Source organism: Teleopsis dalmanni, chromosome X (assembly GCF_002237135.1).
Source record: "Teleopsis dalmanni isolate 2A chromosome X, ASM223713v2, whole genome shotgun sequence".
NCBI lineage: Eukaryota > Metazoa > Arthropoda > Insecta > Diptera > Diopsidae > Teleopsis > Teleopsis dalmanni.
This window is the reverse complement of record NC_051848.1, coordinates 64,225,818-64,297,450: the sequence shown is the minus strand read 5'-3', so window position 1 is coordinate 64,297,450 and position 71,633 is coordinate 64,225,818. Positions and strand designations below refer to the sequence as shown.

General features: G+C 29.3%; 4 protein-coding genes across 7 annotated transcripts; 2 read left to right on the top strand and 2 right to left on the bottom strand.

Moving 5' to 3' along the window:
- The first annotated feature begins 18,775 nt into the window (after window positions 1-18,775).
- On the top strand, window positions 18,776-37,788 carry LOC119688015 (probable serine/threonine-protein kinase nek3). Of its 2 annotated transcripts, none has more exons than XM_038102621.1 (7): window positions 18,776-18,901; window positions 29,943-30,172; window positions 30,984-31,212; window positions 32,535-32,656; window positions 33,037-33,190; window positions 35,594-37,346; window positions 37,402-37,788. In XM_038102621.1, the coding sequence occupies exons 2-7, from the start codon at window positions 29,976-29,978 to the stop codon at window positions 37,692-37,694; spliced, it is 2,748 nt and encodes a 915-aa protein (XP_037958549.1). In that variant the 5' UTR covers window positions 18,776-18,901; window positions 29,943-29,975; the 3' UTR covers window positions 37,695-37,788. The 2 variants fall into 2 exon arrangements, with proteins under 2 accessions (XP_037958549.1, XP_037958548.1); XM_038102620.1 differs by having other exon boundaries at window positions 32,535-32,734.
- A 5,083-nt stretch (window positions 37,789-42,871) lies between these two features.
- LOC119689118 (REPTOR-binding partner) lies at window positions 42,872-48,126 on the bottom strand. 2 transcript variants are annotated; one of them, XM_038103863.1, is made up of 4 exons: window positions 47,934-48,126; window positions 44,625-44,706; window positions 43,502-43,623; window positions 42,872-43,418 (listed from the first exon to the last, which is right to left on the bottom strand). In XM_038103863.1, the coding sequence occupies exons 1-4, from the start codon at window positions 47,982-47,984 to the stop codon at window positions 43,317-43,319; spliced, it is 357 nt and encodes a 118-aa protein (XP_037959791.1). In that variant the 5' UTR covers window positions 47,985-48,126; the 3' UTR covers window positions 42,872-43,316. The 2 variants fall into 2 exon arrangements, with proteins under 2 accessions (XP_037959791.1, XP_037959792.1); XM_038103864.1 differs by having other exon boundaries at window positions 43,332-43,418; window positions 43,498-43,623; window positions 47,934-48,125.
- A 1,433-nt stretch (window positions 48,127-49,559) lies between these two features.
- LOC119689117 (ubiquitin thioesterase otubain-like) lies at window positions 49,560-54,663 on the top strand. Of its 2 annotated transcripts, XM_038103861.1 has the most exons (4): window positions 52,231-52,417; window positions 52,514-52,605; window positions 52,711-53,010; window positions 54,078-54,663. In XM_038103861.1, exons 2-4 carry the CDS (start codon window positions 52,528-52,530, stop codon window positions 54,486-54,488), a joined length of 789 nt encoding a protein of 262 aa, XP_037959789.1. In that variant the 5' UTR covers window positions 52,231-52,417; window positions 52,514-52,527; the 3' UTR covers window positions 54,489-54,663. The 2 variants fall into 2 exon arrangements, with proteins under 2 accessions (XP_037959790.1, XP_037959789.1); XM_038103862.1 differs by lacking the exons at window positions 52,231-52,417; window positions 52,514-52,605 and adding an exon at window positions 49,560-49,649.
- A 2,972-nt stretch (window positions 54,664-57,635) lies between these two features.
- Window positions 57,636-64,805, bottom strand: LOC119688009 (malate dehydrogenase, cytoplasmic). The gene is made up of 2 exons (XM_038102612.1): window positions 64,648-64,805; window positions 57,636-59,040 (listed from the first exon to the last, which is right to left on the bottom strand). Exon 2 carries the CDS (start codon window positions 59,038-59,040, stop codon window positions 58,042-58,044), a length of 999 nt encoding a protein of 332 aa, XP_037958540.1. The 5' UTR covers window positions 64,648-64,805; the 3' UTR covers window positions 57,636-58,041.
- Between the last annotated feature and the right edge of the window lie 6,828 nt (window positions 64,806-71,633).

Below are 71,633 nucleotides of genomic sequence, written 5' to 3'. Positions count from 1 at the left end.
AATTATTGAAGAATTTATATGAATTATAATAAATAATATTAATAATATACACAACTTTTTTCGCAAAAATCTCTTTCAGAAATTGAACTTTGGATTATTTTTGTTTCATTCACAGATAATGTTTTATGCTTGATGTTTTACACAGATAAAAATAAAATATATACTTTAAAAATTAAAAAACACGCGTGAAATTTTACTGAATCCCCTATAGAATTTTTTTGCTTTTAACTTTATTAAAACTTCTCTTCAAACGAGATTCTAACCATAAGTTTTTAAATTTATCGTATTTTACATGTAAATTTATTACATAAACAATACAAATTACAATTACCAATCATGTTAATAATATTATAATAATATTTAATACAACAAATAATTCTAATACAAGACCCTCATTTCAGCAGGACTTCCAGGACTTACTTATCAATTGCATAAGGAACGCAAAATAAAATGCTTTCAAAATTGATTTAACATAGGTACCGACTTATGACTGGGCAGGTTAATTTTTTTTGGACTGTACTGTCTCATCGTAATAGCACGTTTTCTGTATAAAAGCAACCATTCTGGCCCATCGCTACACCACTGGTATGCACTGAATGCTAGAATTGTGTGGTTAGGTTTGCTTATACCGACGATCTTAAGGATCCACTAAGCTCTATTCGCACATTGTGTTACTGTATAAGAACTTAAAAGTTTAAGAACTATATAGAACCTTTGACAGAACGTAAAGTGTTCTTTGGAGAAAGAGCATAATATACCATTTTTAAACTACCGAATTGAGAAAAAAGGCGTCAATAGTGAATTATATAGGGTGTTTTTTAAACTACATGCGAACTATCGATTCGATAACTATGGTTTGATAGCTGAGAATGTCAAACTCTGTTGATATTTTTGTTCAGTATGGTTTGGCGATTCATCATGAATCGTTAGAACAATGCTTCCAAATTGTGGAAATTTACTTTGAAAAAAATAAATCTGTTTGCAAAGTTTATAGAGCAGCTCGTCCATTTTACGGTCAACATAATCGGCATAGTGAGCAAGCAATCGCACTAATTTCACCCTACAAGAATTTTATCATCAACAAGAAAAAGATATTGTCTTGTTGGTGCGGTTTACAGGCTGACCTTTTTTCTTTCGGTCCTTATTTTTTTCGACATAAGGAAGGAGCTGCCGTCACGTTGAATGGCAAGCGCTATCGATCCATGCTGACTGAATTTCTGTCAGCAATTTCCAAAAATTAATCATTTCAACATCAACATCGATTAATAATCGATATATTGTGAAATCAATTTGATAACAACTTTATTTCTAGAATCGGCACCTTCGTTTGTGTCATTTAACGCTTTTCGATTACTTTTTATGGAGCTATGTTAAATCATTGGTTTATGCCGACGAACCATGGACTACCCTGTGTAATAGAGATTAAAATGAGCATTACATTTATACCTCCAGCTCAAAAAGTACCCGAATTTTGTTAATAAAACAGACAAATTTGAATTTTATTCCAAATTTATTTTATCTCCTTCAAAATATGCTCCTTCTAAAGCAATACACATATGCCAACGCTTAACCCAATCTTCCATACACTTTTCGTAGGCCCGTGCAGGTATGGTTTTTAGTTCCTTCGGCGAATTCTCTTTTACCGATTCAATCGACTCAAAACGCTTACCACGAAGGGGCAATTTGAGTTTCGGGAACAGGTAAAAGTCGCACGGCGCCAGATCTGGCGAATATGGTGCCTGAGCGATGACAGTGGTGTTGACAGCCGTGTTTGGTCAAAAAATCGCGTACAACAAGAATTTTCCATAGTAAAAATCGCTAAATGCACTTGAGGTAGTCTCACATTAACAGCTGCTGTAAACAAACTAATTGACAGATGGCGCTCAAATTTGTATCATATGTCAAGAAAGGGTGTACCAACATAACAAAATAAAAATTTTTTGTGAAAAGTCTATTAATTAAGAATTAGTTAACAAACAACAGAATCCGGACACTTTTTGAGCATAAGGTACACCCGTCTAACACTCTTCCGGCTCAATTTTATCAATTCTAAAAAGAGAATATGGTGCAGTTTAAGAAAATGTATAACATAGACTATTTGATGAGGTTAATTGCATTTTAAAATTGAAGGATTGTACACATAATTACTATCGATTAAAAAAGAAAATGGAACTCAGTTACATAAAATATGATACATAGAAATTAAAACTGATTTATTATTGTTTCTTAGTAAATATTTATTGTGTTTTCTTTGAGATACAAATGTACATTTATAAATAAATATTTTATATATAAATCGTGTGATATTCGTCTGTCTAAATATATACATATTTGTACTATAAGCAGCAAGTCTTAATGTCTCAATAGTGAAGAACTCAAACGCAAAGCAATTTCCCTCTCCAGTAAATTGATTTTATTGACTTCAGACATTATCTGTAATCGAAAAGTTTGCTCATGTTTTGAAAATATTGTGGTCATTTTAATTTAATCATTTATTTACAATATTATTTTTATTTGCAATATTTTTTCAAATTTCGATTTTCTTCTTTAATTGAATCGCAAAGTTACGCAGTGCATGATTCTTAAAGAGCACAAATTGAAGACGCTTTTATGTAAGGCAATTTAAATTGACGTGACTCGCTTCTGAGTGCCTCAAGTAAACGTGCACGGACGCGCGTTATATTCTCGGTCTCGAGCAGCGCCTATAGAAATGCTGGCACTGTGGGGTATACAAACCAATTCTAAATGCACTTGAATTGCAGTTTCACAATAGTTTCACTTTGGATTTGAATTCTATTCTCTTTTCTTTGTAGAGTTTCTTCCATACTATCAGTATTTTTTCTTAAATGATTTTGTCGGTTAGAACTTTAGAACTTATCTAAATGCTAATAGAATGCGCCAAAAATTAGTTATACATACAATTGATCTACATTTTCTTATTATATTGTGTTACGACATCTAGTATTGGCTATACGACTTGAGTTACAGGCAGGCAAGTAGCAATACAAATTAGAGCTGAGTGCATACTATATACTATACTCATATAATTAAGTATATAATGCATATAACTAAGTAAATAATGTATTACATGTAATTTAGCGCATGTGTTTCTATACTTTGACAGACATTATAATTCTAACTTTGAAATGCTAATTGCGGTGCTTTGAAGAAAATATTTCTAACCATATAGTATTTCTAAAATATTTTTGATATCAACGTAATTAAGCAATTTAACTTTTTTTTGGCATCTATTAGCTCGGAAAATAATACAGATTTAAGCTATATATTTCAAGTCTTACAGAACTGCAATTTTTTTTACGGAATTTTGTGTTTCTGTATACCACCGAAATCTTAACCTTTTGTAATAACATCCCACTGAAAAAAGGCACAGAGAGTATATACATGGATCAAATAGAATTATTTTTATCGAATTAATAAGAATTGAATTACTTTTCACACAAATGCTATATAAACAATAAACAATTTCGCTTTCAAACATTTTTACTTGATATGATATTCTAACTAACTTAGCTCAAACTTCCCACAACTCTGAGCTTTAAACAACAATTAAACATAAATAATTTAATCAACTAAATCTAAATCTAAATCTATGTCTAAATAACACGTTTATTCCAAAAATTTTCTTTTCAAATAATATCTATCTTTTTAACATCGATCTTTTTTTTGTTTATGAGATACTATTTTTCCATACAATCTTATTTTAACTGAATATATATTTTCAAATGCGCGCCAATACTTTTAATTCCTCTAAATACTGCATCAAGTCAAAATTCTCAAAATCGCCATTTACTATAAATATAGAGTATTTCACTTTTCCCACAACAATGGTTCAACCTTAATTACCTCCGTAAATAGAACATTAGGTCAAAATACTTAAAATATACAATCATCACTGATACTCATATAACCTATACATTGGACAAAAATTTTTATCCGAACTTTGGAGTACAAGGGTGGGTCATCTACAAAATGAACCACATCATGTAGTTAAGAGGTTTTATATATGCTGACCGTGAAGGTCACACTGCCGTCAATGAAGTATGAAATGTTTTTTTCTTTATTGGATAGTTTTGTTAGAATATTCAGAAGAATATGAAAAGTACGAATCTTCTTGGAACATTCATATTCTCATCAAAATATTAGATTATACACACTATTACACCTGCGCGCATACGGGAGGGTGTCAAACCAAGTACTTTTAGCCGTCAATTATAATTTAGAAATAAAATTAAATGAATATAGTGAATAATCGATAACAGTAATACTCTTTTTGGTCAAAATTTCATATACCATAACGAACTACCTGATTCTTAATGTTCCGGTCGAACTCTTCAAATTCTAGCCATAATCTTAGTAAAACTCCGACATTATATCTAACGTTTACCATCTTACCGACTAATAAATTCTCCGAACTTATTTTCTCTTCAATCAAAAAAAAAGGTCAGCATTGTATTGATTTTGCTCTTCTAAAAGCGTCAATTATATTTCTACTTTGGCTCTTTTGGTAATGTCCATTCCAAGCTCCAAGCTCTATTTTCAGTTGGTATTGGAAACAATATATTTCTCTACCAATCACAATAGTTAACATGCTTCACAAATTTTTTCGAAATATTTTTTTAATATATTTTTGCAATCTCAGATCTGATTCCTCAAGTCTTTTTGGTTATCCGTCACTGCATGCCACAAAGTGCGCACAATATCCCAGTTTTCTCTTTCATTAGTCTCGCAAATACACAAAGGTCGCTTGGACGTATTTCGATGATGTTCTTAATTTTGTGCTCATTATAAATAGATTTTTGAGCGATAACGCTTGATTCTTGTTTTCAGGATCCTCATGGCAGTCAAACAATCGGCCAAACCCATTGAAAACCTATGCACGGAATATGCACTAATTTCCATAAAAATTTTTTACCATTTCTCTCGTTTCTACGTAATATATCGAGTCACTTTAATATATCAAACAAATTGACTGAAATTTAAAGTGTAATTAAATAAATTAAATTATATAAATAAATTATATACCATTAACTCGTTATCTTTCATTCATCGATATCGGTGCACTAGGAATTTTTATGGAATAATTTAATCGGATCTGGAATAATAAAGATATGTAAACTTTTAGATAAACTACGGCAAACAAAATTTAATTATGGCACAAAGTAATCACCAACATAGAAACTTTATAGAGTTGGCAATGAAGAGTAACTCGAAAATACTGACCTAGGCGTCAGTTCTTAATTTCATGAGCGATATGAAGAAGAACAATTTTTAAAAACTATATAAAACTCGTTCCGTATAAGAACCAGCAAAACACGCTATTCAACATTAAAGATTTAATTCATTTAGTGAGAGCGGGTCCCATTTTTATGATATTTGAAATACCATACTGTGGGGAAGTCCCATCCAACTTTGAAGAAACACCACCAATGCCAAATGGTCTCAACTGAACGTTTTAAATTACAATATATGTTGCAAAAACGCGCTACATATATTAAGCTCTATATAACATATATTAGTATACTGAATTTAAAATTTTAATTAATTCATTATGTTAAAATACTATAATGAAACTTCTACTACTATGACATTTGTTTTATGATTATTTAGATTATTTATGTAGGTTTTTAACCTACAAGCACCAACTCAATACGCTTCTTATAGGGTTCAACAAGGATAGGGTCTTAGTTAGTTACTTTAATGTTATGGACATATAATGTATATTGAAGCTTCTACTACTGCACAATATACCTTTATATGGAATGCTTGGTTTATACCTCTTACTTCGGGACTGTTATATTATTACGCTTCTTGTATGATTCAACAAGGATAGGGTCTTAGTTAGTTACTTTAATGTTATAGACATATAATGTATATTGAAACTACTATCGCTGTACAAAATACCTTTATATTGAATGCTTGGTTTATGCCTCTTACCTCGGACCAGTTATACCATTAATGAAAAAATATGTTAAAGTCTTGCCAAAGTTTAGCCCGTGTGGACGCTGAGTATTTTATTTTATATTGCAATCCAAGCTTCCTTAAATTCTTTCTATTTTACATGAAAGTTTATTTCAAGTGCCTTTACCTCCAGTGAAACAGTATCCAGAAGAGTCCAGTTCAATTACTTTATCTTTTATTTCAGTACAAGCTTTAACAATGGCTTCGAAAAAGCTCACTTTATCACCTACAGTGAAACAGTATCCAGAAGAGTCCGGTTCAATCCCGTTATCTGCTATTGCGGTGCAAGCTTTAACAATGGTCTCGAAAAAAGCTTACTTTATCAGGTTAAGTAGCAATTACTAAGGTTTACCATGTGACTAAAATAAGAATTGAAACCCATTTAGCTTGTATAGTTTCCTTAATATTCTAAATACTTTACTGTGGAACTAATTCTTTTGAAAATGGATGAATGGACTGCACGTTATTATTGTTATTTAAGTAGAAATTCTGACAGCGGAATTTTTAAGAACAACAACATTTATTATAAATCTAATAAGATATATTTAATTTCATTTACATATAAACAGAAATACCTTTCTCGCTATCCAAACGATCCTTTGATGATCTCGTATCTCATCCAAATTCCAGCAATAACTAATAAATTAATGATATTTTTACATGCAGTAAATTTCGACAGATTTAGACAGATTTGGCGTTTTTGGTAAGCGTGGAGACTACCGCGGTATTTGAAGTCCATAGAAGATTCAGTTTCGGAATATGCTGTAAAATTTGGTCTATAAACTTTTGTGTTTATTTTAAATTGCACTGCGGCTTGTTTGTTTATTATTTTTTTTTTTTTCAAAAATAAAGTGCAGAACAAAAGCGTTTCGGTTGAAATTGTTTCAGTCGCGCATTTTTTGTTACATATTTTAGGCATTAAATCGCATAGCCGCACGCGCGAACACGCGCGCGTATCAAAAAATAATTTACGTTCAATATACGTCCTACGTCATCTCTTCTAGGTGCTGCTGCAGTGAAATATAAAATAATAATAAGAAAAATGCTATTATGTAGAAGAAAATTTTATAGGAGTGGCCTGCTTGTGGCTGTCTTCAGGCCTGCCAGCGTCTCTGAGTTACCTCAGCCGAATTGTTTTTAGCGAGCGTAATTACCTAAAAATAGCCGATAACAAATTCAATTTGTACTATAAATTTATTTAGAATTCTTCATTAGATTTGTTATTGCAATGTTGTTGTTTTTATAATCGAGTATAGTTGATTCTAAATTTTTCGCTATTTAAATAATTATAGATACATAATTAGGATACATCGATACTGTTTTAATCATTACAACAATCAATTTCTTGCTCTTAGTATACGTTAGTTAAATATTTACAGGGTGCTTCATCTAATCATGTTTATCCATATCCATATTTATGCTTGATTTATTGAACTATTAAATAAAATAACTTTTGTCATCTACTATAACTATACTATATTATATACTATACTATATAGTATATACTGTATACTACTATCTGTCTACATACGCTAGTTAAACAATGTTTAAAAATATTTACAGGGTGCTTCACCTAATCATGTTTATCTATAAATATTTATACTTGATTTAGTAAACTATTGAATAAAATAACTTTTGTCATCTACTATAACTATACTATATTATATACTATACTATATACTATATAGTATATACTATATACTACTATCTGTCTACATACGCTAGTTAAACAATGTTTAAAAATATTTACAGGGTGCTTCACCTAATCATGTTTATCCATAAATATTTATGCTTGATTTAGTAAACTATTAAATAAAAACACGACTGTCATTTTATGAAATTTCTTTTTAATACAATTAAAAAAAGAACTTTGATTCTTAATTTTTTTTGGATTGGAGATTATATATGTTTCCCATAAAAAAAATTTTTTTTTTTGTTTTCTTTTACAGTAGGTGGAAAGCATCGAAAGCCACAGTGTGAGACTTGAACCCACTAAAACCACCTCTTAGGAATGCATGGAGAAGATTTCCACAGCAATGTAGAAACTTCATTCCAGTAAACAATGAAGAGAGATGAGAGCAGATAGGCTTAATACTTAGCGGGTTAGGTTTAGAGAGATAAGGTTATAGTGAAGGAACTAGCGATAAATTCTGTGACTAGGATCACGAAAGCCGCGGTTATACAGGAGAATGATGTCAGGATTACGGTCCCACTCATCAAAGTAATGGGACAGGTATTGGGGAGGTTTGAAGCACAAGACTTCAATGAGGTCATCAGGGAGGGTGTTCAGAATGGAGACGTTAGGGGGGAAAATTTTATTTGAATTGATCACAAATATATGTGGTATTTACATATACTCAAATCTAATATAAATTAAATGAAATTGTAGCGACTTTTTAGGTATAATTTAAAACCGATTAGCATAACTTGAACCTGCCAGTTTTTAAATGGAAACTTACACATTTAGTGTGAGATATGTCTTAAAAATATATTGAATAGTAGTTATTGGAGTTAATCAGAACCTTGAAAAATTCATTCGAAGCAAATTTAAGACGTTAAAAAACAACGCCTTATCACAAATAGAATACATATACTTTTAATATACATACAAATAAAAGTTTGCATTATAATTGAACCTTATTTAACTATTTGACGATCTCTAAAACTCTTTGTCTTTAACAAATACTGGTTTCCCGTTTAAAACCTCATCAATTTCCCATGGTTCACAGCATCAAGACCTTATAATTATACAATTTAAGTTTAAATATGACTTTTCGTAATCAACTATGATTTTCATGCTTTAATTTAAAAATCGATGAAAAGAAGATAATAATAATATATTATATATAGATGAAGATATATATAGAGTTATAGCAGTGATGAAGACTCCGACAACTGAACTTTGAACAAAATAACAAACTATATTTATTTCAATCTAATAACTATATATGATAATATACTCTTCATAACTCATCGATTAAGAAAAATAAAACGTTTCTTTAGATTTAACACGTCCATAAATACGTACTCTATTAGAAATCAACTCGATCGCTGACAAACTATCTTAAAACTGTAAGCTGAACTAATATTAAAATAAGAAAAAGAAAAACAAATTACAAGACAAAGTTTATTTTCATTATAGACATACCGACATATAAATGGAGCTAAGAAGATTCCATTGTCACGTACCTGTGTGATACTAGAAAGTGTAATATAAAGGCAACCTTCTTATTCTTCAATTAGACTACGTATAGAAATCCATTGATAAACTCATGTAATTCTATAATGTCTATTCAACTTAGTACTGCTAATACGCTAGACTAAAAACTACAGATAAAGTTAGCGCAATGGTAATATAATAAATGTTTCATAATTTATTCAAAACATCGTCATGAGAACGACAATAAGGGTTTCTAATAGTAGCGCTTATTTTGTTCCGGTGTCTTTCTTTTAAACAGTGATTGATGATAACAAGCTTCGAAAGTTTACGCTAGTTCTTATGAAAGTTAGAGTATGTTAGTCTCTATTCTTTGAGTATTGAAACAGCTTTAACATGTTGCAGATATGATCTTACAGCGAAATACTATTTCTATTATGTATATAATACCTATTGGTGATGATAATTACCTGCTAAAGTTTAACAATGCAATGACTTTATGCGGGTGCCAATAATAGCAATTAATCTGTAGTGAAGTGAAAATATATTTTTTTGAACTGATCTTATTTTTACAAAACAAAAACAATACAGACCTATGGCTTTCAGATAAGTAAAATTTTATTCGAAATTTATTTTACAATGATAACTAAGAATATATCTAAGTTTACCACAGTTATTGATCTATTACACTTCTTCCTATAAATTTTCTATATAAAACTGCCATGATAATCTTATATATAAAATTAACATTGTCAAAATGTTAGTTACCGTACTCCTCCGAAACGGCTTTACCGATTTTTACCAAATTTTATATGCGTATTCAGTAGGTCTGGGAATCGGCTACTATCTATTTTTCATACCGCTAAAGTGATTAGGGTGTCCCTATCCAGCAAAAATATCTTTATTGCTTTAACAAAAATTTTTTTATTTTTTTGACATAAATTTTTTTATATTTTTGAAAAAGTAAACTTGCTATAATATGAAAAGTTGTTGTCTATGAAAATACTGAATTCATAAAACTGCCCCCTAATTTTTGCACTATCGTTGATTCCCAAAATGCTCTCATTGACCGCGTATTTCCAGATGTACACATACAATACATAAATCATGGGTGGCTGGCAGAAAAAGCCATTAGCAGCAAAAAAAAACGTGGACGTTGATGAATTAAACTTCAAGAGAAAGCAGACATTGCCAGGCGACTTAATATCATACAAATCGATCGATACAGTTTGTGATACCAACGAAGTTGTAAACTATCCAGCAGAGTTTTTAAACTCGACTGAAAGTTGGATCACCTATTATTTTACTTCGGAATTTGAACCCACCACGGCTATGCAATAGTACGCGATTGGTAATTAAAAAATTGATGAAAAACATTATCGAAGCCACCATTTTGAATCGCAAGGTCCGAAACGAAAAAGTTTTATTGCCACGAATTCCAATGATTCTCACAGACAAGCCAATTTAATTCAAACACGTTCAATTTCCTATTAGATTGGCATTTGCAAAGACCATCAATAAGTCACAAGGCCAAACGATGTCTGTTTGCGGTCTTATAAATAAAATTTCCATGTCACAATGTTAGTTACCGTACTCCTCCGAAACAGCTTTACCGATTTTTACCAAATTTTATATGCGTATTCAGTAGGTCTGAGAATCGGCTACTATCTATTTTTCATACCGCTAAAGTGATTAGGGAGTCCCAACCCAGCAAAAATATCCTTAGTGCTTAACAAAAAATTTTTTTATTTTTGACATAAATTTTGTTTATATTTTTGAAAAAGAAAAATTTTTTCTTAATATTTTATGTAACTACGCCAACAAGTACATCGAGCATTTACATACACTTCGTTCTTCGTCTTCGCCTTGCATGGCAGATGGAAAATGTACTAAAAATTTTTCTAAAGATTTCACTAATGATACTATAACAAATACCGACGAATATCCAATATATCGTCGAAGAAATCCCGATAATGGGGGACAATGGCGGGTGGTGCCATATTCGCCTCTGCTAAGCAAGACATACAATGCTCATATAAATGTTGAGTTTTGCAGTTCTGTGAAGAGCATCAAATATATAAGTATGTCCATAAAGGCAGTGATATGGCTGTGTTTAGAGTAGAAAATACTAATGTAAATGCTCCTCCAATGAACAAAAACGGTGAAATTACGTTCTACCAAATTGGTCGGTACATCAGCTCCAATAAAGCTGCTTGGCGTATCTTCGGTTTTCTAATTCATGAACGGGATCCAGCAGCTGTTCAGTTAGCCGTCCATCTTGAAAACGGTCAGCGTGTATTTTTCACGAACGAGACAGTGATTGATCGTGGTACAAATCCACCTAAAACTACACTCACTGCATTTTTTGAATTGTGTAATAGTACGGATGATTTTGGTGCCTTTGCAAGAACATTACTCTATTCACAAGTACCACGCTATTTCACATGGGCTCAAACAAAAAAATGGATGCCCCGCAAGCAAGTTTCACCAGTTGATCCATGTCTCAATTCATTTAAATCGAACGCTTATTTACAGATAATCCAAGACACACTGAGTGCTTTTATCTTCGACTGTTGTTGGTTAATTTTACTGGCCCATTATCATTATTATTATTTACAGTCAATCCAAGACAATTTAAATTTGAAGATACAACAGTTGTTGCCAGGGAACTTGGTATCATACAAATCTATTGATTTTAAATTAAGAATTTAATAAATAAACTATAATAACTTAAAAATAATATTGTTTGGCGTTTGTTATTTTTATTTTCGTTTTCGTTCATAGCGCTCCATGCCTATTTCACTCATATACCACATACTTACACACTTATAATAAGTAAGTTACTTTTTGTCTACACTAGAATTTATCTAGAAACTAGAAATAATTTATAAGGCAAAACAACGTTTGTCGGGTTATCTAGTATTACTATATAATTTCAATATATGTTATCTATATATAATACATACATAAATAATTATATCACAAAAATGGTACAGCAGTTCTAATGTTTAGGGTTTTATAAAACCACGTACCCTATTCTTATTTTAAATTGACTCAATTGCTCTACTAGTAAGAAAGTAGAGCATTACTCATCCCGCATAAATGATGGCTTCAGATTAGATGGTATTAAACGGCAAAACAATTTGCTAGTGCAATTTTAAAAATTTTTAAGTATGTATATTATTTTATTTTTTAGGCGTTATATGACTGCTGTGTCTAGTAGATCTTTTCCATTTGTGTCGTCATCGCCCACAATCTTATTAAAGAATAAAATAAATTAGTAGCTTCAAGATTGAATGGTGATGGGTTATATTACAGTCAAAAATAATAAACTTTTCTTGATTTTGCTGCAAAATGATAATAATCTATTACTCTTTTACATTTCCGAAAAGTTTGACTTTGAACTTAGTTTATAATGCAAACCAATATCTTCATTAAATTAAAAAACATATATCTGGAAAGTTATGGAGCATTATTTGTCAGTGATATGAATAGCAATTAAAACCTATTGTATAAACTGTCCTCTTCGAAGTCCTGCTACTAATATTAATTTTTTTTCTTGGTCTATTATTTAGCTAATCAAATTAAATTTAGTATTATTAAAATGATATCAACGAATTGACTAATCGCTTGAATTGTGTTGAATACTATATTTGATAAAAATAAAAATAAATTTAACTGACTCATGGGTCTTAAAAATAAATATATGCGTAAACTTTTATTAACTTAAAGCCTGCATATACTTAATAGTAATAGACGTAATAACTTAATATACTTAACAATTTTTAGAAAGTAAAATCACACCGATGTGATTATATAAAAGCCATACAAAATTTAATGCCGACTATAACTTTCATAATGATTCATGAACAATAAAATTTGGAATTAGGAATAAAAATTCTTTTATAAAAACCTTTTATATATACATACTTGCTATATTCTAAATTGAATCAATTATATATAAACAATACATATTACAATATAAATACTGAACGGCGAAATTTGGAAAGAATGCACTAACAAATACTAGAATCCCCCTATAACAAGTTTTATATGGATTATCTGGTCTATATGCAAAAATGTATTGTTGGGTGCAATATTTAGTAGTATATATGTATATAGATAAGATATATAACAAGTAATAACGCTTTGAATTCATATTCAATGAGTATATGTTAAGATATCAAGGTGTTTTTATTTATAGAAACAATTTATCTAAATGGAATTGACTTAAATAAAGTTTAGAATTATATTTATCCATTCATGAATCCATCCATCCATATCCAAGTCCATATGGTATCAAATTTTAACAAAATATTTTTATTAATAATAAAAAACAATAAATTCCGAATATACACAGTTTACTTCCTACATCATTATGATATTATTATAATATTGTCGACAGATTTTTGTCAATCAAATAAATATATATAAGATTTGTATGATCAATTTTATTCTATAAACTCTAAACTAGAAGCCTAGTGTGCTTTGATATAGAAACAAATGGAGCCAAATGAATAGGCGGACATGAATAGAACGATTTATCTCGACAAGCTGATCCCCACGGAGAACCAATATAATTGTTAAGGCCAACAAATTGACATTATTAACTATAGAATCATAGTAAGTCTTTCCGTTTACAAACTTTACGACTTAATAGAGTACTATACGAGCAAAAAACAAATTATTTATAAGAAAGTTGATAGATACAACTGAACCGATTGTCTTTCCGAAGGCTTCTTATATATGTAACATGTTTTGACATTAGAATCCCACATACTTTTTTTTTAAACTTAATTTTATTATTTACAATCTACTCTATGCATGAATATAACCTAAGTACTACTTATGGCAATAACAATATTTGACTGGCATGTATGGGACTACCCAGTGATAATCACCGCCTTATGAAGAATTACAGTTTCTAGAATCTACTCAGCAAATCAGAAGTTGCGAAGCGTACGAATGTTAAAAGTATCCCTCGTTAGGCCTGCGGCAAGGGGGTTAGGGTGAACTACCAGTCGTGAGTGATGTTGCTGCTTATCTGCTGTATTGACCCGTACACTGTAGAGATGCCAAGATCATGATGTAGGACGTCATTCGGTATAAACCATGGGGCGTCGGCGCAGATACGTAATATTTTTGATTGAAACCTCTGAAACATATCTAGATTTGACTACGCTGCTATACCCCAGATGGGTATACCGTATGTCCACATTGGCTTTAAGACGAATATTTTATTTTGTAGTGATAACTTGGATTTGGGATTAAGTAGCTAGTAAAGTGAGCGTAGCTTTAGTCCTAACTGTTTCCGTTTTGTAAAGATGTGGTGACGCCAATTTAGAGGACGGTCAAAATATACACCTAGATATATGGCGTTTTCAGCTTGCGGCAATTGGCGGCCATTCAGTCTAATGGTCGTGAATTCAGTCCCACATACTAGCTGGTTTAATAATTACTTGACTTTACAACAGGTGGTAACGACAGAACAAAATCAATTTAATTTAGCATATCTAGCAAATTTTAAATGACAGCTGTAAAAGTTTCGACTTCACCAGATGTTTGGATACAACTGAACTGCTTGTATGGTATTTCCGCATACTTCTTGTATGTGTTACGTAGATTGACATTAGAATTTCATATATTAAGTTGAAAATTAATTCTTGGAACAATAAATACTTGGAATTAAATGAAGCTTATAACAAAAAAACGGTTGAGAAATACTGCTTTATTAGCAGTATTTAGCATTTCTAACGACTATATAACTGTATATATACACTCGTTATAGCAAATTCTATACACACTCTTCATAATATGCGAACTAAAGCTATAAACTATATACTCCTATATTTAAAATATTTATCGCTATATAAATTTTCATATGTAATAATAACCAATCCATTGTTTGTACTTCAAAAATGATAATAAAACATTCTAAGAATGTCTAATCTTTGTATTTAAAATCAATAATTGTTCAGTTTCAAGTTCAATAAACTACTTTATAGATAATTTGAGTGGGCTCTTCCCTTCAGCGCCAATGAAATTTGAAGTATTTGGTGTAGATTTGCAGACTTAATTGTGCATAAATCATTTTTTACTTAAATTTAATCGTCAAAATTTTATTACTTACAATACTAAAAAAAACTTATATATAGTTTAGTCTATCATATGCGAATATATACATTGCTATTTTATGGCAAATATTTACCGTAGAAATATATCCGTAGAACTGCGTATTTTGGATTTTAAGCAATTTGCAACCAGCGAATTCCAAAAGCGAATAGAACACGAAAATAAGTAGTGATTCTTGAATTACACTTGCTTTCGAATAACCTTTTGAATAACGTTCTACGGGCAGACAATTTATTCCACAAATGATTGTGTATATACATATAGAAATTAATTGTACAGACATATATGTTTATATGCTATACTATATCTATAATGTGGTGCCTTACCGCACTGTTGCGTACAACGTTCTGGAAACGTACTGCTTTAATAGATTTGGGTTAGGTATATACAAATAATTGATAAGAAAACGCTATTCATTTTATTTACTTCTGTTTAGATTATTTTCATTGTTTTATTAAATTAATTAATACAATTTTTAAGATTACTTTAAGTATACTACAAGTTAATTAATAGCCAAGTCTGAAAAAATAGTTTTTAATATCTCATCAATTTTTGAATATAATTTGCGAATTATATTGTTGATTGCTTTTTGTTAAATTTTTTGATAAAATAAAAAAAATTCGAAACTTCAGGGCATTTGTTGCTAATGAAATCGCTGAGTAAAGATAATGACCTTTAAATTGTTTATTTTTTAAAATAAACATTTTTGCAAAATTAAAAGACAAGAAAGACAAAAAATAATTCTTCTTTTTCTGAGCCTTTCCTTTTTTCTTGCGTGTAAATTTGAACCTTTCTGAACTATGACATTATCGGAAATCTGTTACTACTTCTTCTTTAATAATGCACTTCTCTGCATTAAGTTCACATGGCTGTAATTGGACTTATTTGCATCTGTTGTTCTATTGTTTCGATGACTGGTCTTCTAAGGGAGACTTAAGAACTGTGCAATCGAAAGCTTTTTACGCAATGCTGAACTTTCTTCCGATTAAACTATTTGCCTTCCAAACTTCTCAACATATCTTCTGTCAGATTTAACTCCTGCTAAGAGAGAGAGCAAAAAAATCAGGATTGCTCAACAATTATCAGCACAAAGAAAACTAGAGTATGGCCGGTGCCACCAACCCTACCCTGAGTATTAATTTAAATTTAAACCAACTGAACATCGAATATATAGTTTTCACTTTCAACTACCTTGGTAACATAATCACAACTATGGATGGGACTGATGAGAACATCTTGATGCGCATAAACAGAGCTAAGGCTTAATTTGGCATGCTACGTTCTATCTGGAAATTTCAACATATCTTTGTTAAAAAAAACTACGCATCTATAATTCCAACATCAAATCAGTGCTCTTTTATGGAAGTGAGACGTGGAAATGCACTACCTCAGTTTTTCCAACAAATGCTTACGTAAGATTCTCAACCAATTCTTATCAGCAATCAGGTTTGGGTGTCACCAACCAAATGCCAAACTCAGAACAAGTATGCATGCACAAATGGCATTAGTTCGGTCAGACCCTTTGCAGATCCTGCAAAGAAGGCCTGCTACACCATGGCGAGGGACTGTCGAAGCCGCATTGCAAGCAGCAAATTACTCTTAAAATGACATGAGCCGAAAAGCACGCAATACAATTCGATAATAACAGAAGTAATAGAGGATAATAGAAAAAGAAAAAGTTCAACAATTATACCATGAACTACTGACATACTGACATTTATTGACCACATAACCACAAACAAAATTCCCAATAATGAATACAAAATCCTAAACCCCGCTAAGCCTGACTATATTTTTAGGTTGTCGAATAGCAGTGAGTCCACTTATATTTATTCAGATTTTTCAAAAACAAGAAATAAATTATATAGGCTTTATGATATAGAACACTCTTAATAGATCAATATCAGATTTTTAAACTATTTTTGTGTTTTCCAACACATAAAGTTAAATTAAAGTTTTCAAAAAGTATTTCATGGTTCAATGTAATACAATATTGTAGAAGGATGTTTATATGCTCATACATAGATATAGTTTGCGAAATTTTTTACATTCGTAGAATTCACAATAGAAATAGTTGCTAGAATAGAAAAAATATGAAGCAAACGACGTCCATTAATTTAGATTCCAGCACATTGCTATCCTAAAATATCAGACACCATTCAGACACGTTCAGATAACACAATAATAATAATAATACAATAGTCTTATAGGAAAATTATCTGCAAGAAACGATTGGTTGATGAAATACTAATAGAGAGGTTTCGAACAGTACTAAATTGCAAGAACAAAAATTTTTATTTATTTTAAATTAATTGAATTTTTGACTGGCCATAAAGCTGTTTCCAGAATTGCCAAATACCCATTATCAGTGGTCTTGGAATTATTTCTCAACTTTTATTATTCGTAAATAATTTTTTGAGACTGCATGTACAAAGGATTGAATTCGTACCCTGCTAAATTTGAGGCTCAGAGTCAGTATTCATTAGCCAACTGATGCCACTTGACTCGTATGTTGTGACTTGGAGTTTTGTTGTTTGCTGTGAAATTTCAATACTTGCTGTTGTTATATATTTTTTTTTTTTCAAATGCTTAATTTCAATACTGTTCTTTTGTAGAGACATTATTTATCTCATGATTTTACCTAATAGAAGTATAAAAAAATAGAACTTAACATACTAACGCAATTCTAGTGAAAAATGCCTGTTTACGGTAATTATTACTATTACATGTGATTGTTTAATGCCTCAGTAGAGAGTCACATTGAATTTCTCTAAATGGATCATTAGAAAAAAACAATTAAACATTTGAAAAAGCACCGTTTAAATAAATAGTAAATTTTTAAAAGGTAGCTCTAAGTCGGTTGACAAACGGGTCATGTGCTACATCAATCTGAATCACCGAAAAATTGACCAAGAAAGACTACATCAATATTCTGTTGACCTATAAACCCTGGCCTGTAAAATGCGCCTTGCCAAAAGGTTTCTGTCTGGTGACTGTAGTGGTAACTGAGCGCTCGAAATACTGTATTGTCTCTCAGTTATTGTCAATTAGCTCTTGTTATGTGTAATGTTACAAAATTCTCCTGAGCATCTACTCCCTCTCTGTGAAATGTTTGGTGCACTTTGAGCTCGTTTTGGAGCAGACCAAGCTACATACTATTTTTTTATCATACTTTTTGGTCTGATTTTTGTTAACGACAAAATATTTCCAAATAATTGAAAGAATATCAGATAGCATTCAGCCACATATGGACTAACTATTGGCCCCTGTTGGATAGTTAGAGCAATTTAAAGTTGATTGTAGTTCAATTCTGCATAATTTACACTTCCAGTGTTGTAAGTAAATAATATCAAAAACAGACTAAATGATCTAATTATATAAATATCACATTGTATATATTATAAATATGTTTACATATTTTTTATTGCTTTGAAGACTATAATTTTTATTATGTTTATATATGCATTAATAAAAATTTATTATTTAATCTAATATATTTCAGATATCTTTTACTGTGGGTGCCCATTTTCAACCGTTCTGTAACGTACACATTTCCAATAAAAAACATACAATTAATAAAAATAGAATATAAAAAAAGAACTCAATTACTTTACAAGCTACGAGAATAGTCAGGTATATAAGTGCTTAACTTGTACCGTATATATCATATTACTCTTATATGTTCTAATATTTTAATAAGTAAATTGATAAGCTTTTTATTTGAATATTGATTTAAAAAAACATTATCTTATATATATTATCTTATATTATTAACTACTATCTCAGCTATACATTCTAAGAGGTTTATTTGTTACACTTCAAATAAATGAAATAATTGTTTATAATATATATATATATTAAAATTGTATATTAATATAATAATGCTTTCATAATATATGCCAAACATTTTACACCCTAGCATGAAACGTGTTTCCACTGCTCACTTAGTAAATGTAATGAGTATTTAATAAAATATTTGCTTTTATTAATTAAATACGTAATATATTTATAAAATATATATACATATATGTGTATATATATAAATGATTTTCTGAAATTTTTCTAACCAAACTGAAGCCCTCCTAAAACTTTCAAAGAACTTTCTGACACATAAAAGTGGAAACGATAAAATCTTAATACTTAACTAACTTACTAAGTAAGCAATACAAACATTGTATTACATTCTCGATTTTAAGAAAATTGCATTCAAATGCAATCTTGAAAATTATCATCTTTTTTTGCTCTCAAATTAATTTTAAAATATTTTTTCATTCGCCGATCAAAAGTATAAATCATTTTTTTTTAATTATATGGTATATACATTATATGAAATATACTCTGCATTAAAACATGCTGGATAGCTACCTTCAAACGTCATCATACATTAGTTTTAATAAGACTGTTCTGGAAGGCCAAAAGTCTTCGAAAATACGGGAAAAGATCGTCTGTATAATAAAAGAATATTATATTCTCTTATATAGTAATAAATTAAACAGGTATAGAACTGAGAACTTAAATTCTACACATTAGACCAAAGACGTTGTGATTGTTTTGAAGAAAAATTTTAATATTCCGTAATAATTCTATAATCATCGCTGTGGGTAAAACTAAATTCTTTATTGAACCTTATTATAACGTTGACCGATTCATCATGAAGTTACTGTTGGCTATTAAATCAATATCTATTATTAACCTATGCCTTAGCTACTTTAAGTATTAAGTTTTCATATAGGTTAAGTTAGATTATTAAGTTAGATCACTTGGGCACCTTTGGCAAAGCTTAGAATGCTATTTAGTGGAAAATTTTGTAATTTAACGAGGTCCTCAGAGAAGAAGGCCCCTAAAGTGTTCATATAAGCAGCTGACTATATTATTGAAAATTATATAAGCTACATCAAGTTTTTTATATCCTCTGATCCTCTGATGACTGAATTATTTAAATACAGATATTAAATATAAAAATTATGCACAGTTTTTAAAAAGCTTTTTTTAGACAATTGAGCTTTCTCTCACATATATCAGCTTAGAGTGTAAGTAGAATATTATTTATTCTTAATATAAAGAAGATTTGACGAAATCTAAGAACACAAGTTTATCATTTACAAAACCTATAAGTTCAATATCAAAAATTGTTTAAAAATTGAGCAGTTTTAAACACAATGAGATCACATATTTTTTACCCCAAAATTGTTACCCGTTTGTGCTAACATATGCTATGCTACTCAATTATCCCTGGTTCTAATCTCAGAAAATATTATTATTTTTGTCTCTCTTCTAGGCTATTATATAGACTTGTTCTTTTACTTTTAAGTGGTTAGTAAGTTCCCAAATAACTTTCTGCTATTTATATTTCCAAGTCCAGTATCGCATATATAAGCTATAAGCTATTATCAATTGCTTGTTTTTAATTCTTTATATAAATTAATAAGATAGGGTCTGATATATATAATTAACTATTGAAAGAAGTTAATTGATGGTTCATTTTTTTCTTGTTTATATTAAATAAAATCCTTTGATACTAAAATAGCAACTAGAATATCTAATGTTAGTTACAACTTTTAATTTGTATTTGCTCATACCCTGTCAACATATTACACTACTTCTGTTGATTTACTTTCATAAATATCGTTCATGTCCAATATGTATTCTCACAGCATTTAAGAAGTCATCTATGAAATAACTTAATGTTTAGTAAAATTAATTTTTTATGTTAATTTATAACAATTGTTTACTTTCGATAATCCATGTAAATTAATGTTAAAATCAGTTGTAGAGTATATAGTACTCACACCTGGTTTTAGCAACTATTTTTTAAATATGTGGTTAATTATCTGCGAGATCGAAACGAAGTTACTTAGATTGTTAAAAGTAATTAAAGTGCAATTTAAAATTGTTTTATGTATTTATATCAACTTAGTATAATTGTGCATATATATGTATTATGATACTTTAACTTCTGAATGACTTAATAATTATAGCATCAAGCTTACATTTTAATTAATGAAATTTAAAATTTCATATATGTACATTGGCAATGAGTTAAATGTACTGTAGATATTAAATTTATAAAACCAATATTTTGCGATGTATATATTTACGTTTTTAACGATGTTGATTGACCACAGATGTAAGGTCTCTAATGGGACCTTACATATCGTCGTCTTTTTATATAGCATCAGTCTTTGAATAATTCCCAATAAGTATAAAATTCTTCAAATCCCTTTCTATAGCATATTCTTCCTTTGAAGATACGGTACGATATAGCGTAGTATCTTTAAATGGCATAAACAAAATTTTAACCACCTAGAATGGTTCCATATTCGTGGTCAGAAAATTTTAAAACAAGTATTGGTGTCGCTAAAACAATATCACTCTCTTATAATCAGTCTCTTATAATTTTTAGCGAATCAGTTATATCTTTTAATGTTTGCATTAATATTTTTAACCAGTCTACTTCTTCCTACTATAATCTGTATTTCAACGGGTTATTTCTTAAATATAGTTTCCGAACCTAATCGTAGTTGTTAAATTTTATTTGTCAATATGGAAGTAAATTTTTTAAGTATTTTCTAATTAAATATAAATACTTATTTTATCTTAACAAACCAGATTAGAAAAACAATTAAATTTAATTAAAAACAAGGAATTTAGCTTTTTTCGATAAAACAGAAATGTATGTGTTCTTACTCATATGCTCCGGCGAATTTATATGTTTTTGTCAAAAAATTCAATATTTAGGCTATCTTTAGAGGCCGATTATAGAACTCTTTTACAAGATCACAAGATTTACTTCAAATAATGCATATAAAAAGGTAACAAGTATAATAAGATAATAATAAGAAAGAACAGGGTACTAGCTCCCATTTGACCAGAGCACCGCGACCATGATTGATCTTTTTTGCTACAAAACACCCTAACTGAACAAAAGACATTCCGCCTTTCGAATGAAGGCCAAAATGTTGTTGAAGACCTTCTAATGTCGGAAGGTGCTAGCACTTCCCGACCCAGTGATCTCCTCCTCTGCCTCCAAGCAGAGTCTACAATCTATCTCTTCGGATAGGCCCATTTTGTTGAGATGGTTACGTAGCCCATGGTGACCCGTTAGATATCCCACTAGGTAACAAGTAATAATTATACAAATATTTTTATATATTATATAGAAAATTTTCTAAAAAGAACACTCTGGAACCGGCTTAATATCCAAATTCATCTAAATGAAGACATGTTAAGCGTTAAAATCAGATATCTTTATTGCATATCTAAAAACGTTTTTAAGATATTCCAGATTCTTTAAAATAGCAATGTACTTACCATAGATCTAGTGTTTAACACCCAGTATGTTAATGAATAATAAAAATTTTTTTCTTTTGAATCTCAAAAATTATTCAGATTATTCCTAGAAAACATTCTGCATAATGTTATTGAGGCAGTCACTCTAAATGCTTGAGCCAACTTATTTTATTAATATTTAAACTTCTGGATATAGAAAAATCCGTATGCAAAGTCTTATCCTTAAGCTATGTTAGTAAGGGTAGCCAATAGTTATCATATAGATTGACAAACAGACTGACAAATATTAAAAAATCATTTTGATCAGCATCATAATGATGATAATCAACATTGAAAATAGTTTGTGTGGTCTTTGAAGTCACCTTCACGAGGTTACCAGTACTTATGTATACACACTAATTTAGAATTGCACTCTCTTAAATTTAATGCAATATTTATTCCGTTAGGAAGATTCGCTGGGCTTCAAAGTATATCTACTTCTATAAAATTATCTGAATAGCTTATTATCAGCATTCCACGGAGCTCTTATTACAATGAATCATCCAACTTATCACGGATACTATCGAGGAAAAGTGCTTTAGACATTAACTCGCGTTTGTTCACATAAAGAAGAAGAATATATGTGTATAAATATATGTACATCTAATACACCAATTACTTATAATAATGTCAAAGTTCTAAAATGATTAGAAACTATATATGTCTTTTGTAAACAATGTGAATATAAGGCGATCTAGGTAGAGTCTGGCACCTAGAGTCAGGTTAGAGTCAGGTTATAACCTTAACAAATCTAAAGTTTTAGTTTAAAAAAAACAAGATAAATTGATGTATATATAGTAAATTTGAAGATTGGTGCTTGCATTGTCTTGTACTGAATTGTGATTAAGTGAGTTTCTCCGTCTGTCCGTCCGCAGCGTCTAACTGCTCTAAGTTAGTTTCAGAAAAACTTGTGCTGACATTGTAGAATCCTACACAACAGTTGTGATAAAACTTTTATTTATAAATTCAGTAATTATAGTAGTGTCTTGGATTCTAACAGAAATTTTATTTATGATTAGATCTTAAACTTCTTCTCCAAATAAATCACACGTTAATATCTTGTTTCAAATTTCAATTTGATTTAGAATAGCTATAAACCTGTATACTAGGTTATTATTTATTTAATTATTATTATTTATTTAATAACTTAAGGAAATAAATGGTTATGTGTGCAGTTTTTAATCTTAAACTTCATTCTAAATTATTCTTACACTAATATCTAGTGTAAGATACATTACGTCATAAATCCATAACCCCTATATCCTTATATTTGTTCAGTGCATTTCTATGAATTTGTATGTTATTCATTGTTATTTTAGTTTTATTTCTGCAAATATTTCTCAATGTATTCTATTATCCTTTAATCCATTTAAATTGAATTAAACAAATCAACAACTGATTGGAGTATGCCTCGTATTAGGAAAATGAATATGAACACATCCTTGTCAAAAATTTACTTTCATATTGTTTTGACACAAGTCATCCAATGACTTCAAAATTAATATTATCCATAAAATAATAATTATAACATATGGAATTAAGTTGAATTTATTAAAATCCAATCTCGATTCGTCTTCCTCAATGTAGTTTTATATTCAATTCCAAGATTATTTTATAGAAGATAATTGTTCAACAGATTACACCACCAGTAATATTTTAAACTCTACATTGTATAAATTATTATCATTTTTAATGATTGTTTCGCAATAAGCAGAATAAAGTATATCTATAAAATACATCTTAGCAAATACTAATGATTACAGCAGTAGTAAATATTTTTTATCATATTTCAAATAGATAATCATAGTGCAAAATAAATAATTTTAAAAAATAATGGGTTTAAATCCATTTATTTTAATTTTAAACAAAACGAAAAAATTACACTGAAGTGAAAAAAATCTCAGATTAGAATTATAGCCCAGATCTATAACGACCAGATCTATCTAGCGCAAGCTAGAGCTTACTACACTAAATGATCACTTCACTATGAATATACAAAAATGAGTAAGAGAGTAACTCCATTTATTAGGTTACTTAGTTATTCATATGGAACTGAAAAATTGTATTTGTAAATATGAAATTATCTCTTTTTCCAATGCCAACATTTAATTTTACCATATTGAGACATCTTCAAACATTTTTCCGACCCAAATCCTTTTCACGCTAAGTCCACCATTGATTCATGTTTAACATTTTTATTGTCAAAATAACATTCAAATACTTTTGAATGACAGTTTCAATGAGAAATAAAAACTTCAAAGCTCTGTTAAGAATATGAGCCATAAAACAAATAAATTTCTGAAGTAGCGTCAGGGATTCAATACCCGAAATTATCGGTTCTTTACAAAAATTTCTTTACCTTCTTCATTCTTTCGCAAGCTTGTTTAGTATAAGTTTAGTATAGTGTTGAAAATGTCCATGCTATTTTAATAAAAAAGTTGAAACCTTATTTAAATTTTATAAATTAGTTTTCCCGATTACCATATAATAGACATAATAGAATGATCTATCTAAAGAATGGTCACTGATCTATAAGTTTTGTATATATTTACGTTCCATATACATCTTAAGTACTTATTAAAACTGTTTAAAATAGGCAAAAAACGATTAGTCAAGATTATTCAATTATTTTAATGACAAGAAAAACATTTATGTTTTGAAACGTGTTCCAACGTAGTCCAAAACATAAAAACGTGGATAATTCGTAACAGCGGTAACAAAAAATCATTGATAAAATCGTAGGTATACATATAGATTCAAATATATAGCAGTATCTGTACATAGAGTATAATGAATACTGAATAGACAAGTCTCGCAAGCTGTGATTTTGGAAAAACCAGTTACTTAAATAAATATTACACCACAGATGAAATATTCTCCATTTGCAAAGTCTAAGGCAATATTCACTTTTTAACATTGGGTTAAACAAAGTCATCTTCCACTTCCTAACTCAATATCCAGTTTTCAACTAAATATGTACACATAAGTTAAACATGAAACAGTCATTGCAATAACTTAATGGTGAAACTAATACATCCTGGTATTTATTATATATAGAGAAAACCCACTTATACCGTGAAAAAAGAATATGACAACATTTTTAATACAATTTGGCTCTCACTTGTTCATTTATTATATAAAAAGAGAGCTAATTAACTATTATGAGTAAACCAAATATATTAAACTAATAACCCCATCCATTATAATCTTGAGGAGATGAGTCAATGAAACGATGTCCATCAATCTAGATGGCTGTCTGAATGTTGGTAATATATTAACTAATTAATTAAAAGTTAATCGCTTATAAATTATCTATATATTAAATTGTTAAAAAATAAATTAAAAAAATACATAATTGAAAATCTAGAGAGTTAGTATTAAATATGTAAAGAACTATTTACTTAAAATATATTAACGGAATCCTTAACGGAACTAAAGTAAATTTTCTGACCTGTTTATTTTTATTTTAATAAAGAATAAAAAATTATTTCCTTTTAATTTTAGTAAATTTTAGTAAATAATTACAAATAAAAAAAAATCATTAAGGTGTTTTGAATAAAATGAGTGATATATTTTTCTTTAGTCAACTCAACTATATCAAGAACGCATTATATTTACCTGAGTTATCATTAGATTCTGTTGCATCGTCATCATCTATAGCTGTACCGTCTATGTAGAACCCAAGCTTGTTGTACGACATTCCTTCATTCTGCTCTATTTTTAGCTTTTATTTTCCAGTTAATGATATGCATTTCTCTCAGATCTTTTCGAACACTGTCATTCCATCTCCCGGTCTTCCTTTTCTTCTCGTTGTTCTAACTTTACTCTCGATGATTCTGGCTGTTGCTCTTTTTTCTGGCATCCGCACAACGTGTCCTATTCACTTCAAGCGTTGCTTTTTAATGTGCTTAATTATTGTGTCACCTTTCATCAGTTGATCAAATTCATCATTATATCTTGTGCGATATTATCCATTTTCTTACTCTGGTTCAAATACTTTTCTCATAATCCTTCTGTCAAATACCGCCAGTTTTGTTGCTTCGGCATCAATTAATCTACAGGTTTCATTCCCAAACTCCAAAACTTTGGTTTTTCTTGATATATTTTTAGATGTCATGAGCTTTCTCATACTGTAAAAGGAACTGTTTCCAATTTGAGTTTGAGTGTTTCCAATTTGAATTTGACGATGTCGTGGATATTCAACATCGTTTTGTTATTCTTGTTGAACGCTGCTCCTAAATATTTAAAGCTTTGAATACGCATTCAAATTCATTGTGCCGATTTTAATAACGTTTGGTGTTATTTTATTTCACAAAATAATCATGTATGTTATTGTATTTTATTGCAATTGACATGCTTACCTATACTATATATGGGTATATATCCATTGCATAAATGCTGCTATTACTTTTAACGTTTGCAGCAGTAATAAGCATTCCTTGAAAGAGTGTATACCCCCATCTAGTCTGGAGAATTGAACCATACAATTCCGATATAATTTTGTTTTTATCTTTTGATATTAGAAATTATACCATCATTTATATTATATATAAATATGTATAGATATAATAAAATGCAAAAACCCTAGCAAACCACTATAGAATTGATAGAAGGTTAGATTTAATTTTTAGTCAAGAAACACTCTCATTACTATAATATGGGCAAGTATTAAGGACTTTCATTATTGGTAAACGTGTCTTCTGGATTTCGTTAATAAGTTCTTGTATTAAGTCAACTCGAACAACTTAGAACGTGTGCGAGTTAGGCTAAGGTCGTGTGCGAGTTAGGCTAAGTTGCGTTCTAAATAAGGGAAATTCTAAGTTGTGTCGATAATGTATTGATGTGTCGATACGTGTTGATAAATGGTAAAATGTGTGCAGTACAAAAAATCCCAAAAAATCTCCCATTTGGTTTAGCATCAACTTAGCCTAACTCGCACACGACCTAAGTTGCGTTCTAAATGAGGGAAATTCTAAGTTGTGCCGATAATGTAGTGTTGTGTCGATACGTGTTGATAAATGGCTAAATGTGTGCAGTGCAAAAAATCCCAAAAAATCTCCCATTTGGTTTAGCATCAACTTAGCCTAACTCGCACACGTCCTTAGTATCTTTGATGTTTTCTTTTGCATTTTTTTAATTTTTAGCGTACATATATATTTATATACATTATATTGTGCATAATTCTAAAACAAAATTACTAAATATATTTAAATTTTTGTTTGCTAATATAGGGTATACTTATATATAAGGTAATATAAGGTATATAAGGTAAAAATATTTCTAAAAAAAAATTAAATTGGAACTGTATTTATTTGTTTACTTTTCTACCATTTTTTTGCAATATAATATCTTATCGATAAAAAAGTGTACCGAACAAATGATAAGAAGTATATTTTAAAACAGTTGTAGAACTGTTTTTTATTACTGAATGTGTTTCACATATTTGGACTTGGTTTTTTTATCGACATTTCTTGTTAAAATAAATATTTACTTGCTAATTAATATAATTTTGCAAATGCAAAAAATTTTTAAAATTTCTAAATTTTATACGTCTTATGTGTTTTTCCTTAGAATTATTTGTGGAAACAGATAAACCGCTTTTAGAGTCATGGAGTTGTCTAAAATAAATTTTTTATTACTTGCAGTCTTTATTATTATCAGTTCCAGCGAAAACTTGCTAGTTTTAAATGTTATCAATATAAAGAACGAAATTGAGAAGTAATATCCCACGCCCAATTGAACGACGAACTTTAGTATGTCATAGTTTACGTTAATTTCTCATATAAAATAAATGTTGGTCAAATTGTGATATTTTTCAATATGATATATAATATTTCACTCAAGTAACTAAATGGCAGAGCAGAAACAAAGAGACCTAAAGGAATATCTGCAACAAAAATTGTTCAAAATATTCAACTACAACTCGTCGCAATCCATTAATTACTCAACATCGTTACTCTAACAAAGACCACAGCCTAGAACTACCCTGAAATCACACCGAAGAAAACTGAAGCATCTCTTTCTAACAGTTTTATAATCTTTTGTGGTCCTTGATCTCATACTTATTTTTAAAAATTATTTTTGGAAGTAGTTATTTTTTATTTGGTTTATTATTCTCCAAAGGGAAACACATTACCTCCAATTTCACTAAAATTTTTATTTTATTTTTATTTAACAAACCAACCCCAAGTTACAACGAAGATAACAGAACTCAAATTGTTTTGGATCGAGAACACACTTCAATGACCCGCAAATAATATAGTAAAGCAAACACTCCAATTAAATCCACAAGGTAGTCGGCGAACAATTGAAATAGAATTAAAAGATCCCGTATTTACTTGGAATGATATCGCAACAACAGTTTCTAATAGAGTACCATTTAAATCGTTTATAGAAGCCCTATACTCCAGAAGAAGTTTAGAAAATTAGTAGTAGTAGTAGTAATATAAAAGGACTCATAATTCCGGAAGAAAATTTTAAGTGTTTTTAAAGGTTTCAATAGGGCCTTGAGAATTTTTGTTCAGACCAATTTTTAAACGGCCACATCTTACACTCTGCAAATGATAAAGATTTAAAATAACTGCGTTTTAAAGATAATTAATCAAACATTTAATAAATATTTTAACAACTGAAATTGTTTTTTTTAAATACTAAAAACAACTATTAATTTTATACGTCAAACATTTTTTTTATTTCAAATTTGGATCCTTAAATTCTACCTATAACTTGAAATTTTTATCTCTTTTGAAAGTTTGTCTAGTGTAATATATGTAGTTTTCGTTAACTTTGTAGTTTGTTATTGTGAATCTTCTCTCTTCTACAATCTTTTGTTGTAAGAAACAAATGTGGAGCGGACAGTACTAATACTGGTCATCTCAAGTCTTCAGATTATGAGATAGCACGATTCAGAAATTATTGGGTGGGTCGCAAAACTATTTTGATGGAGCATTCCTTGCCTACTTAACTTAGTGAAACAAGAAATTAAACAGTTTATGTTCTGTAGCGATCTTGGTATAGAGATTAGATCAGATCATATCATTACACTCTGATCGTAATGCAGACACCAGCAATGTTTTCGAAGAAATATGACTAATAAATTCAGTGCAAGGGTCACAATAAATCCAATTATTGTTGATGAACATTTCTGAAAGCACAGATACTTGAAGTGATAATAGATATAAACGCATCTTATCTTGGTTTTAAGGTTAAAGTCCTGTTGTCCCGAAACAACAAGAAATCGTTCGTTTTCGTTCGATTCTGTTTCCCCTTTGAATATTAATCATTTTATTTTTTTTAATTGTTTAATGAAAATAAATATTTTAATAGGGTTTTATTTATTTTACAGATTACATTACATAATTAGAATAACTACGAAAATATGAGTTTAAACGGCGATGTGACAGTTATGCGAAATGGGCGTACAACCAGTCAAATATCTATTTATAATTATCCAGAACATCTCAATCCGTTTTATGAAGATGACCAACACAGACGTTTGAGATTTTGGTCTTCAAGCAAGAAAGGCGATGGCGAAAGAAGAAATAGTTTCTCTGTGAGCGGTTTGAAGGATCTATGGTATGTAATAAGTTTTCATTATACTAAAACTGTGTTCCTGCATAAGATACTTTCCCCTAATTTCCCCTAATCATTATATTTGCAAATTTAGAGATATTTTATACCTTAATATATGTGGTGTATCTGGACCACAAACAAACAGTTATGCTGGCAATATTTTAAGGAACCCTAAAAAAAACCAGAAACTTCTACAACATTAGGTATATTTGCAACAGTATTATTTAATCTATTTTACAATAATTTCTTACAAATTCTCTAAAGCAACTGATAACGATCTTAATCTCTATTAATATTTCGGTTTAAGATCTTATCTTTAACCTCTATTAACTTCACGCTGCCTTCATTTTATATCTAATGAAAATGTGATCCACATTATTTCTACAAAAACTCGTAATTGAGATACAAATTTTCGTATTTCATTTATGTTGATTTATTTAAAGAATAATAATATATATATTTTATGCAAATAACAAAAAAGTTAACAATAGGAATTAAATTGTATTTATAAAGGTCAGTGCTATTTACAATAAAGTGCTAATTAAATTTGTAAACTTTATATCAGTAGTTTTCGTTCTCATCGCGTATTTAATAATAATATATCTATTAGAGTTATATCAAAAGTAAATAATTTATTTGCAAATCAAGAAATATGACTTAATCCATAGATAAGAGTGTATATTATTGCTAATACATTTTATATAGCTCACCAAATTCAAATCAGTGAGTCATAAAAAAATAAGATAGCATTTGTTAATATTATATATTCAACACAGCTATATTCAACACAATAAAAAAATTTTATTTGTCTTAGGTCATTCAAGTCATTTAGAAAGAAGAGATCATCAACCTTGGGAATTAATAAAACCTCAGAGAGTCCACCACCGCTAAGACGTACACTACAGTACTCGGATGGGCCAGCATACAATCCTCGAAGCCGATATTCAGCCAATAATAATACAAATGGTGCAATAGATAATAATAATTTCTTACGTAATGCAACCTATAGAAGTTCCTTACAAAATGTACATACAACATCAAAGGTAATGCACATCCAACCACCATTATATTGCCCCTACATTCATTTTTAAAAAATATCACATATAGATGAGTATACTTCATTTATCATCGTATACACAAAACAATTGATTGCCAAAGAAAGGTATTGCTTTTTATACCACATTGTCAGTTCCACACTTACTAAAATATGTAGAAGAATGTAGGCTTGTTCTCTATATTGAAAATTTATTTAAAACAAAATTTTCAAAGCAAAACAAAATTTTTGCACAAAAAAGTTACTTTTAGATTTCCTAGACTTGAAGATCCTTCACACATATAATTATTTCATTTTATTTTTTTTTGAAGGCCCTAAACTATAAGAATCGCCTGGCTTAAAACAGTTCTACATTTCAGACGCTTCAACGCCTTGCGCATATATATATATATATATATATATATATATATATATATAATAATAATAAATATATTATTATATATATTAAACATTGAATGCGATTCGTACTCTCTTAACCTAAAATCACTCTGCCACCAGATATGGTATTTTCCTTGGTCTTTTTCGTTGGTCTTCCTTCGAGTGTCGCTCGAAGGAAACACTTTTGTGTCAGACTATCGTCTTTAATCGTCACTAATCTAGCAAATTCTCATAGAAATGTTAATTCTCCCAACAATATCAATGTATATGTTTGTATATTACAAGCTCATTTCCGGTAATTATTCAATACAGCTTCGTTAATTGTCTCTAGTACTTGTCTTTTTCTATACCTTTTTTATTTTCTAGCTGCTTTTCAAGAGAAATTCCTAACCCCCGATTAAGCTACAGCCACTAAAGATAGTAGTTAGAAATATCAAATAATAACTGCACGATTGAGGAACAGTTATTACTACTGCATTAAATATACTTGAGGTTCCAACTACTATAGCTAGCGAATGTTTTTTTTTAACGGCAAAACTGCGGTACCATTCATTTTTTCCGCAAGTATGCACCAGGCCTTAAACTAGACACCGTGTGTTTAACGTATAAGACAACTAAAAAATCTGATATTCTGAAGTTTATTGCCTTGTGTAGTTGTTGTGACGAAATATCGTCCTTAATTGAACGTATTAAGTATTGGGTAGACAATTTATATCAACTAACTTATCCGGCTAAAAATAAATTTTTTATAAGCTATTTGATAAAGCTAAACTCTGTTATTTTTTTACTTACCAATATGCAAATTTTTGTAAAATTCAAGAAAAACAATTTAGACTACATTGAAATTTTAACTAATATATCTATTTACTGCAATATATAATGATCTAATAAATAGCATATACTATTTTATACTATTAATATTTATTATTTTAGAATAACACTAACAATGGATTTGGTCTTCAGCGCAACGACCAATATCGCAGCACGATGCAATATCCAAGCAGCAGTGGCCGCAATCAACTATCGGCTACTATGCCTAGTACACCACAGAGAAGGTATGTCTATGGTGGTTCTGTAACACCACAACCTATACGTAATACTGATATCGGTCAAGGCGTGACAGTAACACGAGGGTGAGTGTTAACACTTTTCGGTCTAAATTTCCATACCTCATTTGTTGGTGGTTTTTTTCCGAACAATTTCTTCTTGGTGGTGATATAACTAATATGTGTCAATTTCATCCCATGTGGTGTTATAGCGTACAGTGTATATGTGTTTTATATATAATATTAAATGTTGTTTATATAATTTAAAAATGTTAGCATGCCTTAACCTCGACAGAAATATTTGTTTATTTAAGACATGCTAAATCTATGTTCATTAAAATCAAATTTGCTAATTAATTTAATATTTAATATTTTCGTATTCTTCTTAGTTCATCACAAATAAGCGTGAACACCAATCCGTTTGAGACGGACGATGAAGAAATTAATGAGAACGTTTCAATTGATGAGAGAAAGTTGGTAACGTCAACACCAGTCAAACAAACGCCACGCAAGAAACGACGTGCTCCCCCGCCACCCGTACTAGTAAGTATATTTATTTTTTTTTTTTTTTGTTTTTATTTACGGATGACCTTCCGATTTTGTCCCATATAATTACTGTCTGCATTAACTTTTATACGTCTTATCCAACTAACATAGTCATATGTTTGAAGATACAAGCATTTCAAAGTAAAGAAATGATTACGCCATGCTACTGGCATTACTGATAAAGCTTTCTTGATAAGATAAATTTAATTAAAAATAATTACATTTTGAAGTAGGCAAAGTCACCAGCTTAACAACGACTATCTATTTAAAGTCAGCTGAAAAGAAGAAAAGAGTCGTGTAGACTACGACTCGTAATTAATAAGACCCAGTAAATATAAATGCATTAGATCAGATATAATCATTTTATGAAGACTTAAATTATTAGCTCCAATTATCTAGTGGATAATAGCTGGTCCCATATGCCTACATCTGTCATCTGAAATAGCTTTAAATTTTGGTGGCATGAGAATACGTGCGCAAAAATATAGAGAATAAATACAGGATAGATACAGTTAGATTAGGATCGAGTGGCAGCCTCACACACAAAAATCCACTTGAGCTTTAATAATAGCTCATTGTTATAAATACAGGTATTATCCTACTAATAAACTTTCTCTTACAAGGAAATTTTATTTAAAATAAAAGACATATTCGCTTCATATAAACCACTTTTTTCAACTTTGTTCATGGACTTCTTCGATTTAAAAATTAAGAGAGAAAACCACAAAACTTATAATTATTTGAACAGATACTCATGTTTCACCTTCCAGAAAACAAACAACTAAAAACCGTACATTTGCGTAAAGCCATAGAGATTCCAAGACATTGATTAATTGCTTCCTCACACCACAATTTTTCAGTACTGAAAAAAAAAGAAAGTCAATAATACAATGTACAAATCTCTATTGACGTTTAAACACAAATATATTTAAAGATTGCAAATATACTGCTAAATACAAATGATATCTCTAGAAATAGTATTGATACTCAACCATACTACCATGGTACAATAAATAACGATATAAATAGAAAATTTTCTTAATTACCGACTATTCAAGACTATTCAATACTCGTACTATATACATTTGAGTTGAGTTGAGCACTGCCTGTAAATACCACTGATGTGCAAGAGTTTACTTCGTAATTGTTATCAACTCAATTTCATAGTGTGCATCATGTGCAATATTTGTTCTTCTCACTACAAATTTCACTACAAATTATTGTTATTATTGATATATAATCTGTTGTTATTGCTGTAGGGTATATCAATACTATAGTATTTTTAGTGCTGATATTGTGTTTAAAAATTACCCATACCAAACATTCTGATTTGAAGATTTGCAGTTAGTAACCATGGAGGCCATAGTGTGCTCATTAAGAAATGTGAAGAGTTGGCAGGCGCTGTCGATGTAGTGTCTTGAAAAGTCCATCTTCCAAAACTTTTAGCTGACATGGACAGTTTTACTCAAGTTCTTGTGATCACTAGAATGTAGCACTCAATTATTTAGTTAGTGTACAAATTCTCCAATTGCCTGTTATGGTGCAAACGTATATAGCTCCTGCGCTATATTAACAGCTCCTAAGTGTTTTTTAACATTTATGATAACGTGGCCTTTCTGGACTTCACTTTAAGCTTTTATTGCCTTTAATATGTACAACCAAGCTGTTCAGCTGTTTGTCTTTCACCTATTGCTTTAAGCTTCGGTTGTCTTCCACCTGAACAAAGATATCGTTTAATTCTTGCCGCCTTATAACGAAACATGATTCCAATCATCATTATATTGAATATTTAGGGGTTCTGATAATAAGTTCAGTATGGGTTTTAACTCAAACAGGAAATGTAATATAAATGTAATGTTGCCACATATTCGAAATTTATAGCAGTTTGATGATGATTAAAATTCAATTGGGTCACTTCGTAGACAAATTCGAAGTATGACTTCGTTGATTAAAATATGTACTGAAGGTGTCCCATATGTTTTTGTAGAAGGGATTAACGATAATCATTTCTTTTGGAATAATATCTACTCATTTATATATTGAGTTTAATATCAAAGATTGATGAATAATGAACGATTAATCAAGTTATAGACTGTAAAGTTATGTTATGATTCTATTTCACATTCCTTATTATTCGTAAATAGAAAGTTTTCAAACCCTATTATACGCATTCCTTTAAAATATAATAATTAAGTAAGTTTCAAGAATCTGTTAAGTGATATTTATTTATGCACATAAAAAGAACATATTTGAATATATATCATTACATTTCTATATTGGATTTATATAAAAAAATTTCAAATTTTAGTGAAATGGAAATGAATTCTATTGTTTTCATTATATTGATAAAAATATTTCCAACTGCAAACTAATATTTTATATGTATACTTCGTATTTCAGGTTCATAACCTCACTTCTAGTGATCATAATAACTTTTCAACGAATTCTAGTCAGCAAAAGAATGAATTGCATATTGAAGAAGATATTAATATTGCTAATCTTGCGGCCGAAATAGAAAGTTTCGTTCAAACCTCAAACAATACTACAGAAGAGAAGAAATTGGAGAATTCCACAAACCACGTTGTAGCAACGTACAAAACTGCGAATGATAAAGTGACAAATGGCACTACACCCAAGGATGTAAAAACTGAAAGTAATAATGTAATAATAACAACAACAACAGCAGCTATTGCAACAGAAGCAACAACAACACCAACAGTTGCAGCAACAACAACAACAGCAACAGAAAAAGCAGATGCAACTACTGCAATAGCAACAGCGCCTACAGCCACAACAACAGCAACAGCAGCAAAAACAACTTCAACTACTACTACAACAACAAAAACAATTGAAACTAGCAATAGATCCAATGGAAACTCACCTATTGTGAAGCAGAAGACTTCAGCACAAGTGGTCAGCCCCGTAGTCACAAAGAAAGAAACTATTAGAAAGGTTACAGAAATTAATATATCCGAAAAAGAACCGTATATTCAAGAGCCTACTGTTGGACAAAATACATCAAAAAAAGAAAAAGAAGTAGGACATGTGGAATGTATACACATACATGTTGATAGTCCTAGAGCGACGCCTGAAAGAACAGAAACGAATAAATTTAGTAGTTTCCGGTCGGAATCTAAACCTGAAGTCGAAAAAATAACAGCAAAAACTTCATTTACACTAACAACACCCCCAGTTACTAGAAGGCATTCTGAAACTAAGACTAGTGACAATACTGAAAGAAGAACCCCCACTGCAGCAAGACGAAATATTATTCCAATAGCAACGACTCAAACGACAATTATCGAAAAGCCGATTGAGCTTGTTATTACAGAGAAATCTAAAAATGATAATAATCCAGGTAATAATTCACATAATCCAAATAACCTTCCCACTCTTGAACCCATATTATTGGAGACTACTACTACTACTACTACTGTGTCTGCACAAACTACAAAGAGCCAAGTAAAACCTCCAATCGCTACTAAACCAAATTTAGAAGTAAAGCAAAAGAATAATACATTTGCAATGATACATAAGCCAAATCGAACTACTTTACCAAATGGTCATGTCAGTCCAACAAAAACATCTGTAACTGAAACCGTACTATCTGTTAATATGGAAACGAAACCGGATATAAATGAAATCAAAGCCCCAGAAATTCATGTGCAAAAAATAGAAACAGAACAATGTGTAGAGAGAAATCAACAGATTCAACCTGAAAATACTTCATCTGCGATAGAACCTCTAAAAATAATCGAATCAAAGGAAAATATTTTGGAAAATAATGAAACTGTTAACGTTGCTGTTACTAACAAAGTCAGTACATTTGGAACTAGACCTCCAACTCCGCCTACTCGTCATGTGCCATTACGTGCTGGACTTACAAATGATGAGTTTGAGGCAATAGTTCGGGCAAAGCCAACATCGCACATGGAATGGAAGCAATCATCATTAGCGCCATTAGAGACCAATGTGCCTCCTGAAAAACGTAAATCAGTAAAAGATATTATAGAGTCCATCAACAGAAGTCAACGTCTACTACATGCAGCTGCAAACAAAGATCAAATGCCTATCTTAAGTCCAGACAATGGTTTAAATTCAAATCTAGAAACCTTATATAAAGATTATAAACACATTAATCCTTCAGACCAAGGTAAGAGTTGCATGTTATGTCAATAAACAAAATATGTTTAATATTCGAAATTTAGTTTACAGACAATATGAACTGGAGACTGGGACCAACACAACAAACAATTTCAATTACAACAACACCAGTAACTGTGAAGGTGCCACTGGCAGTAGCAGTAATAGCACTGCTCCTATAACACAAAACGATCCCTTAAAACCAAGCAATGCAGACATATTCACAAAATGTCGCGTAACCAAAGAAGTATACGAATACAGAGAGTCATCTCCAACAGCATCAAATCTTGATTGGAATCCAGTACCAAAACCAAAACGCACAAAAAATTTATCAGAACTTCAAAGTAATGAAGAATAAATTTCAGTTTTCTATATTTTTACAGATTAGAAATGTAGGACAATCTACCAAATTGATTTTTATGTAATAAAGTGTACAGGATATTTTATTTAAAGGGATTGTTTGATTTTATTTGCTGGTAAAAATAAAAAGTTCCATATGTATTATAGAATAGGCTGGTAACTATTAAGATAATTGTGAATATAACGTAATACAGTAATTCCCACTATAACGCGTTTTCATATTACGCGATTTCAATCCACCGTATAACACCGGCATTCCCCCATGTAACGCGAGGATTTGTAAGTTCATAATTAGTTCGCGTATCTTTGCATGTGTGTATACGGTGTATACGGGAATACCCCTATAACGCGGAACTAATCCATCGCACTATTGGGGGAAATTACTGTACTTTATAACTTAATATTATATTACTATATATAATATTATACTTTATGCGAGTATATAGCGTTTTTGATTGGTACATCTAGATTCAATCTAGATTTACTCTTGATCTATCAAGTTTTATTGCCCAATCGAGCATTTTTAGAGTAATCCGACTTTATAGCTATCTAACATCATAAATATTTATATAGAACTAAATCACATAAAGCAGCTGTTAAATTCAGGATAATCTTGCCACTTTGTCAAAGTATTTACCTAAAGTGTTATTCATTAGTCTCGAGTATTATATATATCTCTCGAGATTTATCGTAGTTGCTTTTCATCATCAACATTAGTGGCGCAACGATCCTAGTTGAATCTTGACCTCCTTTTGAAAACTCCTCCACGTATCTCTGTCGTTTGCTACCATTCTCCAATTTCTTTCTCCAAATTGTTGCGCTGTTTGACCCACATTGTCTATTTAGCGTAAACTCGGACTTGCTTTTTTCCTTCTTGCTTCTGGTGCATATTGAAATAATTTTTTGTTGGGTTATCTATGCTCATTCTTTAAGTATGTATAGCCCGTTATAATAGCTTTAGTTTTACGCTTTTGCTTATTGCTGGTTCCCTAGCTCTTTTTAACATTCGTCATTAAATCTCAGCCAATAGGTGCCATCTTATTCTTTAATTCGACGAAGTATGCTATATATATATAATATATCTTTTTATTTTCTTCTTATTACACCTATTCTCTAATATTGTATGTACAGTAAAATACGAACAGTTTATGTCGTTCTTTATGTGCATATCTTACAGCACAGCCTAGTGATATCGGCACAATTCTATGACGGTCTTCAATCCACTACATTCGTGGTCTACATTAGCCTACATTAGTGATGGATACAATATAATATAATAATGCAATTAACAAAAACTTCAAGTGGAGTCAATCGTGATCGTATGTAATCTTCTGTGACATAAACATGCTCTTTTGAAGCACTATTATTAAACTGCTTCGGGTATTATGTATATATATGATTTAGTTAGTTTTAATTTACTGATTAATATTAAGTATTCAACGTTAATATATTATATAAATATGTAGATATAGTTAAATGGTCACTTTCTAGTTCATATGGTGGTTCATTTGTATCGATTAAGGCTGCTATAAACTTTTATTCAAATTAAAATCAAGTTTTTTATATTTGTACTAAGAAATCTGCGTAATAATTATATTTGTACATAGACAATTTTTTTGTTTTCTAGAAGACATGCATTTGTTTCCATCATTTCTGCCATCTGTCAAACCTTTTACTCTCTTCCAGTTTTAAAACTGCTTCGAAGTTATTTACGAAAATTGACTATAGGTTCAGACAAAATAATTACTTTAAATGGCACAACTGACGTTATATGTATAATAGTTGATATTTTCTAATGAGAATTCGTTTATTTTTATGGTACATCCAAAATATGGTATCGACTTAATAATAATTGGACTTAAAACAATACGAACATTTTCTTACCAATATGCAATTCTTGTTAATAGCTATTAATCTATTAACATCGAGAGAAAACAATTGAGAGATGATATACTCCATCAGCGAGAGCTCTATTTTAAACTTTAAACGACATCAAAAGTGAACAAGGAAGTTGTACATCTGATTGGACTCTATTATCAGTTGAATATAATACGGCTTGGTGTAAACATTCTAATGATGTGATTGACAAGTGTACAGCTCTAAAGACCAGTATTGGAAAATTTTGAAGAATTTCTCATTTATATAATACTGCAGTATTTTAAATAAAAGAAAATGGAGTAAGTAACACTGCAAGTTTGCCTCAGTGTATAACATCAAACCTACCTTAACGTTACCGATTCGATAATATGCTAACACAGTTGTTTCCTAATTAATTTCTTGCAAATAGTCTTTAAACGCATTAACTCTACTCATCACGCTAAACCCAGTATCTCGTTTCACTATAGTTATGAATAAAAAGGTCAATTTTGGAACTAGCTCACAGAAGTCAGACCTTTTTTCGATACGCCTAATATAGTGAGCGGTCTACTAAATGAATGCTTGTAATGAATGCTTGCTCTCTTATCTGTGCAATACCACAAATGGCTATTATTTGAGCTCAATAATTATTTGAGTGGCAACTTTGGGCACAGAACTATATAGTTCCACGTGGAGCAATGGAAATTCTTACATTTCCAGTAATTTCTGTGATATAAGCACGATTCCAATGTTGCCAATACGGTAACGATGTATTCACACTATGAAAAACGGGATCTACGGACGCAACATGGAGGGACGACTCTAGTGTCATGGTGCGATTTGAAGTTTCATATGTATTGCACGGAAAGAGATATTATTTAATGCTAAGATATGTACGTTAATGTAAGAAAAAACAAAAAATAAATAAAATATAAAATAAGGGTTGAGTAACGTAATATACAATTTTACCGGCTTTTAACCTATATTAATAAAATAATAATAATAAAGCAATTATAAAAAACCACTACCAAATCTTAAACAACAACAAGAATTAAAGTAATTATAAAAACAATAACAAAACTTACTACTACAAAGTAGTAAACAAAATTGCCGTATACTTTCACTAACAAAACAATAGCTCACATTACACATCTCCGGTATAAAAGACGTGACAAAATTGCAATCGGACCTGTCAGCAAAGCAACGACCTGGTATGCAGATCGTTCCAATACGTGCTGAGTGTGGCAAAAATAGACATTTACATTTATTTTTTTGAAATTCTTTACAAAGTGATAGTAATTTCCATTTGCTATCACAAATACATCGTTCCAGGCTAACGAAATACACATTTCGTTACAAACCCTCTACTAGCGCGGTTAAATTTTTACATCCAAGAAACATTTCTTTGACGAATTTATCGTTCATCGTTCACGACACTGTTCCTAACAAATGAATTTTATTGTGAGTCTGGACTTGAGATCCAGCGAGCTAAACCTCAACTTAATACCTTATTTTCTCTGATTTTATGTCATCATTAATAATTACATTTATATAAATGTAAAAATAAGAACAGTGCAAATCCTATACATTATTGTTAATGCTCTTTGATTATTTTTCAAATTCTTCAGGTCTCTCCATGTTCTAGTAGCCAGTAATTTCATTCATCTATGTTACTTATAATTGCACGTCGATGAATTACCTTTCATAGGACGAATTTCGATCATCGATGAATGTGAGTTGATCATCGATATTCCTGCTAAATCTACTTACCGAATGTACTCGTTTTTTTAGACAGCCAAAGGGAACCCACCCTTTGGTAGGTGGACAACACCGTCTGTATTGCTATCTGAAACCTCATTGCTGCTAATATGTTATTTTTAAATGCATCATTAAAAACTTATTGATCTTCGATTTCTTCGATGCAGTTGTAGTTATATGATTAAACGTGATCCTACAATATTAATATAGTAATACTATAAAAATTCATCCAATGAAATCTTTTAGTTCACTTTAAGATTTGGATCCATCATCATCCATCTGTACATCTAATACAAAGATATATGAAGTTATATTTACATCACTTAAAGCTTTATGATTCGTAGCAGCTACGAATTTAAAATCATTCAATGCCTGACAAAACTAAATAGTCCTTTCTGAACATAATATAATCTATATAATAATATAATCTATATATTAATATAATCTGTATAATAATATAATCTAGCATAATTTCTAAGAGTTCTAATTTGTAAGCGTTCTTTATAATAGAATCAGTCACACTATTTGATTGTTTTGAGTTCTCTTTTTATCTCTCGATTAATTATTTAAAGGGGTTCTATGAACTTTTTTAAAAAAGAACTGTTTTCTGTATCTTATTTATATATATAGCTTACGTAATTATATGATTTTAAATAATTTCATATTTTTGAAATTCACACAACTTTATATAATTATTATATAGTTATAACATATAGTCATTTCAGATAATTATTACATGAAGTTATTATATATAGTTCTTATATATAGTTATTATATGTAATTATTATATATAGTTGTTATTTATGGTTATATATAATTATTATGAAAAGTTTTTATATAGTTGTTATATATAGTTTTTACATGTAGTTATTATGTATAGTTATTTCATGTATAATTGTCTTCAATGCTTTAAAGTTTATTTGAATTTTTTCTTAAAGTGAAAATTTATAAAAACTGTTAAATCCACAAAAAATTCCTACTTTACCAATGACTACTTTTCTTCTAAAAAAAAATTAATTTAATATTTTACAAATTATTTTATTTTAAGAAGAATATTTGAGAGTTTATTTAATTTTCATAAATTATAATTTATTCATACAAATATATGCAATTTACGTTTATAAAAAAAATATTAAAAATTTGGGTTTATTCTTTCCATATTATTATATTTCTTTTTAAAAAACCGAAAACAAAAATTATAATTTGAAACATAAACAGAATCTATCAATGATTGAATATACGTCATTTCTCTTAAAAGTAAATATAAACAGGATAAAATGTCTATAAAGATATCTATCAGTTTCCTTACAAATAGAGCTTCTTAAAAGTATTTCCATTTAATGATCTTAGAAAATATACATTTACAATTATATTTGAACACATGCATCACTTGGTAGGTATATATTTATGTAAATATATTTCAAATAATCAGAAAATATAATACTAAAAATAAAATAATTTAAAACCAATCGTATAAAATTAAAATTTAATTTTATTATATTTTTTGTAATAAATTATCTTTTTAAATATTCAGGACTGCACTGTTAAATATAGAAAGTATCATTATTAATTATAATTAGAAACAATTCTGCAATTAGAAATGTATTTCAAAGATTTTAAAACAGTGCTGTCTGTCCGTCCTAATTTAACGTTTTTATATAATCATACACACATATGTATATAAGTGTTTATAATTGATTTTACAATGAATATTTAAAAATACATATTTATCTTTTTAATTTAATTATGCAATTTATCTTAATTGTATATTTGGAAAAATATTTTGAACACTTCAAATTAATAAATTCAAATATTTTGTGTATAATTTAATTAAATATAACAAACCAAATTAAGTAACAAAGCTAAAACAAGAATATTGGAATTTAGTTTATAATTTAAATTATATTATATAAAAAAATAAAAATTAACAAATATAAAATTAACAACAAATGTTTTAATGTTATTGAGATATTTGAGGTATTTTTTTGCTTTTAGTTTTTGTATATTATGCAATTTTTTCTACTTTAAGAACTCCAGCTTCTTCAAATAACTGTTGAAAACCATCAGGTACAGTGCCTTCACTGAGCTCCATGCTCCATTGTTTGTACTAAATAAGAAAAAAATAAAGAATTTATTGTTATTTATTTAAATATTATTTTACAGCATAAAAACTCATTTATATTGACCTACACGCTCCAATTCAGCACGTAATGCGATAACTGCCTTTTCACGATCAGCTACCAATTCTTCCAGATATTGATAACGTAGTTTCTTACGTGCACGACATTCCCGTGCGCTTTGGCGACTGCGTTCTGAAAAATAAAATATAAAATTATTAATTTAAAATTGTTTTTTTTTTATTTTCTATTTATTAAAAGAAATTGAAGAACACAATTTTTGAATCTTCAGATAAACGGTGAGAAAATGTATTAAACCCAAACGCGCTGCTCGCTCTTGTATGTAATATTTCATTGATTATATAATACTGTCCAATATGATCCTATATGCTATTCACACGATAAGCTTACTCTTAGAAATCCTTAGTCTCAAGTTAAGAAAACATTAGATGGCTTTTTATACTTTGCAGCATATAATAAGAAGGGTGTGATATGCTCTTCACACTACAAACTTAAAAACTCTTACGAAAAGAATCTAATACCTTGTTTTCACTATGTCATTTTAAACGACAATTATAATTGACTGGTGTGTCAAATGCGTTTTCATTACATGACAAGTATGCGAATATGACATCATATGACTACCCGTTTTCATTATTTTGGCAATTCCATCGAATTTCATATTTGCTCTTACAGTAACGCAGTCTTAAATCCGGGACTTTAATCCAAAAATTTCCGCAATTATTCACTAATAACACAAGTGACCACAAAGAAGAACAATAAATTCTAGAATGAAGATCAAATTCAATCCATAACAGTAGATTAAAGCTGGCGATAGTGCACCAAAGATGTCTTCATCAATATAAAATACCCTGACAATCACTTTTCTTTTCTTCTAAATAAGTTCTTTTTATAACGTGTTGTGTCTATCTGTTGGTAGTGTTAACGCTCTCAGAAACCTATTTATGGCACGTTGGCCAGCCCCGTATGCTCGCCGGTTTTAAGGGGGGGAGTTCTTGGTAACTGAGAAGACGCTACAGACCTCAACAAAAAAAATTCCTGCCATGTTTTTACAAAAAAAAACTACCGTATCTGTCCATCACCTTTTCAGTAAAATAGGTAATCAACATTATCCCTTATTTGCAGATTTAATTTATATCTACATATATAAATAAATGTGTCATATTATCTCTTACCTAGTTTGGCTCGTATATCAACTTTTTCAGTTGAAGCTTTTCGTCCAGGTTTGCGACCACGTTTACCACCTTCCTTACGTTCCTAAAATAATTAGATTAAACATTATTTTTTTAAATCAAATAATATATTTACTACGATACATAAAAGAATAAAGTCGCAAAATAAATTTATGTAAATAACAATTATATTTGCTATAATAAGTAAAGAAAGATCTTTCTTTACAATTGATTAATTAAGGAAGAATAGATGCCAAAGATACAGAACGTCAAAGAAAAATCAATCCGAAGAGAAAAGATTTAGTTAAATACTAGTCATATATACCAAACTACGTATACGTATTAAAAGCAGATATTATTTTCAAAACTATATTTATATGAACTATATTTTAAAAACTTCACCTATGTTAGATGAAAAACCTTCCAGAGTGAGGGACAACAAACATGAATAGTAAGATATTTGTGACTATTTAATAAAAGCAGGCTATAGGAAAAATAGAAAGACGGAGCAGACTGTGTCAATTAAAACCTAACATCTACAATGGAGAAAGGATACATGATGTATATAAAGCATAAATGGAAATCAAAGTCAGAAGTAATAAAATCCACCTAAATGATAATAAGTTCGAGACGGTTTAAGATTTTTGGTGCAGATCTTTAAAAAGTTTTGTTGTAATACAACCGCGGTCAGAGAAAGATACTGCATCTGCATGGCTTTTATTTATAATCATTAGGGAAAAAGCTTCGATATATACAACATGGATAGAGGGCTATACTCATGATGTCGACATTTAGATGTTCATCTGTTTGAGACGAGAAAAGAAATTATTTTCATAATAGCTGGATCATGCTTCTTTATGAAAGTCTTTATATTTTTCTTAAATGTCTACTTATTTTTATAAGACAACGACAACGAATAATTAAATTAGATCATTGAAGTAATAAGCAAAAAAATGTACTTGTCAATAAAAATGTTATTATAAAAGGTAAAAATAATAAATGTTTAATTATAAGCAAATTAAAAAACAGTAACATAAACTAAACAGTGCTGTAAATACACGGATCTACTTTTCAAGTCACTTGTCTTTATAAACGAAAGTTCTGTGGTTACAACAAGCAGGAGTTGGAATAAGCAGATGAACTGAATCTAAAAATATATTATATCTAATATAATTTTCATAAACAGTTTTACTCTTAATCTTAAGTAGGTAAGAAAATACTTTGATCTGTCAGAATAATAACCCAATTACAGGTTTATTCTTGATCTTAATCGGACCTTTAAGTAGGCGAAGTAAACTCTGCCTGACGAAAAAAATAAGTCGATTGTAAAATTTTTGTAAAAATCTCTTGAAAATTGGTAGACATTCGAAATTCTATACCATTTTGTAAACTGTTACACCCCGCTCTTTATATTTCTGATATAATTCATATGCTTCCAACGACAACCACTGCAATAGCATTGTAATCAGTGAAGTTGAGTATCAACAAAACATAGCTGCTTCCTATACCGAGGTTATGTCCTTTAAATAACGTTCGTCAAAAGATTCTGGACAGTCTTCTGCCAAAAAAAGTATTCGTAATAGAATTATTTGTAATAGTAATAGTAGTAAGAGTAGTAATAGTATGTTGATCCTTTTTTTCGAGTCAGCGCAACTGGGCACTTTTACTCTTTGATAGCTGGGGGTGCTACAGGGTCCCACCCATCTCATTGACTAATTTGTATATCTCTTATAAGCTTCATAATTATTCAGTGATTGATCTAAGATCTGCGTACCTCCCGGTGCGGAGACTGATTACTCTAAGATTAGATAGTGATAAGTAGGATAGCCTGTCAATTTTCGCATATAACTTCAGGGCTCTGTGCCTTATGTATTTTTTGATCGGGTCAATTCTAAGGTCTCTTAGCATGTCGTTTGTGCGGATGTACCAAGAGTCTTCGGAGAGCCTGACTTTGAGCGACTTGTAGCTTTTGTATAGTAGAATCGGCAGCTTTGCTATACGCGACACACCCATAAAGTAATGCTGGTCTAATTATCTGGCTATAGATCAGTTTTCTGTTCTTCACGCTAAGGTTGTTGTGTTTGAAAAGTGGTTGTAAGCATTGTAGTAGTAGTAAGAGTAATAGTAGTAAGAGTAATAGTAGTAAAAGTAATAGTATTATAATAGTCTTTGAGTATGGAAAACGCCATGTAGCCTAAACTAATTACGCCCATATCGTGTTGTTGTTGTTGTGATTTGAGTTAGTGCTATTGCGCACTTTTACTCTTTTGTGGCTGGGGGACTTATCCTTACCCCACACTAAACTTTAGCTATACTCATTATCATTTATTTATCTTCTAACTGATGACAGACCGTAGATCAGCATATCTTCCTGTGCGTTCTGAGATGGACTTAAGTTTTGTTCGTGTACTTGTGTATTAAGACAATTATGGTTTTTGCTTTATAGATATTTTTTGGGGGTATAATATTAACCTCACCCATTCTGATAGCAAAGAAAAAAACAACCAATTTTCAACTTTTATTAGCTGAATTAGACATTTGAGAGGGCTCACATAATTCAAAACCAGTTAGAACTCTACATAATTTGGGAATGATATTAAAATATTATGATAGACCAGAGAAGGAGTATTTTTGGGAGGTTATTTTCTCACTTCCGAACTATAGGATTTCTATTGGATTAACTTCTACAATGTAATTATTTAAACTATTTTTGTAAGTTATAAGAGAATTTTGTTTCATTGGTTTGGTTCGAAATAAGTATAAGGACACATCATGTACATATTTCTGTATGTAAATATTTTAATTATATTACGCAGTAAAAATATCTTAACGTCTTACAATGTTATATTATTGCATTACTAGAGAATTTCATCCCTTACATTTAAATTTTATGTATAAAATATAACAGGGAACCAAAATCTTCAGTAACTGATTTCTTAAGGAAAAAATAGATTTCAAAACAAACCCTTAAAGGATAATTGAAATTTTGCTTATAAACCAAAAAAAGGGATGAAGTTCGCCAGCCACAAACGTAAGAAATGTAAATAATTATAAAAGTTTGGAGTTATATATATATTTACATATATATACGCTAGTATTACTTAAACACAAATAAGAATTCATAAAAAAAAATTTTGAAAATATATATAATAATTAATATTAAATACACCAAACAGAAAACACATTTAAAACAAAAACAAATATGACGTTTACGATAAAAACAAAGAAAAACAAAAAACATTGAGAATTTTAACCAGTCCATTTCACAAAATACTGCGCAGTTAATTTAGATACTATTTTTGATGAACTTACTGAAAGATTTGGCTCCTCAGCAATTACCATTTGCATGTCTTCACAGTCCATTTTATTTATATTCAATACCAATATTAATCGCAAATATTTACAATTTTACTAAACAAACAAATATAAAAACACACAAGACAAAGCTCACTTTCGCACTATAACTCGTTGTTGTTGCTTGCGGAGAATGTCTACTTTTTGACTTTTCTTTTCAAAACACTGTTGCCAACACGTAAATTAGTTGTCATTGAGTGTTGCTAAATCCCTCATTCACAATAGTTTACTAGTGTATCATTCGACAAAACAAACTTCAAAAGTATTTTTAATAATTTTATATAAAATCATATTATATATACATACATATATCATTTATGTATATTAAGTAATATATATAAATTGTATGTTATATATATGTATTATTTTTATGTGTTAAATATATATTATATTGCCTGTTAAGTATACACTTAAGTATACACTTAAGTATACACTTAAGTATACACTTATATAATTGCATTGCAGACGAGCGCGCTTAATTATCATTAATTATAAATTATCATTAAGAAATTGCTGTATCATATGGTTTTTTTAATGGAAAAAGCAAGAGAATTTTGAATTCAAAATGAATAACCAAGAAAAACTAAAGAAACTCGATTTAATTTGGTTAAAAAGACGCTGTTCGTTGAATTTAAAACTAGTAACCGGTTAAAATGTGTTTCAATTTTTAATTCATATCACTTGCATATGTAGCACTAACATTTCTAAAAACCTAAATGGGAAATAAATTGGGTTAAATTTGGACATTTAAAGATCATAAATGATAATATGAATCTGCTAAATGGGCAAATAAATTATATTTTAGCCCATTAATATACGTTTGAGTTAATATCATATATATTTAATTTTTTTTTAATGCTTTATTTCATTTGTATAACTGTAATCTGTTTTTTTTCTACAATAAATTTCAACTAAATCTGTTCGTTTGTATAGTCTCTGAGGCTGACGTCACATTGCAGGCAAATTTTGTCTTGCGTGTTCGTACAAATGTTTTGTCATGTGAACACATTGCTTGCGTATTGACTATTCTGTTTTGTTTGTTTTGGAAACAAAATGGATAGTGAAGATAAAATATATTTAACGGAAAATTAGTTATCAAGTTATTTATTAATTTCAAATGACAAAAGATTAATTTGGTATAAAAATGGTATATTTATGTATTCCCCAAACAAAAATATTAGCAAATCGCAAAAATATTAGCAAATCGTATAAGTAAGTTTTCAAATTTTTTTCCATTTATAAACTTAAAATTACATGAAAACAAGACACACTTCTGAATTTCATTATTCGATTTTGAAGGAATGCATGAATTTCAAACAAAATATTTTGTTAAATTAATATTCGCATGAGAAAGACAAGATGTCGCTTGAATAGTTCTCAGCAACTGTAGCCACTAACATATGATTACATATATTTGATTTGTTCGTACGAATACGCAAGATATAATTCACATGCAATGTAACCGCAGCCATATAAATTCAAAAGCATAAACTTGAAACTATTTGTAATTGACGTGAAGTATATAGTAAACTGCTTTTATCAGTTTACTATATTTTGACACATGCCAAGTTTGTAAATGTGTTTTAAAAAAAAATTTAAATACGAAATATATCTTATAAAGAGCATTAGTTCCATCAAACCAACAAGAAAATGGAAGCCGTATTAAAAGCAATGGTAAGAATTCAGTTTTTTTTTCATTTTTACTTATTAAATGTGTGCGTGTCCATTAAAATTTGTTAACACAGGTTTTAATTTCCACACGCCAAAAAATAACTAAAATAACTAAATATCATAAATAATAAAGCGTGATGAAATAAAATAAATTATAAATTTTGTTGCTATAATTTGTAACAATAAAAATTTTAAATTGTGAAGTCAATAAAACAATTAATTTATGGAAATTAAACTAAAATGGAAATCTGCGATATTAAATATAAATTTTAAATACATATATATTTAAAAGAAATAACATTAAATTTATTTGCAAATTTTTTGTATATTTTAAATAAATTAATAATTAATATGAACTCTTAAAGTACGAACTTTTTGCGCTTTTTGTTTTCTATGTTTTCTATGTTCTTGCACATTTAGCAATATTAACGGTATTTAATATTTTCTGTTTTTCGTTTTTTTCTTTGCCAAAAGTACGGAAACTCTTATTACATATTAATTATTAACAAATATTTTTATATATATCTTTTATATATACATCAATTTTTAAGAAGCGTTTCTTTTTCATTACCTTAATAGCATGCGATATAATAGAATATATTGTAATGTGTAACATGTAACTTTGTTCATGTGTTCCAACATTAAGAATAGTCGCCATTTTGAAGTCCTTGCTCTCTTACTTTTGAGATATAGTCACTAAGCATAGTAAATCTGATTTTGTTGATTTCAAATAGATAGATTCAGACTTTTGGCCCATCTGGTATAATCCTTCGATAATTCTCACTACTGCCGCATATATATTGATCAATATACAATATAGTCCGCTACGATATCCATTGAAAAAAAAATACAGATGTATTTGGCAGTAGAATGCAATCGTATGTTAACAAATAATAAGCGAGCTAGCAGTAAGATCTATCCCATTCGTTCAGCTACGACGTTAACTTACTTTTATGCTGAAGTTTTATATTGAATCCTATTAATATATATATGATAATATATATAATATTATATGATAAATTAAATGGCAACAATTCTTGTTACATATGTTTATACTTATGCAATAAAAGATTTTAGAAAATATTAGCCCTCAACAACTTTTATGTTGGATGAATTCAAAAAATGTAAAAAAAAACCTGATTGTTCAAGAATTAAAATTATTCTTTGTCCAATTTTTTCATTCCGTATACTTTTTTGTTTCTTTTAGTTTCAGGTCTATTCACTGCTGACCTGTTTTCCTATTAAGTTATTTAAATGTAATATGGTAATTGATATTATCGCTGCTTTTTAATCTATGTGGTTTAGATTAGCTTCGTGGCTTTTCCTATGACAAAAACTTGTGTTTGACATATATTGTAATAGCCCCCAATTCTGCTCAATAGCTCCTGCTGCATTAAAAATAGCATGAAAGAGTTGCTTTTCCGCTATCCCTCTTCTTTCTATAGCACGGAACATTCTTGCCCAATTAGTATGCAGAGTCATAAGCTATATTATGTATTAGTTGCAATCCACTTTTAGTAAATTTAGTTTACGTCACCAACATTTCCACAGATTTTGATGCAAGGTTTTCAACCGCATGGTCGATAAGCGGCATGTTGATTATTATTTTTAAAACACAATGCTTTTAGTCCATTGGACTAAAGAATATCAATTTCATTATATCATTCATTATTATATCCACCACTCCAGAGCATTGTAAAGCATAATGTGCTTTGAGGTGCTTTACGAGCTCAAAAAATTATCTATTATATTTTTATATGCATTAATAGCTTTTTTTATTACTTAAACATAGTGTTTTCAAACCTATTTTGGATTTAAAGTTGCTCAGTATAAATCAATTCAGTATAAAGTCAGATGCTTTTTACTTCTTAGTGAAAGGTAATAGTTTTTTCCATATCAATCCCTAGCTTTGCATATATCACCAATAGCTGAATTATTATTATTGTGTTGTTCTTCATGTTATTAATCGTATCAAAGTACTTATCTGTATGTTCTACGACGATGTGATCCCCATATGCAAACAATTTCGATACTTTGCCATCACATTTATAATCCAATCAAGCTATTTTAGCTGTAAGTTCTAAAACAATGTTGTTGTTTATTTAGTCATTGACTATATTCCAATTCGCTTCCATCCATTTCCAGTTTAACAAACTTTTCATCCATACTTAAATCTATAATTTTTATACATAATTTTTTAAAATTTTAATTAATTTTTTGTAATATTTGATTGCATTTTGTTTTTCGCGATGTTAATAAGGATTTTTTTTAATATTTCATAATCCATTTCGTTCTCATCGTGCCCTTATTAAATTTTCAGGGTCTAATCACTAAATGTTTTATTTTTATCGTCAATAGATCTCTGGGGTATAGAGCCTTATATAATTAAAAAAAAATACATTATATTTTTTGTTAAATGAGTTTGAATTCTAAATCTACTCCCCTTTGTATACACTACTGATTTTAAAGTGTGAATGCAGTGACAGTTAAACTAAGTTTTTAGTAAGAAATATTATTACAGAAGGCTATGAAATAAATTTGAATTCAATTTTTACAATATAAACTTGAATTATAATTTATTTCATATTTTTCTTGAGTTAAATAGTGTGTTTCCTAAAATTCTGTGCTCAACTCCAAATATCATCATTTATGTAAAGTAAATGGTGTGATTATATTTTGGACGTTCTATAAATTGGCTTTCAAATTTGACGTTGCTATTTGTTATCTTTGGCGCTTCTTTGTCTGTACTATTGTGAATGTTTGCAGAAAAGGTAATGACAGCTAAATGCAAATAATCATTCCCACAGTAGGCTGTGCTAAACAAACTTATATATAAGTCAAAATCGTTTTGTATATTTTCAATAAAGCTTAATTGTTAAAAATGGACACGGTTGAAGCAAATGATAATGTTAATCGTGACGATTTAATCATGAAGCAACAACGTGAGATTGAGAAGGAGGTATATTATTAAAAAACAACAGCGTATTTCTTTAAAATAAATTTGCCGCTTATTATCTTTAAACCTTATTTGATTTTAAATTAACTAATGCGTTCAAATTTTTAGATAAGTGAGACCACCCCTCTGGTTAGCGAGAAGGTCCTCGTCACAACTCTTCAAAGCGAATACACCAGCGACACCGTGTTCCTATCTAAAATTCAGGACTTGTCTAAAAAGTACACATTCATGCGCCGCACTCGTCCAGATGGCAATTGTTTCTTCCGCGCTTTCGCCTACGCTTACATAGAACACTTGATCTCAGACAAGGAAGACTACGTCAAATTTGTCAAGCTAGCAGAAGAATCCAAAGAGAAGCTAGTTAAGCTAGGTTTTCCAAGTTTCACATTAGAGGATTTTCATGAAACAGTAAGAATAAATCATTATTTCTGTAGAAATCATTATTTTGCTCTTTAAAATTGTAATAAAGCTATTACTTTGCTGCAATTTATTCTATATATATCATATTAAAATATCTCAATCATTATATTTATTATTTAAACAACCTTTTTAAACGTTGAAGCTTTAGTCTTTTTATAACGGTTTAGCTTAGATGACTCAGCTATATTTTCAATGCAAAACTATTATTATTAGAAATAGTTTAAAGTTCGTTTTTATTAAAATGATTTGTTTTTTATTACATATTATTGCTTATTTTATAAAGTTATATTAAATCTAAATAAAAGTTAATGAAATATATTTACAATATAATTACTATATATGTATTTTTATATAAAGTGATTATTTTTTTGTATTTTTAATATTTTCTTTGATTAAATACGGGTAATACGGTATATATAAAATTAAATCAAAGAAAATACCACTATGGCACAAATACTGTCGTTAATTTGAGTTGTGATATATAAAATTTAAATATAAAAATTAATTTCGTTTATTAGAGAGTTATTTTCTGTCGAGGAAGACACCATTGAGGTCTACCAACAACTGACTGGGAGTTTCTAAAATGCAAATATTTAAAAACTAATCATAAATATTATAATAAATATATATGATTATTCAATATTTTAGTATTTTGAAACTGTACGCTTTTGTATCTAATTCAGTATTATATTCAGTTTTAAACTTTTATTACCTGTAGTCTCAACCTAACTCTCTAAATCTATTTTAATATAATAAATTTATTTTTTTAGTCCCAAACTCTTATTATATATACTCTCATCTTAGTTGTCTAATTAAAAAAATATATTAGTTTTTGTATCTGTTATAGTATTATAATAATGAGTTTTAAATTCTTATTATTTTTAGTTTCTACGTAACTTTCTAGGGCTATCTTATTTAAATAATAAATATATTCTTTTAGTTTTAAATTCTTATAATCTGTAGTCTACATAATTATTAAAGTCTATTTTAGTATTATAATAACTAAAATTTTCAAAATAAATTAAAAAACTATTTCTATATCATTTATATATTAGTTCATGGAGGTGCTTAAGCGGGTTGATCCAACTACTGCCGGTTCTGAGCAAGTCCATGGCGAGTTGCATAAACTGTTTAATGAGCAAGGTTATTCGGACTATGTGGTGGTTTATTTAAGACTGTTGACTTCTGGCAAATTGCAAGAAGAAGCTGATTTCTATCAAAACTTCATTGAAGGCAATTATACTATTGAGGAGTTTCGCCATCAGGAAGTTGAGCCTATGTATAAGGAATCAGACCACATTCACATCATTGCATTGTGTACAGCATTGGAAGTCGGTGTACGTGTAGAATACATGGATCGCGGTGAAGGAGGTTCCGTCAAGGCTCATGACTTTCCGGAGGGTGCAGATCCTAAAGTATTTCTCATTTATCGTCCTGGCCATTATGATATTCTTTATCCCAATTAAGAAGTTAACCTCTTAATTGTTCAAAATTTAAAATTATTTAAAAGTTTTGAAATTTTTTTGCTCACTCTGCTTCATTAACATTAAACTAACATATTAGAAAAAAAATATATATACACATACTTTACATCAAAAATTACTTGTAATAGCAGCATGATACAATATTTTGAATAAAAAGAAAAAAAAATATTCAAAACAAAATTAAAATGCATATTACGTATATAGAAAATCATTTTACATGCTCTTATATAAAGAATTTAAAGAAAACAAATTTGTTAATAATAAATATTCATAACTTTTTTTATTAAGGAAAAACTCATGGCATAATTTATTATTATAAAATAAATCAAAATATTTTATTAAACTAAAATATAATTTTCTTAAAAAATAAAATCAAAAACAGTAATTAAACTGAGTAAAATGTTGAAGACTTAAGTGAATTTAAGGACTTTTATTTATTATTTGCTATTTTATTTATAATTATTCACAAAATTTTTGAAGATTATTTAATGTAATAGCATCATTTGGTTTGTCTTGTTACAATTGTTCCAAAATATGACTAGGCGATTCCAAGCTTCCGGTGTATGCCTCAAATGTATTCTATAAAATTGGAAAAAGTTTGATATAAATTATAAAAACGTATTTAACAGACTCACAAAAAGATACTGGATTATATCAGGATTGTTAAACAAATGCTTCGCCATCTAATACTCATATTACATCTTTATACAATAAACATGTTTAATATTCCTTGAATTTATATTACGGCATCACGAGTCAATAAGGAAACTGATTGGGCAGACACCTTTAAATACCATCGTAGTTAAAATACTAAAAATTTACAGATATCAGTAATTTCTAAGACCGGCTTATCCAAGAACGTATTTAGAATGCTATAAAAATATGGCCACTATAGACCAGATGCTATAAATCTATTACGAATATTCAGGTAAATATTTTGGCTATTACGAATATTGAGTGGAACTATATGAGGGCATAATAAAACGAATTCAGTCACATGTGAAGCTTTGCATGCAATTCAAACATCGAGATTCGTTAACGGTAACAGGATAAGCTGTATTTTCTTTGGAGAAGAAGTAAATAACCGGAGTCAGCATGATATATGGTATATATTAAAATTAACCAATCCATTTAAAATTTTTTGCCTATGACTCCTAGAATATGGAAACCGAACTTGAGGATTACTTACTTTATATATTTCATTTTTAATAATATTCAATAATTAATATAAAAATAATTAATTAATTATTTTAATTAATAATTAAATTACTGTAAATATCACTACGGCTACGTTTACTTTACGAAGCTACTCGGCTAAATGACTAGATCACCTGTCTAGTCTAATACAACAACATTATTTCTAGTATTGTATTAATGCTTCTAAAATGCTATTTGATAAAAGTCTATAAAAGGATAAGCCCTCACATAAGATTCTCTCTTCAAAAAAAACTTGGACTCTAGTTAAAGTAAATATCATGGTAATTTTGCAATCCAAAGACGTAAGTACTTGGGGATTTATTTTAAAGGAAGATAGTTGTAAATAAAACATATTTCCAATAAGTAGCTAAAGTAAAGCTGAAGTTTTTATTGGCTTTTTAAGCATAACTTAGCTGTGGCAATAAAATTATATTGTAGTCATTCAAGTATTTCGGATCAATGAATATCTATATGGAGCCATGGATCTATAAAATTATAGCTCATGGCTTGCATAGTACACTTTAATAGACTTCAAAGACTACCCAACAAACTTCTATGATAAATTTTTGAAGCGCACTAAAAACCTTCATATTTCGATCATTTCTAAGGAAAGATACTTGATAAAACTTCATATCCAGAGCAAATACATGTGCTGCTTTCAGGTTAAAGTCTGGCTAAAGTGAAAATATTTGATATCTTTATGATGGATGGTCTTCACTTGAGTTAAAATTTTTAATTTATATTTTAATATTATTAAATTAGTAATGCGAAAAAATCAAATTTTTAATGTGATAAAAATTACATAGAAATTCAATATTCAATAAATAAATATGGAAAAAAATTAGAATATACAAAAATTAATTTAAAAAATTAAACATATAATAAGAAACTAGAATACATACATTTTTACTAATTTTTAATTAAATGTCTTTAATAGCCATAAACAGAATTCGTTTTACTATAAATTAATTACAAATAATTAAAATTTATATATACAATCTCTCATCCAATTCAGTGGCAAAACCAGAATTGTGGTAAGAGAGAAAAATACTAGAATATTATCTGTAAATGAAATATCAAGGTGGTATCTGTTCTTTACCCAATCTGTATCTGTTCTTTACCTCCTTACCCAATAAGCAACCAATTATCACACTAAAGTATATATCATATGAAACATAACTAACAATAACAGCTCTTCAACATCATCCCCTATCATTCAATAAATCATAAGCTAAAAATTTTACACTGCATATTAACTGCTCTACTAAATTGTTTTATGTTAATTACAAAGCAAACTCCCTTATAGGGATTATTCTTTCCCTGCTGCTGTTGCGGCTGGTGAACGGCAATTAGATTGGACCCAGGCTAAATTCAATCATTCTCATTCTTCTCTTCTTTACCCCTTGCTAACTAGCGAGGGCATTTTGTGTATCATTCTTATAGGTACTTATTTTCCAGATTTAATAACAATAATATAGAGTTCATATCTTATCACTTGGTTTACGCATGCAGCTAAGTAAAAGTCATAGTGTTAGTTTATAGAACCAAAACAAAAAAATAAATGTCTCGTTATGTTTAAAAAATTTCCATCAGTCTTTTATATTTTTTTAAATATTATTCATTATTGAAGGTAGATAGTCTACTAGAATGTCCAGTTCAATGTCTCGGAGCGACTCGTTAATTACGACGGCGAAGTGCTGTTTACCATCCGAAAGCGATTTTACCAGCAGATCCCAACGGGTCACAACAACAACAACATTTGGAGATCGTCTCTATTTCTTCTTTGCGGTGTATATTAGCGCTTCTAATGTACCAAGGAGCTTTAGCTCTTAGTACTTTATTTTGATACAACGAGTATTGAGTTTTGTCATTTTATTTCAACAACCTTCGGTTTATAAGCAATTTAAATGTTAAAGAACAAATTATACTTTTCTAAAAACATTTATTTGGGTTTTTCAAATAATTATAATATTATATAATTACAATTTCTCTACATTATGAGTCAGGGTTGAACATTTTATTAAATTTATAAATTTAACTTAATAACAAACAACAAAGTTGAAATTTAATTTCGTTGATGTTGATTCAATAATCTGATTATTAATATCGTAAATAATTTTAATCTAAGTTTAATATATCATTTTTCTTCTTTAATTTTTGAGAAAAAAAGAAAATAAACAACAAACAAGATTTCAAAATAGGATATTGATGTCAATATTTTTTTGGTTGCACTAGTATGTGTTAACTACCTCTAAAATTGTTGTGCATTAAACAGAATTGTCGAACTAATAAGCTCACTAAGAACCGTTTACAATTTTGAGTCCCCTCCGCCGGCTAGTCAATCTGCATCGCACACAGCCATTGCTTCAGTTTTTTCCTCAAGCAATTCGTTACCAGTTGCTTCTAATTTGCTCTTTGTAAAATCGTTAATTGCTAAATTCTGTACTATTTTCCACTGCTTTCCAACAATTTCCACTGGGAAGGAAAATACAACGTCCTTTGGAGCACCATAGCTACCGTCAGAAATCACACCCATTGAAACGAAACGACCGTTTGCTGTACCATGCCACCAATCGTGCATGTGATCACAAGCTGCCTTAGCGGCAGACATAGCAGATGACATCTTACGAGCGGAAATAACCGCTGCGCCACGCTTTTGAACAGTTTCAACAAATATCGATTTTAAATAAGAATCATCGGACAATATTTCAGATAGTTTCTTTGATTTGTTGTCAATATTTACGACTGCATGATTTGGATCTGGGAATTGGGTTGAAGAATGATTGCCCCAGATGATAACATTAGAGACATCACCAATTGAAACATCCAATTTATGCGCTAATTGAGCAGTGGCACGATTTTGATCCAAGCGTGTCATAGCAGTGAAGTTTTCGCGTGGAATTGATGGCGCATAGTGTGAACATACCAAAGCATTAGTATTAGCTGGATTTCCAACAACTAAAACTTTTACGTCCTTAAGGGCAAATTTGTCCAAAGCTTGACCTTGTGCTTTAAATATTTTCACATTTGCAGAAAGTAAGTCTTTACGTTCCATACCCTCTTTACGTGGCATTGCACCAACTAAGAAAGCAGCGGAAACATTTTTGAATGCTACTTCGGGATCAGCAGTTGCAATAACTTTGTTCAATAAAGGTAAAGCGCAGTCAGCGAGCTCCATAACAACACCTTCCAGTACGCCCATCATTGGTGGGATATCCAACAAATGCAAAACTAATGGTTGATCCTTTCCAAAAACCTCTCCACGTGCAATCATATACAGTAATGAATAGGCAATCTGACCAGCAGCGCCAGTAACAACAACATGAATTGGCTCCATCTGAATATACAAAAAAAAAAAAATACAAGGAGTTAAAATAAAATTTTCTAAAAAAATATTTAATTAATATGAGCTAAATATAATAAAACTAATGCAACAATCAGAAAAGTCTACTATTAATGGCAAGAAGATAACGCATTTAAAAAAAAAGAATATTTCTATTGTTGGCAAATAGACAACAATATTTCTATTGTTGGAAAATAGACAACAATATTTCTATTGCTGGCCATAGACCCACTCAATAATGGATGGGTCTATGGTCAGGAGCTACTCATCGAGTGCCATTTAGCACGCCCAAAAGAATCAACACAAGCAGTTCTTTGCAGGCTACAATAACAAATTTACCATAAATCTATTTCCATAGACTAAAAAAAATATTAGTTTTCTAAACTACGTCCATAAATCGCACCGTGTTCAGAGCATCAGTGATCCAAACTGATTTACCACAAAGAGTGTCTCGATTAGTCTTCTCACAAAGAAAATCCCGATTGATATGAGAAGTGAGAAGAAGAAAATAATATTGGCTGAAAATATCTGCTAACTTTATTTAGACTTTAAAGAAAGTCAAAAAGTAAATTAAAGTTGCACGAATGTCTGACGCAAATAGCAACCACATTTAATGATTTCATCCATATGAATGTGGTCATATCATAATGAATTTAATTTACACGTAAATGTATATATAACAATATTAAAGCGGTCACAGAAGTTGAGCTAGTTGAACTTTGTGGAACTGTGAATACCATTATAGTTGCTTTGTCATCTGAGCGGGGTACAACAGCATGTTTGGATAAGCGTTTATGTTTAAAAAGTGGTAAAGTAAATAGATACCTTACTCAGGTGTTTTTAACACCTGGAAATATTTGCAAGAAATGGACAAAGTATAAGATCGGTAATTACATATTTGGCGATACAGACGATAAACAAAACATATTTGTCGTATGTGAATAATAGATAGTCTCATCTTTAATGAAAGTTTCGACAAATATAAATACAAAAAATATGGTTACATATTGAACATGATATGATGGACATTAAAGCTACTAGGTGACTAAGTAAAAAAAATCTGGAAATCTTATCTGGAACTTATATGATAAGAAGGCACCAATAACAACAGTGTCAACTAACGGCACAATGCTAATAAAGCCCGACATATTAACTAGAAGTTGAAGTAATATAATATTGTGCTTTGAGTGGGTTTTGATCCAATATTTTATACAAATATTATTCCTAAAAGTAAGACATTTAAATAAACCTTTAAAAATCAAATTGATCCGAAAAATGTTAATTTGATGAAAAGACAATAAATAAAATGTATGGGTATATAAAAGTAATTTGGCTGGGCAAATATAAATTAAATTAAATATTAAAAATAGTACCCAAACCACTGATAATGGGTATTTGACAATATTCAAAACAGCTGTATGGTGTTTTATTGTTGTAAATTACTACTACCTTTCTCACTTCAAAATATCTCTCTATTGAAAACAATAGTTTATATTACTAACTTAGATTATTTCTTCTAAACGGACGTTAAAAATAAATTTAATAATATATATTATATATAATGTTTATATATAAAGATTTATATTTATTTGATCTGTAAAGATAATTAGAAAAGACACATAGTACTAGATTTACGTTTAATCTTCCTTTTTATTATGAATATTTCGAATATAAATATTTAATCTGTAAAGATATTTAGAGGAAAATATATGACTGCATTAACTTTAAAGTAATATTTTAAGAATAATGTATATTTCCAATAATGTATGTAACAGGTTTGGACATATACACATATTCACTGTCAAGTGCAATAATTAAGAAATAAACGGCAACTTTATAATTTATTTTAAAAATTATTTCCAAATTCAAATTTATTCATATATCAAAAGTATATGTGCTAAATAAACTATAAATAGACGTAAGTTAGACTTAAGCAATATAACTATTTTAAGATAATCACGTTCACATGACTGAAGGTCTTATTCGTGCAGTTATTTTTAACATTCTGTATTTCAGTTAAAGCTAAAGATGAACCCTTAGTCTCTATCTAATTTTTTTTTAATGTAAATCTGAAAATATATGCTTTAGTTTTTATCTAATATGTAAAACACATTGTCGTTATAATGTGTATAAAATATACAAACAATAAATAAAATAAAAATATAAGTTTGTGTATATTGCTAGAAGTCGTAATAGTTCTTGATTAAATATTTGGGTATTTATAGAAATATGGTAAACAGGGTGCTGTATATGTGACATGTTATTTCTGATTAAACTTCACACCGCCCCACAATTGTTTTTGTTTTTTGGAACTAAAGCATTATATGTATAACATTCATTTCGCACGAAAAATTGATATAAATCTCTGTGTAAAAAAATTTTTCTACAATGTCCAAATTTTTTTGGAACTCTCTTTTTATTTATATAAAATAAAATTTTTTAATGTTCAAATATTCTGCAACAATATTGCTACTCCTAAAAAAGAAATTTTCTTCAATGTCCAAATTTTTTGGAACATATTTTCTATTCATATAAAAATAATTATCTACAATGCTCAAAGGGAGTAAAGGGAGATTCTTTAACAAATAAAATAAAAACAAAAAAAAATGTAGATACCTTAAGATGCATTTTAGATAGAAATGTACAGAAGAAAATATGATATTTATAAAGAAAAAACTAACAAAAAAATAGACACAGATAAGTAAGGTTTGTTAAAAAAATTTTTACAACTACAAATCTTAAATCACTAAAATTTCTAAATCTATTTAGAAGTTTCATAAATTCGAATTGTCCAGAAATCAGAACCAAAAAAATTCAGTACATTGTATGCACCAAAAGCCGTAAAATTACTTTTGGTTCTAATACTTTTGGTTCTAATATATGTTTAAAACGAATCTGAATATGACTTCAATACCGATAATGATACTTCAAATAACATTGAAGATGACGTTACCAATTTCACATCCAATGTGTCTCATTCTGAAGCGATTGAAAGCGTCAATATCTTAATAAATTGGTGTAAAAAGAATGAATCGTTTCCTACAAATCATATGACCAATCTTATAACTCTCCGTAACAAAAACATTGTAAAAAATTTAACTAAACCTAAAAAACAAAGAAACAACTTAATATTTTATACAATAATATTGATTTCAACTATAAAATAAAGTTTTTATGTAGAAGGTTAGTTTTTTGATCATTTTTTATAGAAATAGTTCAGAAATTAAAACTTTTCGCAAATTCGAACTACCCGAAAAACCAAGTGGATCTAATTTGCGAGCTTCTAATGTATTATATATTACCTCTTAACATTTCGACTTTTGACTATATAGTCAAACTTCCATAACTCGAAGTACCATTTTACAAAGAAAAGGTTCGACTTACGGAGACTTCGAGTTAGAGAATTTTTTTATTTTCGAAAGAAACTTGAATTACAAGATATTTATTTATTTGCAATCGAATAAAGAACAGAAGTTATAGTCAGGTAAAATATTCAGAAATTAAGGTTTGTGACTTTAATTTTTTTTCTTATATTCGGTAAAATGAGATTCCACTTTATTCATATTCTTATAGTGATCATCAATTGTAGTATCATTCGTTTGCAAATATAAATTCAGAATATTAAATGAATCTTCTACTTCATTCTTGGAAGGCTGATGAACAATTACATCCACCGAACCATCATCACTTTTCGTTGAACTTAGAATTGTGTCCAGTAATCTAGAGCTATAGTGCTTAATAATATCGTCATCTGTAGGAAAGCTTGATTTACAAATTTCATTGTCACGCTCAATACAATCGTTAGAGTAACATTGGAAGTTATTTTATTTACTTTAAATAGCGCTGCCAGCGACTGGCATTTGCACAAAGAAGCAACATAAGAAAGAAAAAATTAAACATGTGGTTTGGAAAAAGGGACTTCACCTAACAGCAAAATGTATTCATACTTAAAACAAAAATTCGACTTATAGAATGAACTTTCCCATATTCCTATCGGCACGAAACAAAATTTTTGTTTGAGTTATAGTGAAATTCGTGTTATGGATGCAAAATTGTATGTAATTTGCTCTCTAAAATCCTGTTGCACTCTTTTTAGTTCGAGTCCTAGAAGTTCGAGTTATGGAAGTTTGACTGTAGTTCTATTTTTTAAACAATTTACCAAAATAAATGACTCCATTTAAGCAACAAAGCATATTATTCTGTAATTTAAAGGATGTGTAATGCATAATGTATAACTCATGGTTGGATCAATCATTTTTTGAGATATTGAGCGTTTATTGCCTGGAGCTATTTTCGGGTGAACTGTGTTGACACTCCGTATCCCAATTTTGAAATTTTGAAAATGCATATAAAAAATGTGATTGTTTCGTTATGATTGACTAAAGAAACACTTCCGGATATAAGACTTTGAACAGAAACATATATATAATTTTTATATACCATATATGTATGTAAATCCATATAAAAAAATTAAACTAAATAAACTTAAGCAGGGTCAATAAGAAGAGTAAGATAAGCGCGTATATACTTTCTGTTTATATAAATCAATGCGTGTAAAATTCCGAATTCGTCAAATTCGGAATTTAAATCCCAAAATCTTTATTTACATATTTCATTGTAATTAACAAATTATATATAATTTGGTCGCATTGATACCGGCACGTTGCTTATCTCCGATAAGCATAGAAAACTTTCGAATTAAATCCCATTTTATGAGCGTAGCCGATAAGACCTTGGACTTGTGACTTTGATGTGATAGCAAAAGAAAAAACTTGAAATATACAACTTTCTTCTATCATGTTTTTTGTAAAATAGCAATTATCTTGTCTTTACAATAAGATGCAAAGTGCGACACTTTCTGAGTATCTCATGACAAAAGGACAAGACATACAAGGATATAATTCTTGACAAGGGCTTCCCACGTAAGTGAAAGTGCATTTTTAGAATTTGTCAGTATTATATTTATACATTTATATGCACATATGCACAAATATAAACCTAAACGCATATAAACTTGTAACTAATGTACATGCGCGTCATAAAGGCAGAAAAAATTGCTCTTGACAAACTGACTTGACTGACTGCAATTATTCAGATTTAAATTGGTTTAATGCACTTGCATGGGAGCAAAAAAATGCGTCAAACAAGTTTGTGGGCTGTTGACTGCAATATGAAGGCATGAAGGCACTAATTTTAAATCGACGCAAATTAAATATGCGACCGCCCGGTTGACGTTATGACGTTTATGATGATGCTCCGTTCGATATTAAAATAGTTTTAATTTTAAACGTACACTTCAAATAAAAAGTGTTTTGCGCATCTAATAAAACAAAATTAAATATAATATTTGATTTATTTATTAAGCATTAGCATTTATAAATTTACTTGTTGACTTTTCTTATTGTCGAAGAATATTTTGAATATCTTGAAAGGTCAAATGAAAGTTATTTTTCCAGAAGACAAAAATATTATATAAATATGAAATCAAAAGTTTAAAATATATGCCCTTTACCCCCCTTCAAACACTTAACAAAAACGTTCAACTGGAATCTTTTCGTATGCACTGGAAATAGGTTTTCTTAACTTATTTTTATGTCTTACCACTTTTGTTGAATCTGATTTATTTTATTAAATTCAAAAATAAAAAAAAAACAAATAAACACGCAAACTTTGGAATCAAAACCGGAATGGAGCAAAATCTGTATCCACGACAATAATGAACACACGAGAAATCCACGGGAGATGGTGTATTTATTGGGTCGAAAATATGACAGCACTGCCAGCTGTGCAAAATCATAAAATATTTCACATATTTTATGAAAAGCAATGCCAATAAAGAATTTTGAAAGATTTTATAAACAAATTTTTTACTATGTTTAGACACACCTTAATTTCACAAAAATCTCGTTTTCATCTTCGTTTCAGCGAAATTAAGTTGTTTTTTTCCATACAAAATTCAGTTTTGAGGTTAGAACGAAATTGAGGAAAATGCCCTTAATTTCGTTGAAACAAAGGTTGAAATTAAGGGACATTTCAAATGCAACTATGCGTAAAATACATTTTTAGCAAAAGATAAAGTTAAGATAACGAAATTATTTTGAAAGTAGTGCAAATGTTTAAATTTTAATATAGAAAAAAAACTATAACCGTTATTAATTTGAAAAAGAGTGAAAAATAATAATTCACATACCTGAAATTCACTAAAGCTAATAAAACTACTAGATGCCATCCTTTATAGTTATAATAAACAATTTTCAAAATTTTCCAGATACAAATAGTGTTTAGAGCATGTCATTTTTAACATTCGATTTGTAAACAAAAAACATATGATTTCCTTAATTTGGTACAGTATTAACACTTTCGAAATTAACTTAATTTCATTTTTACAAAATCAAGAAAATTTAGCCCTCTGAACATAGTTTTAGATGAAATAATTTAATTACAATTAAAATAATAATTTTTACACACAAATATTTATTAGGAAAATTGTCCAAAATAATTCTCCAAAAAATTTTGTTTGAGAATAGTCTGCTACGGACTAATTCAATTATATTGTATGCGATATGAGACTGTTGCTAATCATATAAAAGAGTTAATTACATTTCTTCAACGTATACAATTAATTATTCTATTTGTGGGCTTATTGTCGAAAAACAAGAATTATTTCGTTAGTGAAAAGATAGAATATTAGCTTAAAACTGATCCGCTAAGGACTACTGTATTCGAGTACAGTAATTTTAGTAATTTTATGTATTCGAGATGAGAATGTGGCTAATCATATAAAAGATTGCACTTCTTCAATTCAATTATTCTACCTTTGTTATAGTATGAAATAATTTTTTTTTGTTTTTTGTTTTTAACACTTATTTCATACTAACACATACATTGAATAATTTTTTGAAATGAGTCCGTTACTGACTACTTAATGTATTTGAGATGATTGGTTGGTCATTGCGGTGGTGATCATTTAAAAGAGTTGCATTTTCTCAATGTTCCTAAAAAATCAAATACTTCGAACTAAAATATTTCTATTACATTTAACAATTATTTCATACTAGCACATAGATTAGAGCACTTGTTTGAAACTAGACCATTACGGATTCAACATGAGAGCGCTGATCATATAAAAAACTTATATATATTCTATGTGTGCGATTAGTCTATATATATATATTAGTATTAAATAATTGTTATCTTTAGACCTTTTTGTCAAAAAAGAAGATTTATTTCCAACTAATACATAGATAGACAGAATAATTGTTAGAAACTAGTCCGTTACGGACTACTTAAGTTACTTTGTATTCCAGATGAGAGCGTTGATGACTATATAAATGATTAAAAATTTTTTTAATGTATGTAAATATTCTTAATATATGTTAAAATTTTTTAATTATTTTTTCAATTGTTTTTAAAATATGAAAAATATTTTATTTTATGTTTTAAAAATATCATTAAAATATGAAACTGTCATATAAGTCTATTTCGAATAAAGAAAAGAGGAATAATATCAATTTTTTGAGTATAGAAATACTCGTATTCAGCAAAATTTATCACAAGTGTTATTTTAATGGGATCATTTCTTGATACTTACAGTCCAAACGGATTTCCAAAAATCACTGATGATGGATAATTACCAATATCTGAAACAGTTATATGGTCAGTCTAAGAATTCACTTGATAGATATTAAAATCTTAAATTTAAAAGTTTTACTATTCATAAGAAAATTTTTGTTCAGAACATAAAAATTTAAATTTATTAAAGTTTTAGCAAATATATATTAGAAATATTAAGATGTTATACTGAATCCTAAACTCACGATTATATTGCCTTCAAACAATTAATATGACGAAATAAATTTATTAATTAGAATATTGTAGACTTTTATTAATAGACAGTCAAATCTTTGCATTCCAAAAAAAAAAAAAATGTTAATAGCAAAAAGAATTTTCCTAAAACGTTATAAAGTATATAATAAAATAAAACCATTTATCTATTTATATAATTTATTTATTTTTATCATCAATTTTTAATCATTATCTATCATACAAAATTATTTTCTTTATTGTGTAGCGGAAACTGAATTATTTTATATATATATATATATATATAAAAAACATACAAAAATTCTACTACAGCAATAAACCATCAATGATATATAAGTATGTGGACTATAATATTTTGACTCAAATATAAAACTTATTTTACGGATCGAGTCGTGTACGTGGGTTCCAGTAAAACATACCTAAAGAATCGTTTACATTAAAAAAACTTACCTATGTCCAGCAACAAAAAAATTATATAGAAACTGCAGAATAAATAAAATGAGAATTATAGTAGAAATTTGAAAACAGCAGAAAAAATAATTGGAATTAATAAGAATTTTTATTGAAATTAAAAATATATTATATAATTTGTGAAATAGAATATTACAATACATGCCGCACATTATATTTATTTATCTATTTTATAAGTAACTATTTCATCAATGTCTATTTCATTAATTTTTTTCTATTATAATTGTTATGTGATTATCGTTATATCGTCGTGATCTACATTAATGCTTTTGTTATTATATATGTAGGTATCTAGCACTTTTGATTGGAGTTGTAGAATTATAATGACACTGGTCTTCATAGTTAAACATCGTACGCTCGTATTAGTTTTTTTAGTTTATAATTTAAAGCTTTGTTTTGTAGTGACAGTTGCGAGTAGGGATCAAGCAACCAATAGTTATATTTTAATTTAAGAGTCAACTTCTAAAAATATCCTGCGGAATTAAATGTTTGTCTTGGTTATATCGGAGATATTTTGTACTGAATTCTTGAGAAGATTGTTTGTTATTTAAGTCTCTACGAACAGTGTTAACTGAGCGGACTTCGATGGGTTTGTGTTAAGGATTTGTAGTTGGGTGAGCGCTAATGCTGGGTGGAATGTGTAGACATGATGTTCGTTTAATCTGTGAATGTTACTATAGATGTGGAAATGTCCGAATCAGTTGTTAAAATTCTACATAATACATTGTGACCGAAAAGTTTTCGGAAATTCTCATTTAAAATTCGCGCGCTGTATATTTTTCGATATTTTAAGTTTATGTAGTTTGGCAGCACTGTCCTTAATTACTATGCCAAAAATGAGCGCGATCTGTCAGACAGTTCGTTTACGGCAGCTGTTGAAACCAGTTCACCTCAGTAGTGCGTTGCGAAAAAAACAATGGAAAAAAATATTGAACAAAGAGTTTGCATCAAATTTTGTTTTTCGAACGAAATTTCGTGTGCAGAATCGTTGCGAATGCTACAAAAGGCTTATGGGGAATCAGTTTTATCGAAAACTCAAGTTTATGAGTGGTACAAAGCCTTTCAGGACTGTCGTACGACCGTCGAAGACATGCCGCGTTCTGGACGACCTTCGACCTCTACCACCGACGAAAACATTGAAAAGGCAAAGGAAATCGTGTTCAAAAATCCTCATGTGAGTGTTAGAGAGATAGCACGAGAGCTAGGCATCGGTCGTGAGATGGCTCGTTTGATTTTGGTGGACAATTTGTGTATGCGACGTGTCAACGCCCGGCTTGTTCCGATTCACCTCAATTTGTTCAACATTATCAACGATTTTAAGGCCAAACATTCAATAAATACCATCGAACAGCCACCGTATTCACCTGATCTTGCACCGTGTGACTTTTTCCTGTTTCCCAACCTCAAATTACCACTCAGAGGAACGCGTTTTGAATCCATAGAAGACGTAAAACAGAATTCGCAGAGGGAACTCAAAGCCATACCGGAAAGCGCCTATAAAAAAATGTTTTGATGATTGGAAGAAACGTTGGCATTTGTGTATCGCTTCTAATGGAGCATATTTTGAAGGAGATAAAATAAATATTGATGAAGATTAAGAATTTTGCGTTTTATTTAAAACGCAAAGGAAACTTTTCGGTCACAATGTATTAATCAAAGAGTGCTGTCTTAAGGAACCTAGATAACTTACTGCGTACGTTTACTATAACTACAAAACAATAATAAATTTTAGATAATAGATGTCTTATTGACATCTGTAATAGATGTCTAAAGGTCTTATTGATCTAAATAATATTGTTTCTTAGGGTTGTTCACTAGGTTAAGAAGGGAAGATGGCTCTAATACTTTGTTTACAACTGCTAAGCGTCTTATTAATTTATATGGCATCGTTTCTTCTAGTGATTTACTAGGTAAAAAGTGGAGTCACATTCAAATACTTTATTTGCAATTGGTTAGGGCTTTATTGATCTCTATAACATCTTTTTTGCCAAAAGAAATATCAAATGATTTATCACATGAGAAGGGGTAGAGTAAAATTTAATTAGTTTGTTTGCAACTAGTAAGGGCCTTATTAATATGACATTATTGTTTCTAGAAGTTTACCAAGCTGTACACAATTCTCGCTATAGAATTGAAGAGCTGTGTGAGATGCATAACACCACTTTTAGATAGTTTAAGCAGGATTTCTGCAGAGTTGTTAAATTGTATACCGGAATTTTTTCAAGCAAACATTTCATAATATAGAAACTGTATTATTCTACTAATTGACTAAAGGTAACGTGGATATTGTTGATCACATATTGTTGTGTAAAATTTGCGATGTGTGTAGAATAGATAATAAGTGGCCTGCTCAAGGTTCATAATATTTTAATCTCAGATATAAATGCACTATAATGTATGACTTGATTTCTAGGGTTTCAAAGAGGAAATTGAGAGTGCTGAACATTTTTTAACGATGATATAATAGAAGGTAATCAATACGTTAAGAATAACGATTCTTCGTTTGCACACTCTTTAAAGACATATAAGTTAAGACCATTTATGAAAGTTTTCATTAATTAATGTGCAAAATTTGCTTTCCTAAAATTTGCTAAAACTGCTTACTTTTTAAATCAAATATAAATATTTTATTATATATATTTTATACATATATATATGTTATATTTTGTTTTAAATGTAAATGTTCATACATTCAACAAGCAATTCTTTATCGTCTGTGAAAAAAGTGCAGAACCCACAAATTTTTTTCTTGATTAATTATATGAAAAAAAAAAAATTTTATCGAAAACAATATAGTTTTTTTTTTATTAAACAAACTCCAAAACAAATACATTATTTAAACAAAAAAAGAAAATATATTCTCTATATATAAAAAAGTGCTTTTAAGTAGCTCAACTACTTTTCTTTAATTACTTCTAACGTATACCTATGTGTTCATATAGCATTGAATCGTCTGTGCAATTTTGTGGCTCGTTTTGAATTAAAAAATATGAATTGAATAATTATCAGTAACTACCAATAATTAATAGCTAACTAGTTGTATTTATTATGTAGAGGCTAGTTGAGTCAGTGCACCTGAGCACTTTTACTCTCTATTAACTGCGAGGTTTCTTCGAAACCCCTCTTTACGCCTTGACTGGATTATTGTTTATCACTTCATCAGACTAAGCAATAATTGACCTCATATCTGCATACTTCCCCGAGGAGCCTGTAACCATTCTGAGATTTGATAACGCGGTGTTAGTAAGTCTGTCAGATTTCGCAACTAATTTCAGGGTTATATCCTTTATGTATTTTCTGATAGGTTTGTATTTAGATTCTTATCAGCTTACAGACCCGAACAATTAAACGCATTTATTTAAAAATGTTGGCAAATATTTCGTTCTTTATTTAAGAACTTCATCAGTGCTTATTTTTTATAAAATGCAGTAATTTTTTTGTTCCACAATAGTCATTAGTACATAAAATTGAATTAACAAATAAAAATAAAAAATTAAAACAATTAAAATTCACACATTAAAAATTATTCCCTGAGGATGTCATTCGTCCTAATGTACCATGGAACTTTGAAAAGTCTTCTCAGAGCCTGGCTTTGTGCAATTTCTAGCTGGTGAATAGTAGTGTTTGAAGCTTTGCTAAACGCTACACAACCATATAGAAGTGACGGACGAATTATTTGGTTATATATCACTTTCCTGTTCTTAGCATTAAGGTTTTCATTTCTGAATAGGTAACTAGTTGACGTAAAAGATAATTAATGAAAACTTTATTTTAGGAAAATATAAATTTTTCTACATATATTTCTCTGTCAAATTTTAGATGCTTAATTAAAACTTTAGTGGTAGCGCGGATGGTATGGAAAATAAGTCTCTATTCTTTATAGATAACACCAGGATGGTTGTACTTGTTATTTAGTACTAATTCACTATAAGAGTGTCCGCTATCAATCTTGAAATGATCTATCTAATATTGGTTTGATGGTAAAATTTAATATTTTGCTATATATATACCAATGTGGGGAAACTTATTCATAAATACTATCACAAAAAGCTTATATGTAGGTGTTCAGCGCTATACAAAACAAATCTATATTAAAATTTTGATACATATATTTGATATTTTCAATCTTTAAAATAATACCGTCACATATACTATAAAATAAAGCGTACATACATTTAAGTAAAAAATTAATGAGACCATAAATCTTTTCCATGCGCAAAATAAGCCACATTAAATAATAGAACATATATGTGCTTTGAGAAACATCCCAAAAAGTCGAACTTTTCGCAGTA

Coding starts and splice junctions, on each gene's coding strand:
- LOC119689117 (XM_038103861.1), top strand. CDS start 52,528: ATGGACACGGTTGAAGCAAATGATAATGTTAATCGTGACGATTTAATC. Junction 52,606..52,710: donor AACGTGAGATTGAGAAGGAG/GTATATTATTAA, acceptor TCAAATTTTTAG/ATAAGTGAGACCACCCCTCT. Junction 53,011..54,077: donor TAGAGGATTTTCATGAAACA/GTAAGAATAAAT, acceptor TTTATATATTAG/TTCATGGAGGTGCTTAAGCG.
- LOC119688009 (XM_038102612.1), bottom strand. CDS start 59,040: ATGGAGCCAATTCATGTTGTTGTTACTGGCGCTGCTGGTCAGATTGCC.
- LOC119689118 (XM_038103863.1), bottom strand. CDS start 47,984: ATGGACTGTGAAGACATGCAAATGGTAATTGCTGAGGAGCCAAATCTT. Junction 44,707..47,933: donor CTGAGGAGCCAAATCTTTCA/GTAAGTTCATCA, acceptor TAATTATTTTAG/GAACGTAAGGAAGGTGGTAA. Junction 43,624..44,624: donor TGATATACGAGCCAAACTAG/GTAAGAGATAAT, acceptor TTTATTTTTCAG/AACGCAGTCGCCAAAGCGCA.
- LOC119688015 (XM_038102620.1), top strand. CDS start 29,976: ATGAGTTTAAACGGCGATGTGACAGTTATGCGAAATGGGCGTACAACC. Junction 30,173..30,983: donor AGCGGTTTGAAGGATCTATG/GTATGTAATAAG, acceptor TATTTGTCTTAG/GTCATTCAAGTCATTTAGAA. Junction 31,213..32,534: donor ATGTACATACAACATCAAAG/GTAATGCACATC, acceptor TTATTATTTTAG/AATAACACTAACAATGGATT.